Genomic DNA, 72,089 nt, shown 5'->3' on the forward strand with positions numbered 1-72,089 from the left:
AAAGTTTCACCCAGTTATGTGTCTGTGGCATGTATGTATCCGGTGGTAATACTGGAAGACAGAGTGGTTTGGGCCACAACCAAGACTCATAAAGTAGCTATGTTCAAGAATCATCATACTTAACTAGGAGAATCAATAACACTATCTGGATTCTGAGTTCCTAGAGAAGCCAATCATTCTGAATTTCAAAGGATAAAGTGAGATGCCAAAACTGTTCAGAGGCAAAAAGCTAAAAGTCCCGCTCATCTAATTAATACTGATCTTCATAGATATTTTTAGAATTCATTGCATATTCTCTTCTTTTTATCTTATTTGATCTTCAGTTGCTTGGGGACAAGCAAAAATTTAAGTTTGGTGTTGTGATGAGCGGATAATTTGTACGCTTTTTGGCATTATTTTTAGTATGTTTTTAGTATGTTTTAGTTAGTTTTTATTATATTTTTATTAGTTTTTAGTTAAAATTTACTTTTCTGGGCTTTACTATGAGTTTGTGTGTTTTTCTGTGATTTCAGGTATTTTCTGGCTGAAATTGAGGGACCTGAGCAAAAATCTGATTCAGAGGCTGAAAAGGACTGCAGATGCTATTGGATTCTGACCTCCCTGCACTCGAAGTGGATTTTCTGGAGCTACAAAAGCCTAATTGGCGAGCTCTCAACTTAGTTGGAAATTAGACATCCTGGGCTTTCAAGAAATGTATAATAGTCCATATTTTGCCCGAGATTTGATGGCCCAAACAGGCGTTCAAAGTCAGCTCAAGAATTCTGGCGTAAAACGCCGGAACTGGCACAAGAATGGGAGTTAAATGCCCAAACTGGCACAAAAGCTGGCGTTTAACTCCAAGAAGAGTCTCTACACGAAAATGCTTCAATGCTCAGCCCAAGCACACACTAAGTGGGCCCGAAAGTGGATTTTTATCTCATTTACTCATATTTGTAAATCCTAAGCTACTAGTTCTCTATAAGTAGGACCTTTTGCTATTGTATTTTCATCTTTTGATCACTTTAGATCCTTAGATCATCTTTGGACGTCTAGTTCTTAGATTATTGGTGGCTGGCCTCTCAGCCATGCCTAGACCTTGTTCTTATGTATTTTCAATGGTGGAGTTTCTACACACCATAGATTAAGGTGTGGAGCTCTGCTGTACCTCGAGTATTAATGCAATTACTATTGTTCTTCTATTCAATTCAGCTTATTCTGGTTCTAAGATATTCATTCGCACCCAAGAACATGATGAATGTGATGATTATGTGACGCTCATCATCATTCTCACTTATGAACGCCTGCCTGACAACTGATAAACCCCATTTGTAAGGTTTATCTTGTGCTTGATTTATGGGATTTTATAACCTTTTACCCACATTTATTCAATGAAATAGCATGGTTTTGTATATTCTCCTTTAATTGTGCTTAAGAGTGAAAACATGCTTTTTAGGACTCAAAATAGATAAATTTAATTCACCTTGATTCTATTAGATGCCTTGATATGTTTGTTAAGTGATTTCAGATTTAGGAGGAAAATATTGGATTAAGGGAATGAAGAAAAAGCATGTAAAGTTGGAGAACTCATGAAGAAATGATGGAACCAAAAAGTTGTCAAGCCTGACCTCTTCGCACTTAATTGACCATAACTTGAGCTATAAAGGTCCAAATGATGCGGTTCCAGTTGGATTGGAAAGCTAACATCCGGGGCTTCGAAACTATATAAGATTTGCTATAGTGGCATCACGCATAGGGGCGCGCATGCGCACAGTACGCGGACGCGCTGATGGTGGCACATGATCCACTTAATGCAACTCGTGGCCAGCGATTTTAGAAGCCTTGTGGGCCCAATCCAACTCATTTCTGATGCTATTTAAGCCAAGGATTGAAGGGGAATCAACATACTTTTAATCATTAGTCATAGTTTAGTTTTAGAAGTAGTTTCTAGAGAGAGAAGCTCTCACTTCTCTTTAGGATTAGGATTAGGATTAGGTTTAGTTCTTAGATCTAGATTTTAGTTCATCTTCTTCTACTTCTATCTTCTCAATTCCTTGTTGTTACATTCATTCTTCTTCCATTCTTTTATTGTAATTTCCTTTATGTTGTTCTTATACTTTGTTTTAGATCTACTATTGTTCCTTTCATTTTCTTTCAATTCAATAAGAGGTAATTCATAATAATTGTTCTTCTTTGCTTTTCTATTGTTGATCTCTTGCCTTTGTAGTTACATCTCTCTTTAATTCTTGCAATTTATGTTGTTTACTTTTATTGCCTTTTATGTGTTTGTTGAAATGCCTCTTCTAGATATAGTATAGATTTTGTTCCTCTTGGCCTAGGTAGAGTAATTAGTGACACTTGAGTTATCTAATTCCTTTGTTGATTGGTAATTGGAGAGATTGCTAATTGGTTTAGAGTGCACTAAAGCTAGTCTTTCCTTGGGAGTTGGCTAGGACTTGTAGCTCAAGTCAATTCATCCACTTGACTTTCCTTTATTTAGTAAGGGTTAACTAAGTGGTAGCAATGACCAATTCTCATCACAATTGAGAAAGATAACTAGGATAGGACTTCTAATTTTCATACCTTGCCAAGAACCTTTTATAGTTGTTAGTTTATTTTCATTGCCATTTACTTTTCATGCTTCTTATCCAAAACCCCAAAACACATTTCTAACCAATAACAAGGCACTTTATTGTAATTCCTAGGGAGAACGACCTGAGGTTTGAATACTTCGGTTTATAAAATTAGGGATTTGTTACTTGTGACAAACAATCTTTTGTATGAAAGGATTTTTGACTGGTTTGGAAACTATACTTGCAACGAGAATTCATTTGTGAAATTCTATACCGTCAAAAATCCAATCATCAAAATCGGTTGATAAACCCCAATTTGACGATTTATCTTGTATTGAATTTAGAGTATTTTGTAGACCTTTTCTCACATTTATCCAATGAATTAGCATGGTTTTATAACTTCTCCTTTAATTATGCTTAAGAGTGAAAACATGCTTTTTAGGACTTAAAATAGCTAAATCTAATTCTCCTTGATTCCATTAGATACCTTGATATGTTTGCTAAGTGATTTCAGATTTAGGGGGCAAGGATTGGACCAAGGGAATGAAGGAAAATCATGTAGAAATGGAGAACTCATGAAGAAATGAAGGAATCGCAAAAGCTGTCAAGCCAACCTCTTTGCACTTAATCGACGATAACTTGAGCTACAGAGGTCCAAATAATGCGGTTCTAGTTGGGTTGGAAAGCTAACATCCAGGGCTTCGAAACGATATAAGATTTGCCATATTTGCTACACGCATGGTGATGCGTACACGCACTGTACGCGCACGCGTTGTTGCTGCCATATGATCCACTTAAAGCAATACGTGGCCAACAAATTCTAGAGCCTTGTGGGCCCAATCCAACTCATTTCTGATGCTATTTAAGCCAAGGATTGAAGGGGGAATCAATATACTTCACAACATTTACATGTTAGTTACCATTAGTCATAGTTTAGTTTTAGAAGTAGTTTCTAGAGAGAGAAGCTCTCATTTCTCTCTAGGATTAGGATTAGGATTAGGTTTAGTTCTTAGATCTAGATTTTAATACATCTTTTTCTACTTCTATCTTGTCAATTCCTTGTTGTTACATTCATTCTCCTTCCATTCTTTTGTTGGAATTTCCTTTATGTTGTTCTTGTGTTTTGTTGTAAATCTACTTTTGTTTCTTCTACTCTCTTTCAATTCAATCAAGGTAATTCATAATAAATGTGTTTCTTTTGATTGTTGTTGTTAATTCATTTCAATAATTGTTGTTAGATTCTATTCTTGTTATCAATTTACTATGCTTTCCTTTTATGCCTTCCAAGTGTTTGATGAAATGCTTGGTTGGATTTTAGAGTAGAGTTTTATGTTCTTGGTTTGGAAAGGCAACTTAGGAACTCTTGAGTTACTAATGTCCAAGTAATTGATGATTGGGATCCATTGACTCTAGTTCTCACTAATTGAATTAGTGGAGAGTTAGGACTTATGGACTAGGATTGATATAGCTCATTTGACTTTCCTTTACTACTAGTTAGAGGATGATTTAATTAGATTAATCCTTGCCAATTCTCATATTGTGGTTAGTGATTAGGATAGAGATCCTTGACCACCAACCCTTGCCAAGACCTTTTTAGGCCTTAGTTTACTTTCTTGCCATTTATCTTTCATGTTTCTTATTCAAAACCCCAAAACACATTTCTAACCAATAACAAGACGCTTTATTGTAATTCCTAGGGAGAACGACCCGAGGTTTGAATACTTTGGTTTATAAATTTTACGGGTTTGTTTTAGTGACAAACAACTTTTTGTGTGAAAGGATTAGTGATTGGTTTAGAAACTATACTTGCAACTAGAATTCATTTGTGAAATTCTAAGCCGTCAAAAATCCAATCATCAAAATGGCGCCGTTACCGGGGAGTTGCAATGGTGTTATGTTATTGGTTATTGTACATATGTGAATATTGTGAATAGGTTTATCTTTTGTTTGTTTCTTAATTTTTGTTAGTTTTATTTTTTTCTCTCACTATGAATTCTCACTTTGGTTTTGAGTTTGGTTCTAATTATGTTGTAGGAAATGAGGGCTTCAATGAAAATGTGTATCAAGGATGGGACAATCAAAGGTGGGAGGAGCCATATGCATATGATCAATCCTCATGGCAACAACCCCCACCAAGGCACTATGAAGAAGAGCCATTCTATGATGCATATCAATCCAATGGCTATGGTGAATCTACTTGTGACTTTCAAGAACCACCACCATATGCCTATGAACCATATCCTCAACATAAACCTCAACCATACTCACAAGCCTCTCCACATCAAGCACCTTCCTATGACCCATATGCACCATATGACCAATCATCCATGCCATATTCTTATGACCATTATGAGCAAGAACCTTTAGAACCACCACAACCCTATCAAGATTACTCCCAAAAACCACCTCAATACACACCATCTCCACAATTTTATCAAGAGAAACCACCTTCTTACCATGAATCCTCTCTCCAAAATAATCAACCGTCCCAAGCCCCAATAGACGATTCTCTCACTCTGTTACTTCAGGAGCAAGAAGCCATGAAACGGGATACATTTGAGTTTGTGACCAATTTGACCAAGGTGGTGCATGCTCTAGCCCACCAATGTTTGATTACTCAAGTTTCCCCCGTAGCCACATGTGGAAAACCTAAAGAATAGCAAAGCATGAATTAGAGATTGGAAACTCCGGTGGGGGATGAGGGATGCCATTTTGTATTGGAGCAATTAGAGGAAGCCATGATTATTGAAGAAAAGGGAGAAGTGGTCGAAGATTTAGGAGATGTTGAAAGTCCAAGAGAATGTAACATCATGGAGCATTCTTCCAAGAAGCTTGATGTTGATGTTGAAGAGGGTGCGCAACCTCCAAGGCATGTCATAGTTGAAGACTTGGAAGAGGTTTATCAAGAGATGGATTCAATCATGGATGAATTTCTCTCTATAACGGAATCCTCTCCCATTGGACATGAAGTTGAAATTATAAAAGAATGTGCACAACCTCCCATACCCTTGGTGAGCAATGAGAAAGAGAGTAAATCGAAAGAGAGCTACCAAGAGGAAAAAGTTGGCATGGTGTATATCGAAATTGAAGATTATGAAGAGGTTGATCAAGAGATGGATTTGTCCATCAATGAATTCCTATCCAATTTTGAATCACCTCTCATCGGGCAAGAAACCGAATCTCTTGAAGACAACACCAAGCCAAGTGAAAAAGGGGAAAAGGTTGAAATTAAAGAAGCTTGCGAAGAGGTGGAAACAACCAAAGAAGAGCCTAAGAAGTAGACCTTGCATTGTCTAAGTGTGGGGAGGTCTCCCTCCCCAAGTCACCATCCAACACAACATCCAAGTGGGTAAAACTCTTATCCCTAAGCTTTACTTTCTCACTTGAATATGGTTTAATTGAAAATGATGGTCAACTTAGAGCTCTTTGTGGAGTTAAAAGTATAAGAGAGTTGTGTAGTGGTTGGAAACATCATTATAAGCTCATGACGGTTGTAAGCTCAAAATTCAAGAGCAATGGTTGGTGTAGAACCAAATTGCATGGGTCTAGGAAGTTGTTTGGAAGTTTCTTTGAGAATTCTAAGGTCATGCCACCCACATGGACTAATAATGATTAACTTAAAGATGGGTGTAGAAACAAGATATGGGATCCCGGTATACATGAGGATCAAGCCAAATGGAGAACCAAGCATTGGTGGGAGTTCAAAGATGAGTACAAGGACAAGCCACCTTGAGAGGAGCTCACCATAAGTCCAACTTAAGGACAATAAACAAAAGTGCTAGGTGGGAGACACCCCACCATGGTAACATCTTTTCATTTTCTTTCTTTGTAAATATTGGTAGAATTAGTTTAATTTCATGTTTTTATTGGTTTGTTAAGTTTAGTTAGAAGTATAATATGATAAATAAGGTTTTAGGGTGTTTTGGTAGCTGTTTGGAGGATTGAAAGGCTTGGATTGGTGCAAGAACTTAGAAAAAAAAATTTGAAAAACAGAACACCATCCACGCGCGCGCGCACATGACGCGTACGCGCACCTGAGCATTTTTCGACCATCCACGCAAACGCGCACTGTACGCGTACGCGTGGATGCAAAAATTCTACCTCAGCCAAAAACCCGAGAGTTAGGCCTGCATTGTGCGAACATTGGGCATAAGGCACAAATATATGCACGCGTGCGCGCACAAGATCTTAAGTTCGCAATGAACGCACACGCACACTGTGCGCGCACGCGTCGATTGCACAATCTGCACCCGCGGTACTTTTACCCGAGAGTTGTGCCACTTCTGGGCCAACATTATGCCTCTCGCCTAACTCGACGCACGCGTGCGCGCATCTGGTGCGTACGCGACCTTCAATCAATTTGCCCATTGACGCGTAAACGTGCATGACGCACACGCGTCGGTAAAAAAAAAAGAGTTTTTTTACTCCCCTTCCATTTTCTTTTGCTTATCACATTCGCATACTTCTACTCTTCCCATTTTCATTTAGTTTTTGTAGCATGTTTTCATTTTTTTAAGTCGTTTTAATAATGGTGTTGCATCTTCCTACTCAATTGTTGAGGATTCCTTGCATTACTTTGGTGCCTCTTGACTTGTTTCATATTGTTGGGTGATGTTTTTCTTCAAATCAATGCTCAATCTTTTATGCACTTGTGTTCTTTGTGCATTGATATGACCTTATATTGTCTTTCATGGCCCACTCTCTCTTGTTCGAACTTGATGCTCATCATGCTCTTCATGCTTTGACCTTACTCTTGCATCAAGTATCATTGATATGCTATTTTCTCTTATTGTTTCCTCCTCTACATGTTGTAGCTACCATGTAGTATAGAATCATACTCTTATTTGGCATTAGCCCCCGCCTATGTTCTAATTGCCTTGATATCTTTGTTATAGGCTTAATTTTCTTTCCTTTTCTTTCCTTTTAGGTTCGCCACCAGAGAGGGAAAAAGGAAAAGTTTCTAAATGGGGCAACAAACAAGTCATCCGCACAACCTTTTGAAGGAGCTCATCAATTATAGCAACCCATCCACCTTGCTCTTCTTTGCATGCATCGAGGACGGTGCGATCTTCAAGTGTGGGGAGGTTGTCTGACCGATCTCCGTGGGTAACAATTTCCTTGTCCAACACCAATTCTTAGTTTTCTTTGTTAGATTAGTTATTGCATTGCATGATAGGTTGCATGTTAGTTACAACTTGTACATATTTTTACCACTTCTTTTTTTTTTGTTAGGACTACTTGGTTAGGGTGATGATTTCTTTCCCAAGAAACCGTTTTAGGGCAACCTACCAATTTGAAAATTTTTTTGTTGAACTTGCTTGAAAGAATGTATTTTGGAACATGGTTTTTGAGCTAAGAACACAAGCTTGCGAGATTCGAGCCTAATGGTGTGGTTACATCTTATAACCACTTATTTTTCCTTCTTGTGTGCAATTATTCTCTTTCTATGATTGTAATCTTTGATTTGTTTGATTCTTTATGTCCATTATTTTATGTATTCATGCATTTATATGATTGAGGCCATCATTTCATTTAGCTTACTTACCCAAAAAGCCTTACCTTTTATCATCCATTGTTAGCCAATTTGAGCCTACACTTAACCCACTTTGTTCTTAATTTAGCACATTACAAGCCTTAAAGCGAAAAAACAATAAATGTCCTTAATTTGGATCTTTGATTGGCTTAGGCTAGTGTGTGTAAGTATCATTCAAGTGTGGGAACCTTGGGACATTGGGTGAATAAAAGGGTAGTTTTGTATTATTAGTGTAAATATTGGGAATTGGGTACATACTCATGTATTGATCAAATGTAAAACCTTATGCATTGATGCTCTTGTATATAAAAAAAACGAGAAAAAGAAAAGAAAAAGAAAAAAAAACAACATGGAAAAGAAAAAAATATAGAAAAAGAAAGAAAAAGAAGAAAAAGAAAGAAATAAAAAAAGGGGACAAAATGCCCCAAAGTAAAGCTCAAATAAAAGTCAATGCATATGTGTTGTGAAATGAAAAGAGAATGCATGAGTATGTGGAAAAGTGAAGAATGGATAGTTAGGTTAGAACTTAATTGTATAGGATGTCATAGGTTAGGTGGGAAGTCTAAGCCTATCAAGGATTCAAACTTCAAGCTCACTTGACCAAATATGCATCCTGCCTTAATCCTAGCCCCATTACAACCTAAAGAAAAGACCTCATGATAATTGTATGCGTGCATTGAATAATTGTTGATTGTTAGATGAAAAACAAATCTTGGAAAGAATGATTAGGGGAGAATTGAGTGAATCAACCCCAAACACCGAGCGACTAGAGTGCAAACACTTCTGGTGAGGGTTCGATGCTCAATTCCTTGATTTCCGGCTTTCACGAGCGTTCTTCTTGCAAGTCTATGTGAACTTCATGTTTATACTTCAATTGGTAGGACTCACGAATCGTTATATGATCTTGGCCCTACTTGTGCATGTATGACTTGGAGGAATGATTTATTTTTAACCAAGTAGGTAAAACCATTTTGCATTTAGTTGCATCCATTTAGATAATTGCATATAGTTTAGGTTGCATATAGTTTATTTACATTGAATAAATGTTGATACCCTTTGTTTCTCTCTTGGCTTAAGCATGGGGACATGCTTGGTTTAAGTGTGGGGAGGTTGATAAACCCCATTTGTAAGGTTTATCTTGTGCTTGATTTAGGGGATTTTATAACCTTTTACCCACATTTATTCAATGAATTAGCATGGTTTTATAACTTCTCCTTTAATTATGCTTAAGAGTGAAAACATGCTTTTTAGGACTTAAAATAGCTAAATCTAATTCTCCTTGATTCCATTAGATGCCTTGATATGTTTGCTAAGTGATTTTAGATTTAGGAGGAAAGGATTGGACCAAGGGAATGAAGGAAAAGCATGTAGAAATGGAGAACTCATGAAGAAATGAAGGAATCGCAAAAGCTATCAAGCCGACCTCTTCGCACTTAATCGACCATAACTTGAGCTACAAAGGTCCAAATGATGCGGTTCCAGTTGGGTTGGAAAGCTAACATCGGGGGCTTCAAAATGATATAAGATTTGACATATTTGCTACACGTATGGTGACGCGTACGAGCACTGTACGCGCACGCATTGTTGCTGCCATATGATCCACTTAAAGCAATACGTGGCCAGCAAATTCTAGAGCCTTGTGGGCCCAATCCAACTCATTTCTGATGCTATTTAAGACAAGGATTGAAGGGGGAATCAATATACTTCACAACATTTACATGTTAGTTACCATTAGTCATAGTTTAGTTTTAGAAGTAGTTTCTAGAGAGAGAAGCTCTCATTTCTCTCTAGGATTAGGATTAGGATTAGGTTTAGTTCTTAGATCTAGATTTTAATACATCTTTTTCTACTTCTATCTTCTCAATTCCTTGTTGTTACATTCATTCTCCTTCCATTCTTTTGTTGGAATTTCCTTTATGTTGTTCTTGTGTTTTGTTGTAAATCTACTTTTGTTTCTTCTACTCTCTTTCAATTCAATCAAGGTAATTCATAATAAATGTGTTTCTTTTGATTGTTGTTGTTAATTCATTTTAATAATTGGTGTTAGATTCTATTCTTGTTATCAATTTACTATGCTTTCCTTTTATGCCTTCCAAGTGTTTGATGAAATGCTTGGTTGGATTTTAGAGTAGAGTTTTATGTTCTTCGCTTGGAAAGGAAACTTAGGAACTCTTGAGTTACTAATGTCCAAGTAATAGATGATTGGGATCCATTGACTCTAGTTCTCACTAATTGAATTAGTAGAGAGTTAGGACTTATGGACTAGGATTGATATAGCTCATTTGATTTTCCTTTACTACTAGTTAGAGGATGATTTAATGAGATTAATCCTTGCCAATTCTCATATTGTGGTTAGTGATTAGGATAGAGATCCTTGACCACCAACCCTTGCCAAGACCTTTTTAGGCCTTAGTTTACTTTCTTGCCATTTATCTTTCATGTTTCTTATTCAAAACCCCAAAACACATTTCTAACCAATAACCGACCCGAGGTTTGAATACTTCAGTTTATAAATTTTAGGGGTTTGTTTTACTGACAAACAACTTTTTATATTAAAGGATTAGTGATTGGTTTAGAAACTATACTTGCAACGAGAATTTATTTGTGAAATTCTAAGCCGTCAAAAATCTAATCATCAACAACCACTCCCTTTCTACAAGCAAACAAGGCTTGAATGTTTATCTCTTAGATTCCTTAATCGGAATATTCGTGGTATAAGCTAGAATTGATGGCGGCATTCAAGAGAATCCGGAAGGTCTAAACCTTGTCTGTGGTATTCTGAGTAGGATTCAAGGATTGAATGACTGTGACGAGCTTCAAACTCGCGATTGTGGGGCGTTAGTGACAGACGTAAAAGAATCACTGGATTCTATTCCGTCATGATCGAGAACTGACAGCTGAATAGCCGTGATGTGACAGAGCGCATTGAACATTTTCACTGAGAGGATGGGAGGTAGCCACTGACAATGGTGAAACCCTACATACAGCTTGCCATGGAAAGGAGTAAGAAGGATTGGATGAAGACAATAGGAAAGCAAAGAGACGGAAGGGACAAAGCATCTCCATACGCTTATCTGAAATTCTCACCAATGAATTGCATAAGTATCTCTATCTTTATTTTATGCTTTATTCATAAATCATCTATAACCATTTGAATCTGCCTGACTGAGATTTACAAGATGACCATAGCTTACTTCATACCAACAATCTCCGTGGGATCGACCCTTACTCGCGTAAGGTTTATTACTTGGACGACCCAGTGCACTTCCTGGTTAGTTGTGCGAAGTTGTGATAAAGAGTTGAGATTACAATTGTGCGTACCATGTTAATGGCACCATTGATGATCACAATTTCGTGCACCAGCGTTCAACGCCAGATTTACAGCGTCCTGGGCATTCAGAAAAACGCCTAGTGACAAAGGAGTTCCTGGCATTCAACGCCAGAAAGAAGCAACAGCTGGGCATTGAACGCCCAGGAGAAGCTGCACATGGGCGTTAAACGCCCAAAACATGCAGCGTTTGGGCGTTTAACGCCAGGATAGTGGGGAGGAGGTAAATTTGTTTTTACTTCACAATTTTTTAAATTTTTTTACGTTTCAAATCATGATTTCTTGCATAAACATGTTACAAACTCTCATCCTTTAATTCCAAAAATTTTAATCCTAATTTCTAAAATCCCTTTTTCAAAAATATCAAATGTATCTTAATCCATAAACACAAATCTTTTTCCAATCCAATCCAACTCTTTTTCAAATCTTTTTCAACTCATCATATCTTTTGAATTTTGAAATTGCCTCTCCCTCTATTCCTCTCCTTTCCTTTCTTTTGCTTGAGGACAAGCATACCTCTAAGTTTGGTGTGATTTGCCATTATCACTGAGCTAAAACTCATCAAGATCATGGCACCTAAGGGAACAGGAAGAGCAAGGATGTGACTTGAAGGAACTGAAGCGTCAGAAACTATCTCTTGAAGGATCAAGCACCCCACAGACTAGAGGAACACCCACTTCCCAAAATAAAGGTTGTTGAGTCCTAATCTTTGCCTTAACTCTGTGATAACTATTCTTATTATGAATTTACCTTAGAAGCTACATATTAGTAGTAGTAATTAGTATCTCTATTTTGACTTTATTTCCAATTAAGTTATAATTTATTTTTCTCATCATCATCAAACATGAATAAAATAGTAGATTTTTAGAATAAAGAGGCAATTTAATTTTTTCGAGTTCTTAATAAGGAAAATTCTAATTATTTATATGTGGTGGCAATACTTTTTGTCTTTTGAATGAATTCTTGAACAGTGCATATTTTTTATATTGAATTTTATGAATGTTAAAATTGTTTGCTCCTGAAAGAATGATGAACAAGAGAAATGTTATTGATAATCTGAAAAATCATGAAACTGATTCTTGAAGCAAGAAAAAGCAGTGAAAAATAAGCTTGCGAAAAAAAAAAGAAAAGCAAAATAGGTCAAAAAATCCAATAGACCTTTAAACCAAAAGGCAAGGGTGAAAATGATCCAAGGCTTTGAGCATCAATGGATAGGAGGGCCCAAGGAAATAAATCCAAGCCTAAGCGGCTAAATCAAGCTGTCCCTAACCATGTGTTTGTGGCATGCAGGTCCAAGTGAAAGGCTTGAGAATAAATGGTTAAAGTCGTGATCCAAAGCAAAAGAGTGTGCTTAAGAACTCTGGACACCTCTAATTGGGGACTCTAGTAAAGCTAAGTCACAATCCGGTGGTAATACTGGAAAACAAAGTGCTTAGGGCCACGGCCAAGACTCATAAAGTAGCTGTGTTCAAGAATCAACATACTAAACTAGGAGAATCAATAATACTATCTGAATTCTGAGTTCCTATGGATGCCAATCATTCTGAATTTTAAAGGATAAAGTGAGCTGCCAAAACTGTTCAGAAGCAAAAAGCTACTAGCCCCACTCATCTAATTAGAATCTGAGCTTCACTTAAAAATCTGAGATATTATTGCTTCTTAATTTCTTTTTATCCTATTTTATTTATCTAGTTGCTTGGGGACAAGCAACAGTTTAAGTTTGCTGTTGTGATGAGCGGATATTTTATACGCTTTTTGGGGGTAATTTCCTGTAGATTTTAGTATGTTTTAGTTATTTTTAGTATAATTTTATTTATTTTTAGGCAAAATTCATATTTCTAGACTCTACTATGAGTTTGTGTGTTTTTCTGTAATTTTAGGTATTTTCTGGCTGAAATTGAGGGAGCTGAGCAAAAATCTGATTTAGGCTGACTGCTGATGTTGTTGGATTCTGACCTCCCTGCACTCGGAATGGATTTTGTGGAGCTACAGAAGTCCAATTGGTGCGATCACAATTGGTCTGGAAAGTAGACATCCAGGGCTTTCCAGCAATATATAATAGTCCATACTTTGCGCGAAGATAGATGATGTAAAATGGCGTTCAATGCCAGTTCCATGTTGCAGTCTGGCGTTCAGCGCCAGAAACAGGTTGCAAGTTGGAGTTCAATGCCAGAAACAGGTTACAACCTGACGTTCAACTCCAGAAACAGCCCACGCACGTGAGAAGCTTAAGTCTCAGCCCCAGCACGCACCAAGTGGGCCCCAAAAGTGGATTTCTGCACCAATTATCTTAGTTTACTCATTTTCTGTAAACCTAGGTTATTAGTTTAGTATTTAAACAACTTTTAGAGACTCATTTTTGGAACTGATGACATTTTTAGATCTGAATTTTATACTCTTTGATGGCATGAGTCTCTAAACTCCATTGTTGGGGGTGAGGAGCTCTGCAACGTCTCGATGAATTAATGAAATTATTTCTGCTTTCCATTCAAACATGCTTGTTCCTATCTAAGATGTTCATTCGCGCTTCACTATGAAGAAGGTGATGATCCGTGACACTCATCACCTTCCTCAATCCATGAACATGTGCCTGACAACCACCTCCATTCTACATTAGATTGAATGAGTATCTCTTAGATTCCTTAATCAGAATCTTCGTGGTATAAGCTAGAATTGATGGCGGCATTCATGAGGATCCGGAAAGTCTAAACCTTGTCTGTGGTATTCCGAGTAGGATTCAAGGATTGAATGGCTGTGACAAGCTTCAAACTTGCGATTGTTGGGCGTAGTGACAGACGCAAAAGGATCAATGGATCCTATTCTGACATGATCAAGAACCAACAGATGATTAGCCGTGCTGTGACAGAGCATTTGGACCATTTTCATTGAGAGGATGGGAAGTAACCATTGACAATGGTGACACCCTACATACAGCTTGCCATGGAAGGAGCCTTGCATTTATGAAAGTGAGGAAGCATTATGTTACAGAAATTCAGAAGACAAAGCATCTCCAAAACTCCAACATATTCTCCATTATTGAGTAACAATTACTTATTCCAAACACTTTCACTTTTTACAATTAAATTCAAATAACCTTATTGGCATCCTGACTAAGATTAATAAGATAACCATAGCTTGCTTCAAGACAACAATCTCCGTGGGATTCGACCCTTACTCACATAACGTATTACTTGGACGACCCAGTGCACTTGCTGGTTAGTTGTGCGGATTGCAAAAGTGTGATTGCAATTTCGTGCACCAGCTCCTCACCCCCAACCATGGGGTTTAGAGACTCATGCCGTAGAAGATACAAATTCAGATGTAAAATGTCATGAGGTACAAAATGAATCTCTAAAGGTAGTTTTTATACTAAAGTAGTAACCTAGGTTTACAGAAAATGCGTAAACTAAGATAGATAGTGCAGAAATCCACTTTCGGGGCCCACTTGGTGTGTGTTTGGACTGAGCATTGAAGCTTTCACGTGCATAGGTTATTCCTGGTGTTAAACGCCAGTTTTGGTGCCAGTTTGGGCATTTAACTCCAGCTTTTATGCTAGTTCTGGCATTTAACGCCAGAAAAGGGTAGAAAGTTGGCGTTAAAAACGCCAGTTTGCGCTATCAAATCTCGGGCAAAGTTTGGACTATTATACATTGCTGGAAATTCCAAGATGTCTACTTTACAACGCATTTGAGAGCGCGCCAATTAGGCTTCTGTAGCTCCAGAAATTCCATTTCGCGTGCAGGAGGGTCAGAATCCAACAGCATCTGCAGTCCTTTTTCAGCCTCTGAATCAGATTTTTGCTCAGTTCTCTCAATTTCAGCCAGAAAATACTTGAAATCATATAAAAACACACAAACTCATAGTAAATTCCAGAAATGTGATTTTTTCATAAAAACTAATAAAAATATACTAAAAAGTAACTAAAGCATACTAAAAACTACATGAAAATACCACAAAAAAGCGTATAAAATATCCGCTCATCACAACACCAAAATTAAACTGTTGCTTGTCCTCAAGCAACTAGATAAATAAATAGGATAAAAAGAAGATGAAGAGGTAATACATCTCAGAGTTTTAAGTGAAGCTCATATTCTAATTAGATGAGTGGGACTAGTAGCTTTTTGCTCCTGAATAGTTTTGGCATCTCAATTTATCCTTTGAAGCTCAGAATGATTGGCATCCATAGGAACTCAGAATTCAGATAGTGTTATTGATTCTCCTAGTTTAATATGTTGATTCTTGAACACAGCTACTTTATGAGTCTTGGCTGTGACTCCAAGCATCTTGTTTTCCAGTAATACTACAAGATACATAAATGCCACAGAAACATAACTGGGTGAACCTTTCAGATTGTGGCTCAGCTTTGCTAGAGTCCCCAGTTAAAGGTGCCTAGAATTCTTAGGCACACTTTTTTGCTTTGGATCATGACTTTAACCACTCAGTCTCAAGCATTTCACTTGGACCTTCATGACACAAGCACATGGTTAGGGATAGCTTGATTTAGCCGTTTAGGCCAGGATTTTATTCCTTTGGGCCATCCTATCCATTAATGCTCAAAGCCTTGGATCCTTTTTTTACCCATGCCTTTTGGTTTAATGGGCTATTGGCTTTTTCTGCTTGCTTTTTCTTTTTTTTTTCTTTTTGCAAGCTTTGTATTTTTCACTGCTTTTTCTTGCTTCAAGAATCAATTTTATGATTTTTTAGATTATCAATAACATTTATCTTTCTTTTCATCATTCTTTCAAGAGCCAACAATTTTAACACTCATAAACTTCACTATAAAAAATATGCATTATTCAAGCATTCATTCAGAAGACAAAAAGTGTTGCCACCACATAAAAATAATTAGAATTTTTCTTATTGAAAACTTGAAACAATTGCCTCCTTATTCTAAAAAAATCTACTATTTTATTCATGTTTAGTGATGATGAGAAGAATAAATTATAGCTTACTTGGAGATAATAAAAAATAAAAATAAAAGTAAAGACCCTAATTACTAATACTCATGTAATTCTTAAGATAGGTTTCTAATAATAGAAGTTACCACAGGTTTAAGATTAGGACTCAATAACCTTTATCTTGGGAGATGGATGCTCCTTCAATCTGTGGGATGTCGGGTCCCTCAAGGGAGAGCTTTTGGTGCTTTAGCTCCTGTAGCTCACGCCCTTGCTTTTCTTGTTCCTTAAGCAGTTTGCAGAGCATGCTATTTTGATTTTGCTGTTCTACTTTAAGTTGATTCATAGCTTTTCTCGGGAGAAGATTCTTTAAGTTCAAAGGATCTACCACCACTAGAATTTGATGCTTGCTCTTCATTGCCATGGGAACTCAATTCTTGTTCTATCCCATCCAAGTCTTTATATGGAATATGCCTTGGAGGTTGTGCACATCCCTCCTCAACATCAATTTCAATCTTCTTGGAGGGGTCTTCTTCAACTCTAGGTTCCTAAGGAGGTTCCACATCTCCTAAGTCTTCAACCATCTCTTCCTTTTCTTTGATAATCCTAGCTTCCTCCAATTGTTTCAATACAATGTAACTTCCCTCATTTCCCACCAATCGCTCCTTCATGTTATGCTCTTCATTTGATTCTCCACATGTAGCCATGGGGGTTCCTTGAGTGTTCAAGCATTGGGAGGCTAATTGATTTGTTACTGCATCCAAGGTGGCCATGAAATTTTACACATTCCTTTTCATCTCTTCTTGCCTTTAAACAAGAACAGTAAGGGTTTAATCCATTAGAGATTGGGGTGGGTGGAAGGGCTCATCAAATTGAGGGAAGGGTTCTTAGTAGGAAGGTGGCTCATCATAGTAATGATGTGGTGGTTCTATGTACTCCATTTGTTCCATTTGTTGCTCAACACACTCTAATCTATTGTTCTCAAGTTGAGATTCTACAATCCCCTTCATGCTTCCCTTTTCGGTTGCTCCTCCACAATCATCCTTGGACATATGGTATAAGTCCCATGCATCTAACTTTTCACGGACGGTTGCTTGAAGTTGATCCATTGCTTCCTTGAAAGATGGACATGGATATTCTTCCATGGAGGGTTGTGGTGTAAGGTAGAATTCATCTTGTGGTTGAAAGTTTTCACACATTGGAGGTGGCTCATCTTGGTCATAATATGGAGAAGGTGGCTCTTGGAAGGGTTGATATTGGAAGGGTGATGGTTCTATATGTGGTTCATATGGCTCAAAAGGTGGTTGGTATGGTGGATATGGATTAGAGTCATATGAAGGTGGTTGGTAAGAAGGGGCTTGTGAGTATGGTTGAGGGTTATGTTGAGGATATGGCTCATAGGCATATGGTGGTGGTTCTTGAAAGTCACAAGGAGATTCACCATAGCCATTAGATTGATATGCATCACAAAATGGCTCTTCTTCATAGTGCATTGGTAGAGGTTATTTCCATGAGGATTGATCATATGCATATGGCTCCTCCCACCTTTGGTTATCCCATCCTTGATACATATCCTCATTGAAGCTCTCATTTCCTACAACATAGTTAGAACCAAACTCATAGCCAAAGTGAGAATTCATAGTGAAAAGAGAAAATAAGAAATAAAAGCTAATAAGAAATAATGAAACAAAATCCTAAAGCTAGCAAAAACTAACAAACAATCCAAAAATCAAGCTATTCACAATATTCACATATATACAATAACCAATAACATAACACCATTGCGATTCCCCGGAAACGGCGCCATTTTGATGATTAGATTTTTGACGGTTTAGAATTTCACAAATAGATTCTCATTGTAAAGTATAGTCTCTAAACCAACAATAATCTTTTCATATAAAAATGTGTTTGTCACTAGTACAAACCCCTAAATTTATAAACCGAAGTATTGAACCTCAGGTCGTTCTCCCTGGGAATTACAATAAAGTGTCTTGTTATTGGTTATGAGGTATTTCGGGTTTTTAAGATTTTAGACAAGAAATATAAGTGGCAAAGAAAATAAACTAACAACTAACAAAGCTCTTGGCAAGATATGAGAATTAGAAGTCCTATCCTAGTTATCCTCCTCAATTGTGACAACAAATTGTCCATTGCTCCTACTTAATTAACCTCTAACCATGGAGGAAAGTCAAATGGATGAATCAATTTGATTCCTCAAGTCCTAATCAACTCCAAAAGGAAAGACTAGCTTTAGAGGCATTCAAATCAATTAGCAACTTCTAATTATCAATCAACAAAGAAATTAAATAACTCAAGAGTCACTAATTACTCTACCTAGGCCAAGAGGAACAAAACCTACACTAAAACCTAACCAAGCATTTCATCAAACACTTGGAAGGTACAAGAGAAAAGCAAAGCAAATTGACAACAAGAATAGAATCTAACAATAATTATTGAAAGGAATTAACAACAACAATCAAAAGAAACACAATTATTATGAATTACCTTGAATTGAATTGAAAGAAAATAGAAGGAACAATAGTAGATCTACAACAAAGCATAGAAACAACATAATGGAAATTACAACAAAAGAATAGAAGAAGAATGAATGTAACAACAAGGAATTGAGAATCAAAAGTAGAAGAAAGCATGAATCTAAATCTAGATCTAAGAACTAAACCGAATCCTAATCCTAATCATAGAGAGAAGCTCACTTCTCTCTTTAGAAACTAACTCTAAACTAATCCTAATCTGTAAAAAATGATCAAAAGTCCCTAAAAAGTCCCTTTGCTCTTCAATCCTTGGCTTTAAATAGCATCTTTGGCGCCAAAGTTGGTTGGGATTGGGCCCCACAACCCTTCTGAATTTGCTGGCCACGTTTTCATTAAAAAAATCATAAACCAACACCGACGCGTACGCGTGCTGTGATTCGCAAGGCGCGCGTAAACGCCTTGTGTGCACGCGCGTCCTTGGGCGAGTTCAACTCTTTGACTTTTCATTATTTCTCCACTTTGCATGCGTTCCTCTTCACTCCTTTGATCCATTCCTAGTCTTTTCAATCTGAAATCACTAACAAACACATCAAGGCATCTAGTGGAATCAAAGGGAGATTAAAATCATCAAGTTAAAGGCCTAAAAAGCATGTTTTCACATCTAAGCACAAATAAGGAGACAATCACAAAATCATGCTAATTCATTGAATAAATATGGGTAAAAGGTATTAAAATCTCCTAAAATCAATACAAGATAAACCCTACAAATGAGGTTTATCAAATAGCCATCCAAAAAGCAATAGTAATCATGACCAGCTAATCTCTCTAACATTTGGTCAATGAATGGTAAAAGAAAAATGATCCTTTCTAGTGGCTGTATTGAGCCTTCTGTAGTCAATACACATGCGCCACCCTGTAACTATTCTTGTAGGAAGCAGTTCATGCTTTTCATTATGCACCACTGTCATGCCTCCCTTCTTAGGGATAACTTGGACAGGGCTCACCCAGGGGCTATCAGAAATAGGATAAATGATCCCAGTCTCTAGTAATTTAGTGACCTCTTTTTGCATCACCTCCTTCATGGCTGGATTCAGCCGCCTCTGTGGTTGAACCACTGGCTTGGCATCATCCTCCAATAGGATATTATGTATGCATCTGGCTGGGCTAATGCCTTTAAGATCACTTATGGACCACCCAAGAGCTGTCTTGTGTGTCCTTGGCACCTGAATTAGTGCTTCCTCTTCTTGTGGATCTAAAGCAGAGCTTATGATCACTGGAAAAGTGTCATCTTCTCCCAGAAATGCATATTTCAGGGATGGTGGTAGTGGTTTGAGCTCAAGTTTAGGAGGCTTTTCCTCCTTATGAGGAGTTATCAGAGGTTCTTCTGTTTTCTCTTATTCTTCCAAGTCAGGCTGAACATCTTTAAAGATATTTTCTAGCTCTGATTCGAGACTCTCACTCATATTGATCTCCTCCACCAGGGAGTCAATAATATCAATGCTCATGCAATCTCTTGAAGTGTCTGGATGTTGCATAGCTTTGACAACATTCAACTTAAACTCATCCTCATTGACTCTCAGGGTCACTTCTCCTTTTTGGACGTCAATGAGAGTTCGTCCAATTGCTAAGAAAGGTCTTCTTAGAATGAGAGTTGCACTCTTGTGCTCCTCCATTTCCAACACTACAAAGTTAGTGGGAAAGGCGAATGGTCCAACCTTGACAATCATGTCCTCAATCACGCTTGATGGCATTTTAATAGAGTCATCAGCAAGTTGAAGACATATCCGGGGTGGTATGACTTCTTTAGTCAAACCAAGATTTCTAATAGTGGATGCAGGTATCAGGTTGATACTTGCCCCTAGATCACATAGAGTTATCTTGGTACAAGTACCCTCTAATGTGCATGGTATCATAAAGCTTATAGGGTCTTTAAGCTTCTTTCGTAAGCTTTTTAGAATGACTGCACTGCATTCTTGAGTGAGGAGAACATTTTCAATTTCTCTCCAATCATTCTTATGACTTAAGATCTCTTTCATGAACTTAGCATAAAAGGGTATTTTCTCAAGTGCTTCTGCAAACAGAATCTTTATTTCAAGAGTTCTGAGATAGTCTGCAAAGCAAGCAAATTGTTTATCCTGTTCCGCTTAGCGGAGTTTCTGAGGATAAGGCATATTGACTTTGTATTCTTCAACCTTAGTTGCTACAGGTTTATTTCCTACAGAGGTGGTTTGAGAAGCCTTCTTAGAGGGGTTACTATCAGCACTTGCAGGTGTCTGATCCCTCATTGGCGTTTGAACGCCATGATTGGGGGCTGGATGGGCGTTTAACGCCAGATTTTCCCCTTTTTCTGGCGTTTGAACGCCAAAACTGGACATGGACTGGGCATTTAACGCCAGTTTTTCCCCTTTTCTGGCGTTTGAATGCCAGAAGTGGGCATCCACTGGGCATTTAACGCCAATTCTTTGCCCTTTTCTGGCATTCAAATGCCGGAAGTATTCCTCTCTGGGCTCTTACTGTCCTCAAAAGGATTTTGGGCAGTGATTTGCTCATCCTCTGTTAATTGTTCCTTTCTTGACTTTTTGCTGCTTTGAGTTGAGGCATGTAATGTCTTCCTACTCCTTAAATGAACAGCTTGGCACTCTTCTATTATCTGTTTGGATAATTACTGTTTTGTATGATTCAATTATTTTTTCATATTCTGGTTGGCATTTTTGGTTTCTTGTAGCATTTCTTTGAATTCTGCTGGCTGTTTTATTAGAAAACACAATTGCTGATTGAGTTCAGCAACTTGTTCTGGAGGACTAAGTTTAGTGGATACTGCCTTAGCCTCTTCTTTCATGGAGGACTCACTACTTAAGTACAGATGCTGATTTCTAGCAACTGTATCTATGAGCTCTTGAGCTTCTTCAATTATTTTTCTCATGTTTATAGATCCACCAGCTGAGTGGTCTAGAGATATCTGGGCTTTTTCTGTAAGCCCGTAATAGAAGATGTCTAACTGTACCTACTCGGAAAATATTTCAGAGGGGCATTTCCTTAGCATCTCTATGTACCTCTCCCAAGCATCATAAAGAGATTCATGATGCTCTTGTTTAAAGCCTTGGATGTCCAGCCTTAGCTGTGTCATCCTTTTTGGAGGGAAATATTGATTTAGGAATTTGTCTGACAACTGTTTCCATGTTCTTATGCTGGCTTTGGATTGTGAAGAGAGGAACTTTTCTGTGGTCTAGAATTCAGAATAAATTCCCGTTGCAAGTATAGCTTCTAAACCAACTAAAGTCCCTTCGTACAAATGTTTTGGTTGTCACAAGTAACAAACCCCTTTAAAATTGATAATCGAGTATTTAAACCTCGGGTCGTCTTCTCAAGGAATTGCAGGGAGGTATGTTCTTATTATTGGTTATGCAAAGGTATATTTTGGGGTTTTCAAAAGGGTTGAACAAGTAATGTAAAATAACAAGTTGTCAAAATAATAACTGGTAAAGCTCTTGGCAAGGTATGAGAACTGGAAGTCCTATCCCAATTATCCTTATCAATCATGATGAGAATTGGATTTTTCTCCCACAAAGTCAACCTCTAACTATGAAGGTAAGTTAAGTGGATGAATTAATTTTAATTCCTCAAGTCCTAGTCTTTCCTTGGGAAAGGCTAGAGTTAGTAGAACTCGAATTAATTCTTGAAGAATTCAAATTTTCAGTCAACAATGAGTTTGATAACTCAAGAGACACCAATTAATCAACCAAAGCCAAAAGGTAGAAAAATCTAAATTATTTATATCATAAATAAAAGAAACAAATCATAGATCTGAAATACCTCGAATTATATTAAATAGAAAGTTAGATTGAACATAGAAATCCATAAGCCAAATTGGCAACATCAAGTAATCAACTAAAGTAATAAATAAAAGTAGAAAATAAATTAAAGGAAGATTGAACCTGTGATGAAGAAGTTGAAATCCTACTCCTAATCCTAATCCTAAATCCTAAGAGAGAGGAGAGAGCCTTCCTCTCTAAAAACTACATCTAAAATTATGAAAAGTGTGTTATGAGTGTATGATCTGATTCTGCTCCACTCCCAGCCTCTAATCTGTGTTTTTTGGGCCGAGAACTGGGTCAAAAACAGTCCAAAATTAACTTCCAGTGCTTTCTGGTCCGTACAGGTCGTGGCAAAGTGACGCGGAGGCATCGTCCACGCGTTTGCGTGGATTGAAGTTCGCAGATGCGATACGGACGCGTCATCCACGCGTTTGCGTCACTTAACTTTGGGGCAGCTATGGCAAATTATATATCGTTGTAAAGTCCTGAATGTTAGCTTTCTAACGCAACTAGAACTGCGTCATTTGGATCTCTGTAGCTCAAGTTATTACCATTTGAGTGCGAAGAGGTTAGGCTGGACAGCTTAGCAGTTTCTTCAACTTCTTGTATTCCTTCCACTTTTGCATGCTTCCTTTCCATCCTCTGAGCCATTCATGCCCTGTAATCCCTGAAATCACTTAACACACATATCAAGGCATCGAATGATAACAAGAGAGGATTTAAATAAAAGAAAATAAAAGTCAAAGAAGCATGTTTTCAATCATAGCACAAAATCAGGAAGGAGAATGTGAAACCATGCAAATCATATGAATAAGTGGGAAAAGGCTTGATAAAAACCACTCAATTGAGCACAAGATAAACCATAAAATAGTGGTTTATCAGGTTGGTTATTTAACCACCTCTTAGCTTGGTCTTTTACAGCAAATGAAAACAGCAATAATCTGTAGACATCCTGATCCACGTCCTTATCACGTACTGTGTTAGCAATTTGTAAGAACTGTGCCAAAAACTCAGTAGGGTCTTCCTGTGGAAGACCGAAATACTGCAATTTTGCTGCACCATGATATTGAGCTTAGGATTTAGCTCAAAAGTGATAGCTCTTATGGGGGGTATACAGATACTACTCCTATAAGAAGCAGTAGTGGGGTTAGCATATGACCCCAGAGTCCTTCTGGACTGTTCACTCCACTTAAGTCCATGAGGGCGAAAGGGAGATGATGTGGATTGGAGATAGAAATATTATATTTATTATTTAAATTTTTTTTTTGAAAACCGAAAATAAGAGAAAGTGGTTGGGAAGTTTTGAAAAAGATATGATTTTAAAAATTTTGACCAAGTCAACACAAGGGATTCGAAATTTTATGAGGACTTAAAGGAAAAGATATTTTTTTGATTTTTTGAATTTAATGTGGAGAGAGAAAAACAACAAACTGACACCAAACTTGAAATTTTTAGAGTAAAACAATAGAAACAAACAAGAAAATTTTGAATGTCAAGATGAACACCAAGAACACTTTTTGAAAAAAAATTTAAGAAAATAAGAACACAAAGGACATCAAACTTAAAAATTTTTATACTTGGAACACTAATAATTCAAAAATGTATAAGATAATAAGCAACAAAAGACACCAAACTTAGCATTTTTAGAAAACCAAACATAATTTTTTCGAAAATTAAAAGGAAAAACACAAAGAGGACACCAAACTTAAAACATGAAACTAAACTCAAACAAAAGACTCAAAATTAGTAACTCTAAACCAACAAAAATAAATTATTCCTAATCTAAGTAACAAGATGAACCGTCAGTTGTCCAAACTCGAACAATCCCCGGCAACGGCGCCAAAAACTTGGTGCACGGAATTGTGATTTACACGTTTCACAACTCCGGTGCCACTAACCAGCAAGTACACTGGGTCATCCAAGTAATACCTTACGTGAGTAAGGGTCGATCCCACGGAGATTGCCGGCTTGAAGCAAGCTATGGTTTTCTTGTAACTCTTAGTCAGGAGATTAAGGATAAAAATGATTTTTGTTTATGAAGAATGACTAGCATGAAATAAAAAGTACTTGTGATTCAGTAATGAGGAACATGTTGAGGTTTTGGAGATGCTCGGTCTTCTGAATCTCTGCTTTCCTGTTGTTGTCTTTTTCATGCACGCAAGGTTCCTTCCATGGCAAGCTGTATGTTGGTGAATCACTGTTGTCAATGGCTACCATACATCCTCTCAGTGAAAATGGTCCAACTACGGGTTACGTAGGGCTAATCATCTGTCGGTTCTCACTTGTTCTGGAATAGGATCCATTGATCATTTTGCACACTGTCACTGCACCCAACATTTGTGAGTTTGAAGCTCGTCACAGTCACCCCATCCCAGATCCTACTCGGAATACCACAGACAAGGTTTAGACTTTTCGGATCTCAAGAGTGCTGCCAATTGGTTCTATCTTATACCACGAAGACTCTGCTTTCACGGATTTGAACGCTCTATTGTCAGCAGAGGCAATCAAACTCGTGAACCAGGAACCCAAGAGATACACACTCAATCTAAGGTAGAACAGAAGTGGTTGTCAGGCATACGTTCATAAGTTGAGAATAGTGATGAGTGTCACGGATCATCACATTCATCATGTTGAAGTGCGAATGAATATCTTAGAATAGAAACAAGCGTGATTGAATAGAAAAGAGAAATAATTGCATTAATCCATCGAGACACAGCTGAGCTCCTCACCCCCAACCATGGGGTTTAGAGACTCATACCGTAGAAGATACAAATTCAGATGTAAAATGTCATGAGGTATAAAATAAATCTCTAAAAGTAGTTTTTATACTAAAGTAGTAACCTATGTTTACAAAAAATGGGTAAACTAAGATAGATAGTGCAGAAATCCACTTCCGGGACCCACTTGGTGTGTGTTTGGGCAGAGCATTGAAGCTTTCATGTGCATAGGCTATTCTTGGCATTAAACACCAGCTTTGGTGCTAGTTTGGGCGTTTAACTCCAGCTTTTATGCCAGTTCTGGCGTTTAACGCCAGAAAAGGGTAGAAAGTTGGCGTTAAAACGCCAGTTTGTGCTATCAAATCTCGAGAAAAGTATGGACTGTTATACATTGCTGGAAAGCCCAAGATGTCTACTTTCCAACGCAATTGAGAGCGCACCAATTGGGCTTCTATAGCTCCAGAAAATCTATTTTGCGTGCAGGAGGGTCAGAATCCAACATCATCTGCAGTCCTTTTTCAGCCTCTGAATCAGATTTTTGCTCAGTTCCCTCAATTTCAGCTAGAAAATACCTGAAATCACAGAAAAACACACAAACTCATAGTAAAGTCCAAAAATATGATTTTTGCATAAAAAGTAATAAAAATATACTAAAAAGTAACTAAAGCATACTAAAAACTACATGAAAATACCACCAAAAAGTGTATAAAATATCCGCTCATCACGTACGCGTCGCCTAACAACAAGGCAACTATAGCAAATTGCATATCATTTTGAAGCCCCGGATGTAAGCTTTCCAACGCAACTGGAACCGGCTCATTCGGACCTCTGTATCTCAAGTTATGATCGATTTAATACAAAGAGGTCAGGCTTTACAGGTTTGCAATTCCTTCAATTTCTTGTATTCCTTCCACTTTTGCATGCTTCCTTTCCATCCTATAAGCCATTTCTGCCCTATAAATCTTGAAAACACTCAGCAAACATATCACGGCATCGAATGGTAATGAGAGGATTAAAAATAGCAAATTTAAGGCCAAAGAAGCATGTTTTCAATCATAGCACAAAATTAGGAAGGAAAATGTAAAACATGCGATTTCTATGAATAAGTGTGAGAATAATGGGTAAAATCTACTGAATTAAGCACAAGATAAACTGTAAAATAGCGGTTTATCACAGATCATAAGGAGGAGGCTGGGCAGACAGAGACACCTCCAGAGATTCAAGCTTCTACATAGCCACAGCCACAGCCAGAGCGCCAGCCAGATGCAGGTGTCAATCCTTCCACCTAGTCCCACTTGTAGCATTGGGGACGATGCTTCATTCTATGTGTGGGGAGGTCGACGTCGTCGGCAAAGATGTTATTTTAGTTGACGATTTTAGACTTCAGTCTTAGTTGTTTTATTTTATCTTATTTTAGTACTTGCACTATCGTTTACTGCACTTTGTATTATTGTACATATTGGTATTTTTGCATACTTTTAGTTTATTGCACTTAGCATATTTGGTTGTGTGTGTTTTGATACTTTTAGTTGGATTCCCATTTATAATTGATAGTATATATATATATATATATATGCAGTTATTTTAGTTTAGTGGTTGTGATTCGAAAAACAATATTAGATTATTGAAGCTTAGTTAACCCTTTTCACATAAGAGAATTTGGGTTGATTGAAAAAAAAAGGGATAAACTAAGATAATTTTAAAAATTTTCTCAATCACAACATTGCATTTAGGAAATAAACTTTGTCAAAATATTGTGATTTTCCAAGAAATTTACTTATAGGGCCTGATTGATTTGAGTGAAAAAATTTTCCTCATTGAACTCGCTTGAATTATATTTTGTGGATCATGTTTTGAGCTAAGAACACAAGCTTGTGAGTTTTGAGCCTAATAGTGTGGTTACATCTTATAACCACTTTATTTCCTTCTTGTGTGCATTGTTCTCTTTCTATGATTGTGATCCTTGATTTGTTTGATTCTTTATGTCCATTATTCCTTGTATACATGCATATATATGATTGAGGCTATTGTTTTATGTGGCTCACTTACCCAAATAGCCTACCTCCCATCAACCTTTGTTAGCCAATTTTGAGCTTATTTTAAATCCACTTTGTTCTTAATTTAGCACATTACAAGCCTTAAAGCGAAAAACAATAAATGTCCTTTATTTGGATCTTTGATTAGCTTAGGCTAGTCAATGTGTATAATTCAAGTGTGGAGAAATTTGGGACATTGGTTGGAAAAAGGCGTGAGTTGTAATTTTGTTGAAAAAATTGGAAATTGAGTACATACTCATGTGTTAATCAAATGTTTAAACCATATGCATTGCTATTTATATATTATTACATCAAAAAGAAAAAAAGAGAAAAACAAAAGGAAAATAATATATATATATATATATATATATATATATATATATATATATATATATATATATATATATATATAAGCCAAGTCTCTGGTGGCTATGTCTATGGTAACTAGTGGTGGCTAAAGCTACACTTTTAGCTTAAAAAGTGTAACTCTTCACAAAGAAAAGCGTCATCTAATGGAAAAAAGTAAATTAGAAGATTTAAGAGAAGAAATAATTAAGTTATCAAAATTAATAGATCAAAAATTAATGATTTTAACTAATGTTAACTGTAATGACACCGAATTCTTAAAATCAATACAAAATGATTTTTCTCAAAATCTTTATTTTACTATAAGTTTTATTGAAGGACTTCAAAAACCTGAAAAAACTTATCTTTCACACGGAATTTCTAAAAAATGTTACCATGGAAATGATTCCCCACATCTATATCATACTTTTAACCCACAATTAAATTCTATAGTAGATATGCTTGAAGAAATATTAACATCCATAAAATTTCAAAGAAATAAGGAAAAAGAGAATCCCAAGGAAAAAAAATTTCAAAACATAATTAACATAACAGATTTAAAAGTAAAACCACCACTAAAATTATGAATATTGAAGAAAAATTAGAAGAAGTTACAATGCTTTTTAAACAATTAAAAATGGCTCAAGAAAATAATATTATGGAACATGGTTTTCAGATAGAGGAAGAATTAGTAAATTCTGAAAATATAGAAAATGAAGAACACATTCTAGATTATTCAAGTGACGAAGAACCAGCTATTCCAATACAAGTAAAAAATGAAGCTGGAACATCTAAGGATAATCAATCTCAATTTAAATGGGAAACAGGTTTTGATAATTATGCTTTTAAAAAAGGGTTTATAAATAAAGATTAAAAATATACAAAAATACCATCAAAATATATTCCTAAAATCCAGGAAATGGAAGGAGAAAGAATGCTCAATTTAGACTGCAAAAAGAACGAAAAAGAAATTTTCGAAAATTGGTTGAATTCCTTCTTATTAGAAGCCTTTACTAATCCAAAACTTGGTGAATTATCTGGAAGGGACATTTGGAATTACATAGGAGAAAAAGGAACTATAAGAGATTATATGACATCAATAGAAAACCAAATAATAGAAGAATTAGAAACAAAAACAACAGCTTATGATAAGATATTATATATAATGATGATTTTATATAAAGAATTTTTTGGAAAAAAATATTATAGATCATAGGCAAGAAGTCTATAATAAAGAATATCAAGAAGCAAAAAACCATTTAGCTAATATTCAGATATATGATTTATGTAATGTGGAGTCTTATATATGTGAATATAGAATACATTATTACAAATTAAAAGAAGAAGATAAAAATCATTATCTTAGTATGTACATAACAAAACTTCCATATCCTGCTAATGAATTTATAATGGGAAGATTTATAAGAGAAATAAATAGAGGAACAATTGAAAATAATTTTGGTGGAGCAACCTCTGCTATAAGAGAGGAAATAAAAGAACGTTGTATGCAAGAAGCAACTCAAAAAAGATTTGCAAATATAATAAGAATTTGCTGTCAGGATAATGAGGAGATACCTCAAAAATATGGTCTTAATAAAAATCTTCAAAGAAAAAGAAAATATCAATTTAGAAAAAGAAAATACTATCCAAACTGGAGAAAAAAGAGATATTTTAGAAAAGAAAATAACAATAAAAACAAAAGACAAAGAAATAACTATTGCCCGAATAAAAAAGAAAATTGTAAATGTTGGTATTGCCAAGAAGAAGGACACTACGCAAATGAATGCCCGAAAAAGAAGGATAAAAAGGATCTTACTAAACAAATAGAAATCGCTAAGTCTTGTTTCATGGAACCATTAGAAGAATCTGATGATAACTTAGACTATATTTTTTAATATGTCTCAGAAACAGACTCAGAGACTGAGCAATAATGCTACATTTATTACTATAAAAATAACAGAAAAGTTTATAAATGCTTTCATAGATTCTGGGGCAACACAATGCTTTGCTAGTTCAAGTATAAAACTTGATTGGAAAAAATTAAAGAAACCATTAAGAGTCAGAATAGCTGACAAATCAATACATAAAATTAACCAAAAAGCAGAGATGGTTGAAATTTTTATTCAAAATTATAGGTTCATTGTTCCATCTATATATATGTTAGATTCTGGAATGGATTTTATCATAGGAAATAACTTTTTAAAGCTATATCATCCATTCATTCAAGAATTAACATATATAGTTTTAAAAGCTCCACACGATTCTTCAATAAATCAAAAATCAAAACGTATAAGAATACCAACTACTACTATAGATAAAATCTTAAAATTTAAAATATTTTCTATATTAGAAACATGTTATTTAAATCTATACTTTCAGATAAATATTCCAAAAAATAATTTTGAAACAAAAATAGAAGAACTCTTGGATGAAATTTGTGCTGAAAATCCATTAGATATTAAAAATACAAATAACGAATTAGTAAGCATTAAATTAAAAGATCCCACAAAAGAGATAAATGTTCCAAATAAAATTCCTTATTCCGCGAGAGATAGAGAAGAGTTCTCATTAGAGTGTAAAGATCTTTTGGAAAAAGGAATTATAAGATCAAGTAAAAGTCCTCATGCGGCTCCAGCTTTTTACGTTGAAAACAACAATGAAATTAAAAGGGGAAAACGAAGAATGGTAATAAACTATAAGAAAATGAATGAAGCAACTATTGGTGATGCTCATAAACTTCCAAGAAAAGATTCTATTTTAGAAAAAAATCAAAGGAGCAACTTGGTTTTCATCTCTTGATGCAAAATCAGGATATTGGCAACTTCGTTTAGACGAAGAAACAAAGAAATTAACTGCTTTTACTTGCCCAACAAAAGAATCAACAAGCGTGTTGCTTTATGAATGGAATGTATTACCATTCGGATTAAAGCAAGCCCCAGGTATTTATCAAAGATTTATGGAAGAAAATCTAAAAGAGTTAAATGAATTTGTTTTAGTATACATTGATGATATACTAATTTTTACAAAACAGGATAAAGAAGATCATCTTCAAAAATTATTAATAGTTTTAGAAAGATGCAAGGAAAAAGGATTAGTTCTTAGTAAAAAGAAAGCAAAAATAGCAAAACAAGAAATAGAGTTCCTTGGATTAATTTTATCCACTCAAGGAAAGCTAAAACTTCAACCAAATGTTCTAGAAAAGGTAAATTTATTTCCTAATAAAATAGAAGATAGAAAACAATTACAAAGATTTTTAGGGTGTATTTCTGATCAGGGATTTTTAAAGAATATAACAGAATACACTAAAAGTTTATTTCCAAAAATAAGTACTAAAAAAGTATGGAAATGGGATGAAAAAGATAGTATACAAATTCAAAGAATTAAAGAATTATGTGAAAAACTTCCAGAACTTTATATTCCAGAAGAAAATGACTACTTAATAGTAGAAACAGATGCTTCAGACATAACCTGGTCAGGATGTCTAAAAGCTAAGAAAGCTATAAAAAGTTTGGAACAAGAAAAAGAATCACTAGATTCTAAATATCCCCCAAAGGAACTACTCTGCAGGTATATTTCAGGGACTTTTACTCCAACAGAACAGAGATATATTACTCATGAAAGGGAAACTCTAGCAGCAATTAAATCTCTTAAGAAATGGAAAATTGATTTACTACCCAAAGAATTTACATTAAGGACAGATTCAAGTTATTTAACAGGTTTCATACGATATAATTTGAAAGTTGATTATAATCATGGACAATTGGTAAGATGGCAATTATTTTTGTTACAATATCCAATAAAAATTGAATATATTAAGGGTGACAAAAATGTTATTGCAGATACATTAACAAGAGAATGGAGTTCGTCTACAACGCATTAAATCAAGAAATTCAAAAATACGAACAAGAACTCGAAAAATGCAAGCATTGTCAGCAAATAAGGACACAGATCCAATCACTCACGAAGGCCATCAAAGCAATGAAATCAACACAACAACCAAAACCATCAGAGTTCAGCCAACTAAGCGTGGTGGACAAATCAGGTGAGGAAAAAATTCCAAAAAATAAAACAATTGCTGAAATTATCAAAAAATCCACCCAAGATAAAAAATATTATGTAATTTATAATGGCCCCATGAAAGGAGTATATGATGCCTGGGAAAAAGCAGCACCATTTACACAGCAATCAAGGATAATTCATAAAGGAGGATTTTTAACACTGGAAGAGGCAAAGGAATCTTTTAGAGAATATGAAGCTCTTCATCCAGAGCAAACCCTAAAAAGAGCAGATAAAGCTCCAATTCAAACCCAGAGAACAGGGATAATAAGAAACATTCCTACAAGGGCTGAAATCAAGGAAAAGAAAAGGGTTTGTAGATCAAATCTCAGAGAAACCCTTAACATAGTCTTGAATTGGACTGCAGAAAAGAGGGCAATCTTGGGATATTATCCTATTGCCAAAGAACAGCTAACAAAGCTGGTTATATTTCCAGAGGCTTCCCCATCTGACACCTATCAGTTTTTCCAGTATGGATTAATTGATACAATTTTAATTTTTAATGATTTGAAAATTATTAGTGAGTTTCCTGCAGGATTTATTGATGCAGTAAAAAGATTTAAAAATATGATTGACAATGTAAATCCAAGGGATATATCCCTAAAATTTACGAATAGTCAACCTATTTTTAATGAAGAAGAAGAATGCTTGGTTCCAGCACATCAAGTGATCTTCATGTCCGTCTTCCCAGGAAATTTTCAACCAATTGATCAAGTTCAAGATTTAACAATCTACAGTCATGAAGGAAGACTAGCCAGCACACTAGCAAGGGTCTTTGAAAGAACTCAAAAGATAACAAGGGAATCTCACACAAGAATCAATTATAAAAGCAGAAATACTTTGCTTGTGTCCAGTAAAAGGAATGAAATTGAAGAAAGAGAGATGAGACTCTTAGTGGAATTTGAATCAGCATTCTACAACTTATCTGGACTCTTAGAAAAGCTCCCCGAAGGGATAAAGATGAATCTCTGCTATTTGATAAAAGACAGAGAAGACCACAAGTGCCAGCTATGTGTCTCAGAGTTATCTGAAGAAAGCAATAATAAAACGGAATCAACCCACATGATAAAGGAAGAAGACAACGCATCTGAAGGTCACATGATGAAAGAGGAGGACAGCACATCTGAAGCATCTCTCAACATTATTGCATAGTGACGTAAGCGCTTAGGTCATAGAGCACCAACAATGTAGCTGGTGCAAGATAATAAACAATGACGTAAGCAATGACGTCATAAGAAGGGTAAGGATGGGAATTGTCCATCAGACCCAACCATTATAAATAGGTTGCTTAGGCAATTGTAGAGGTATCAAACAATAGAAAGCAGGAGGCTAAGAGTACTCATATGCTAGGAGAGCAAGGAGGAAGCGGCTGAGGCGATTCTATAGTTTGAAGAAGAATTCCCTTAGGAAAAACCAATTCTAAACTCCCCTCTGGAGTTAGTATCTACAATCTCCCCTCTGGAGATAAAAACATCTTATGTAAAATATTCTAAATAAAGGAATTTTTTCTCCAGAAAGGTACGCCTTTATCTTAATCTCATAGTTATTAATTATTTAGAAAGTTTAGAATTAACGGAAGAATCTGATTATTATAGATTATCTGCCTTATTAGATAATGAAAAACAGGCTGTTCTAAAAACAGAATTAAATCTCAAATCAAATGAAAATTTTAATAAACAAAATCTTTTAAAAGAAGTTTTTAATAGAAAAAATATAATATACTATGGAAAAATTCAACTTGAAGCCCCAATAAAGATAAAATCTGCTAATGGAGAACTTGAAATAGCTCTGATAAATGATGAAGAATTGAGTAAACAGATTGAGAAAATTAAGGATCAACAAAAAAGATCTAAAATTGGATGGATTCATATTAGTACTATACAAGTCTTAATCAAATCTACATATATGAAAGGAATTAATTCACCAATAAGCTTAGCAATCTGTGACAAAAGAATTACTGATGACCCAATAGATCAAATAATTGGAATTGTTCATGGAAACTTGGCAAACGTAAATGTTAAATTCAATGCCCATCTTGGATATGCCATACCTTTATCAACTGAAAATCTTGGAAGATCTATAAGTTTGGCTTATAAATTTCACAGAAAGAATCTAATGGAACAAGACGATGAACCATTTTCAATTACATATGCAATAAATTATGCTTTAACAAATAGCCATCATAGTATAATATTTAAAAACAGAGAAAGAATTTATGTCGATGAATTATTTCAAAAAATTGTAAAAACAGAAATACCAAAATATAAAGCTATTGAAAACCCAGTTCTTTTACTAAAAGAACCATTAGGAAAATTAGTTTCATCGAATTTTCAAATAAGAGAATCCAAAATTAATAGCCCTTTAAGTTTATCTAAGTTAAAGATTAAAGAAGAAAATTCTGAAATAAAAGAATTAACAAAAAAGGTCGAAAAATTAAATGAAACCCTAAACACTAAGTTATGACAATAAATAAAGAGAAAATATATGTAACCTATCAAGACAAGAAACAAGAGCTCTTTGAAAGAGAGAATAGGTTGAATTATTTACAGTTTTCTAAAATAAATCAAAGAGCATTTGAAGCTCTAAAAATAATCTATGACAAATTGAAAGGAGAAGTTGAAGAGTTAGAAAAATTAATAGAATCTCTAGAAAATAGTGATGAATCGATGATAGAATTTGCAGAAATTATAAGATAACTAATGAAGTATACAAAGATTGAAAGACCAGAAAATAAAATAAAAAGAAAAAGGGCGAAAAAATTAAAAAGTAAAATAAAGGAGTATAAAAGAGAATTAAATAATCTTCAGTTCGAAATTAATGACCTTATAATAAAAAGGATAGAAATAAGAACAAATATAAACAAGTTGGAGCTAAACTTAAAAAATTTATAAATGCCTGGAACACCATATTATGACCTAAAAGAATTAAAGCTGTTAAAAGAAAAAATGGAGAATGAAATTGAAAAATTAAACAGACATTTAGAAACAGGAGAAAGTGTAGAAATAAAAGAAGTTATTGAGGATTTGAGAAGTTATATTAAAGAAAAAGACAAACAGATAAAAGATTTTATATACAATAATCCATGCAAAAAGGAATATTATAAACTAAAACAAGATTGAAAAGTTATAAACTGGTAGAAATGGTCAATACTTTCAAAGAAAAATTTGAAGAGCTAATAGAAATTTCGAAAAAGAAATTAAAAGAAAAAATCGAAATTAAAAAATTTGGTATTAGAGCCAAGTTAACGATTAAGGGTAACACTTTTTCTTTAAGCAACACTTTTAGTCACACGCTTTCAGTTACCAAATGTCCACAATTAATTGGTAACCTTCTTTGTAGTCACCATAGGTACAATAAGATAATAGGTACCATAGAAGGCACCATATATATATATATATATATATATATATATATATATATGTACACAAAAGAGAAAATAATAGAAAGAAAAGAAAATAAAAAGAAAAAGAAAAGCAATAAAAAAAGGGACAAAATGCCCCAAAGTGAAGCTCAATAATAATCAATGCATATGTGTGGTAGTGAAGTGAAATGAAAATGCATGAGTATGTGAAAAAGTGAAGAATGGGTAGTTAGGTTAGCTTTGAAATTGTATAGGTTGTCATGGGTTAGGTGGGAAGTTTAAGTTGGTCAAAGATTCAAATTTCAAGCTCACTTGACCATATGTATCCTTACCTTGATCCTAACCCCATTACAATCCAAAAAAGACCTCATGATATTTGTATGGATGCATTGAATAATTGTTGATTGTTAAATGAAAAACAAATCTTGGAAAGCATGATTAAGGGGAATTGAGTGATTAACCCTATATACTTGAGCGACTAGAACGGATACACATCCGGTGAGGGTTTGATGCTCAATTACATGTTTTCACCTAGAATCATTTCCTCTCTTGCAAGTTTGTATAATCTTTAATAACTCAATTCAATTGTGGTTTGACTTGGTTGTTAATACCCTTAGCGCTTATGCTTATATTGGTTTTCTTGGGAATTGATTTATTTTGACTAAGTACTTGCATCCATTTAGGCACTTGCATTTAGATAGGTGCATTTAGGTAGGTTACATATAGTTTATCTGCATTGAATAAATGATAATACCCTTTCTTCCCTTCTTGGTTAAGCATGAGGACATGCGCCACTATTTTGTGGTACATTTTGTGTTTAATTTAGGTGGATTTTATCCACTTTTCCTACATTTATTCAATGAAATAGCATGGTTTCATAATTTTCTCCTAAATTGTGCTTAAGTATAAAAACATGCTTTTTAGGCCCTTTATTTGTTAATTTTGATTGACCTTAGATTCTACTAGATGTCTTGATGTGTTTGTTAGTGAATTTAGGTTGAAAAGGCTAGGAATGGATCAAGGGAATGAAGAGAAAAGCATGCAAAGAGGAGAAATCATGAAAAATCAAGGATTTGGGATGCTGAGATCGACGCGCACGCACAGCAGACGCGCACGCGTGGATGGGAGGTCGCATGGCGACGCGTACGCGTGGATAGCAAATTTTCAAGCGACACGTACGCATGACCCACGCGTACACGTCGGTGCTCGCACATGACCCACTTAAAGTGAATCCGCTGGGGGCGATTTCTGGGCTTCCCAGGCCCAAATCAAACTCACTTCTGATGCTATTAAACCCAAGGATTGAAGGAGGATTAGAAGTGACTAGGAAGTTAGTTACCAATTAGTTTATATTTTAGTTTTAGCTGTAGTTAGAGGTAGTTTCTAGAGAGAGAAGCTCTCTCTTCTCTCTAGAATTAGGATTAGGATTAGGTTAATCTCTTCTCTAGATTTAGGCTTTAATTCTTCTTCTTATTTACTTATTCTTCTCAATTTTTTGTTGCTACATCATGTTCTTTTATTCTTTTGTTGTAATTTCCCTTATTTTGTGTACTTTGTTGTTGATACACACATGTTCCTTTTATTTCCTTTTAATGCAATTTGAGGTAATTCATGTTAATTGTGCCTTGTTTGATTGTTGTTGTTAATTTCCTTGCAATTAGTAGTTGTAGATCTTCTTTTCTTGCAATTTGATTTTACTTTCCTTTTCTGCCTTCCAAGTGTTTGATAAAATGCTTGGAAGGATGCTAGAGTAGATTTTTCTCCTCTTGGCCTTGGTGACTCTTGAATTGTCAAAGTCCTCGTTGATTGATAATTAGAAGTTGCTAATTGATTTGAATTCCACTAAAGCTAGTGTTTCCTTTGGAGTTCACTAGGACTTGAGGAATCAAATTGATTACTTTCACTTGACTTTCCTTCATGGTTGGAGGTTAATTAAGTGAAGCAATGAACAATTGTCATCACAATTGATGAAGATAATGAGGATAGGACTTCTAGTTCTCATACCTTGCCAAGACCTTTTCTAGTTATTAGTTTTATTCTTGCAATTTACATTTCTTGTTTCTTATTCAAAACCCCAAAATATACATGTCCAAAACCGATTACAAGAACACTACCCTGCAATTCCTTTGAGAGATGACTCGAGATTTGAATACTTCAGTTTATTTTTATAGGGGTTTGTTACTTGTGACAACCAAATTTTTATATGAGAGGATTCTTTGTTGGTTTAGAAACTATACTTGCAACAAAAATTTATTTGTGAATTCTATACCACACAAAAATCCGATCATCAAGGGCACCGTCACACATATAAATAGGGAGGGGGAGGGATTTTCGAAAATAATCATGAATAAAAGATAAATATTTTTGAAAAAAGATAAAAAAGATAAGTTGTTAAATTTAAAAGATAGGAAAAGATTTTAAGAGGGTAGAAAAGGCATTAAAGACAAGATAAGAAGTATGAAAAGGATTTGAAAGTTTAATAAAAGATATGAACAAGATAAGAAAATATTTTGAAAGATTTTGAAAACAATTTGTAAAAGATATGAAATTTTGAAAAAGGATTTGAAAAATTTTGAAAAAAAATGTTTTAATTTTGAAATTAAATTGAAATTGAGGTATTTGAACAAGATTTGATTTAAAAATCAAAGAAATTTTGAAATTGGATTGAAAGAAGATGAGTTGAATTAAGAGAAGATTGAATATAGAACCGGAACCCACCCGCGAACCCGATCATATATTAATTAAATAAAAAAATTTAAAATATATATGGCTTTTCTATTAGACAATGATTATTCAATATTAATATGTTTGGATTTTAATGAGTTTAGTTTTTAATGTATTTGGTATTTAACGTGTTTGGATTATTTCTATTGATGTTACATATTTATTATACTTATTGAATTTTTAAGATAAAAATTTGATTTTTTTTTATGAATATCAAATTCATCGGGTACCCAATTACCCGAACTGAACCAATCCATTCTTAATCGGTTTGGTTTGGTTCGGATACATATACAAAAAATCGCAAATCCAAACCAAACCGAACCAATTACATTTTGATCGGTTCGGTTCTAATTTTACCATAAACCCGAACCAAATCGGCCCGTGCTCACCCCTACCTTCAGGGCGTTAAATGTACAGCCAGGGCTCCTTGGCTGTTGTTTAACGACAGGATTGCTGCCTACATGGGTGTTTTGAACGCCCAATTGTCACCCTATTCTGTTTGCTATTCTACATCATTCTGTCTCTTTTTAAGCACTATTCATGATCACTATTATTAAAATTAACTTAAAATACAATGAAAAACTAATTAAAAATCATTGCAAGGTTACTTTGAGAAGAAAGAGTTTATTTAAGTTCTGACTTTGTGTATGCTGAGGACGGGAATATGGAATTCAAGTTAGATGCTTTCTCACCAGAAATTCTAAATAGAATTAATTGTTCAGGCACCACAAATCAATTCTAAAGGAAGGTGCTCCTGTTGTGTTGCTACGGAATATAGACCAGAAAACTAATTAAAATGGAAACAACTAGAAAATTAATAAAGTATGAGTGATTATTGGGTTACCTCCCAACAAGCGCTTCTTTAATGTCATAAGCTTGACTTTACTGTGCTTAACTTAGTCGCAGTGTTGAGCCTTCTGGCCCTATATCTCCTTCAAGGTAATGCTTAACCTTCTGTCCATTGACAGTGAACCTGTTTTCAGGATCTTTTCCTTGAAGTTATATGTGTCCATAAGGTGATTGACGTTAGGATTTTCGCTAGTAAAGAATTTTATAAAATCGCATTGTAAGTATAGATTCTAGACCAACAGAAATCCCTTCATACAAACGATTTGGTTGTCACAAGTAACAAACCCCTTAAAATTGTTAACCGAAGTATTTAAACCTCGGGTCGTCTTCTCGAGGAATTGCAGGGAGGTATGTTCTTATTATTGGTTATGGGTTTTGTAAATTGGGGTTTTGAGAATGAGGAATAAATATGGAAAATAATTTAAATGACAATTAAAATAAATAAATACTGTAAAGCAAATCCTTTGGCAAGGTATGAGAAATTGGAAGTCTAGACTTAGTTATTCTTGTCAATAATAATGAAAGTTGAATCTTAATTCCACTTAGTTGACCTTTGCTTTCAAGGGACTAATTAATTTGACCTTCGAATCCTATTTATTTCCTAAAAAATGGTTGGGATTATTGAAGTTCAGTTCAATTAGCAAAGATAACAGTTATCAATTTTGTTGAGCTAAGATAACTCCTGAGTTACTGATTTCTTAACCAAGACCAAAAAGGGAAAAGTAAATTAATTCTACTGGAATGAAATTGTCTTCAGATTGGGAATAATCAATGGCATAAGTAAAAGAAGGCAATATTAAATTGAAATACCTCAAATAACATTAAATAAGAAAATCATCATGAATGTGGCATAAGCCAAATAGGCAACATAACTAATATAAGCATTAAAGTATCTGAGAATAAGAGATAAATATAAAGTAAAAGAACATTGAACCTGGGATCGAGAGTCACTCCTAAAACTAAGAGAAGTCCTAAATCCTAATCCTAAAGAGAGAGGAGAGAGCCTCTCTCCAACTAAACCTAAATCATGAAAAGTAAAAAATATGCCAAGACTCTTTGAATGAACGCATTCCCACACTTCATAACCTCTGGTCTATGCCTTCTGAACTTGGATTTGGGCCAAAAAGGGCTTCAGAATATGCTATGAGCGTTTTCTGCAATTTCTGGTGCGTGGCCTCTGTCACGCGTCCGCGTGGGTCACGCGGTCGCATCAATTGGAGTTTTTTCCTTGTCACGCGGTTTCGTCAGTCATGCGGCCGCGTCATAGGTGTCCTTCTTTAGGTGCGCGGTCGCGTCAGTCATGCGGCCGCGTCGCTGCTTCTTCGCTCTTGGCATGCGGTCACGTTGTCCATGCGATCGCGTGGATGCCAGTTTCTCCAAAACTCCGTTTTTAAGCTTTCATTCCATTTTTATATGTTTTCTTTTCCATCCTTTAAGTCATTCCTGCCTTAGAAGATCTGAAACTACTCAACACACTAATCATGGCATCGAATGGAAATAAAGGTAATTAAAATAATTAATTTTAAAGCATAGGAAACATGTTTTTCACATACATCACATAATAAGGAAGGGAAAGTAAAACCATGCAGTTAATATGAATAAGTGGGTGAAGGATTGAACAAACCACTCAAACTAAGCACAAAATATATCACAAAATATGGGTTTATCAACCTCCCCACACTTAAACAATAGCATGTCCTCATGCTATATCCAAGGTAAAAAGTGAGGTTGAAGTGGTGGAATGCCATGCAATGTAATTCTAACCTAAATGCAACTAACTAAATGCATGATGCAATTCTAATTTTATTCACTCATATATAAAGCTTACATGTAGTTAAATCAATTTACATTCTTAAGGACTCATATATACATAGCCAACCTTAGATAATGTTAAAGCACTTTACACTTGAGATGGGAAGAAAAATATTTTATAAACTTGCAAGACAAATAACAAATTAAGCATAGATATATGTTGATGAGTTATTGAACCCTCACCGAATTTTGTGTTTACTCTCTAATCACTCAGGGTTTATTAGGTTAATCACTCTATTCTTCTTTTTATCCTTACTTTCTATAACTTTGTTCTTCATCTAACCAATCAACAATTATAAAATATAGACATACCAAAAATCATGAGGTCTTTAAGTAAGGTAGTAATGGGGCCAAGGTAAAGGTAAAGGTAAGGGTATATGTATAAAGCTAAGTGAGCTAATAAGTGAATCCTTAATTAGTCTAAGATCTCACCTAACATACATAATTTCTAAAGTAAAGCTTCTTTACCTGTTTTCCCATATTTTTCCCACTTTTGATATTACATGCTCATATTTTATTTTTATTCTATGTGCATTGCTTTTTTTTTTTATGCACATGGTAATTTAATTAATTTAATTTCACATGAGCATGTTTCCCAAAAATTCTTAATTTGGAACATCTTTATTCTTTTCAACTTTCTACCCTGTTTTTCATTATCCATGTTCCCAATAGGTTTCCCGACACTTTAACAATACACAATTTCTATCTTAAGCTAACCAAGGATTCAACTTGGGATTTTTATTTTGTTTTTTTGCTTAAAGCTAGTAATGTGGTTATAAAATAGAAGGGGATTAAAGCTCAAGGGGGCTAACAAGGATGACATAAAAGGCAGGCTTTATTTGGGATAAGTGAGTTAATAATCAAACATGGCCTCAATCACTCTCTTGGTATGTATCTATATTCCATAATCGGACATATAGATTAAAACAAAGCAAAGAACACCAGAATAAAAAAGAAGGATGGAACACACAGGAATAAAATATTATGGTTTAAATGTAACCATACAATTAAGCTCAAAACTCACAGGCTGTATATTCTCAAACTCATAAATCATATATCATTCATATATGTCATGCAGGTTTAGTTAAAATTTCCCATTATTCTCATAAAAAAAAATTGTTTTGGGTGGCCTTTAAGGTTTTAGTGTTTCTCCTTGATGAAATGTTGTTAACTAACTAACATGTAATGCTATATATACAAGGTGTGGATTGTTTCTATTATGTTAAAGTATCTAGCTTACTTCCTATTTATTTTTCAATCAAGTCAACTATCATATACTAAAAAGGGTAAACTATACTAATTAATCCACTTAAAATAAAACTAGTAAAACTAATGTGCAAATCAAGCTAAAATATCCAAAGTAGTATACATATAGCTCAAAGTGCAAAATGCAAAAGGTACAATAAAAAGCAAAAAGAGAAAAATATGCAAAAATACAGAAAATGAACAAAATAAGAGAGAGTTTGTAGTGGTTCACCAAAATAAAGATACGCCAGAGATGGCAACCTCCCCACACTTAAATAATAGCATCGTCCTCGATGCTCACTCAAGCTGGGTGTGAAGGAGTGTCATCTCCAGAAGGATGGGTAGCTGGAGTCTCTGTGGTGGTGGTCTAAGGATATAGCTGCTGCAGAGGGGGTGCTGACTATATAGGGATCTCGGGATCTACAACCTGGATCTGATGTGGGACCTCCTGCTGTGGTGCAGCCTGCTCTGTGCCTGCCTGCTCTGTCTCTCTCTGTGGATGGGTCTCCTCCTCATGCTCATCCGCCTCCTCCTCAGATGGCTCCGATGGTGTGTTAGGCTCAGAGGGGATGTCACTGCCAGATCGTATCAACAGCTTCAGGTGCTCATAACGGCGCCGGCGGCGACGCTCAGATCTCTCATACCGGCGCCGGTTGCGGCGCTCCATCCTGTCTAGCTGCTGAAACAAGCAGTGCACTAGGTGATAAATTGGTTCTGAGGTAGGTGGAGGTGCAGTAATGGCAGCAGGGGTAGCTGTGGAGGAAGAAGGACCAGCGGAACGTGTTGCTGTCTCATCAGTAGCAGTGAAGGGTGGGGGTCTGTAGCCCAAAGCTAGAAAGTTCCTACTGTGAGAAATAATCTTCCTGCAGTCTGCAGCCGGTGGCTTCTCATCGGCATCCTCCCAAGGCACGTCAGCTCGACGGCCCAGCTCTGTAACCAAATAGGGAAAGGGAAGAGTGCCTCGGACGTGGACCCTGGCCATGTAGGACCGGATAAAGCGTGGCAAGTATAGGTCCTTACCCTCCATCACACACCAAAGGAGGGTGATCATAGCGGCTGGTATCACGGTCTCATGGGTACTCGGCATAACATAGTTGCTCAAGATCTGGTGCCATAGCCGAGCCTCATCATTTAAGTAAATCTGCTTGATTCCCTTAGGCATGGTGGTGTCCTGACCCAATTCCCATGGAACAGTCGGGTCAAGGGTAATTCTCGCCTTGACTGCATCCCAATCAAATCGCATAAAGCGCATGTCCTCCTCAGCCCTTTTGTAACCATCAGCTGATCAGACTTAGGTGGGAGCTGCAGAATGGCCTCAATGGCCTCTTTAGTGACCAGTATCTGCTTGCCACTTAGGTTCACTGCATCCAGGGAAGTGATGAAGTAATTGCAGTAAAATTCCTTTACCCAAGATGCATTGACTTCTGTAAGGTTTCTCTCCAGGAAGAACCAGCCTCTTTCTTTAATCTGATAAGAGGTGTATTGCTGGAGTTCATTTGGAATTTTCAGAGTCCGCTCTAAGTACAGGTTCCTAGAGGTTGCAAATGCCGGATATTTCAACTCGCAGTATCGATTTGCAAACCTTATGGGATCAGTAGCAGGGAGTAGCTGGTCAGCCTTCTCCTGCGTGGTAAAGTGTTTCTCCCGCCAGGAGGCATCATGCATAAGATCTATGATAGACATAGATGAGTCTCCTCTTTTACGTTTGCCAGTGGTAGCCTTTCCTTTTCCCTTTCTCTGGGAATCTGACATCCTGAAAAATAGAAAACCAAGATATAATAAAAATAGGAAAACAAATAGGCAAATAGGTTGATGATGATTCAGATAGAGATAGAAATAGCAAAAATTGGAATCAAACATCAAGAATGCAATTTATGAACCAGGAGATCAAAGAGAATAAGAATGCGTGCCCTGGCATTCATGAATTGGTTTGGTGAAATCTAAGGAAAGCACAGTTGAAAATGCCAAAACCAAGACATGAATGGAAATAATTTACAGAAAATTGGGCAGCATTTCGGCTAAAATTGAACTGTTCCGGAAAATAAAAAGCAACAAAACAGTTCATATGAAAAATAAAACATAGCTGCAATCACATATAAGGGGTATGAACATGAAAAAGGCGATGTAAAAAGCAGCATGAAACAAGAAAGTATAGCATATGAACAATAGCAACATCACAGAAACATCAGAATTGCGAAAATCAAAAAGCAAGAAACATGAACAGCGCAATTATCAGGCCTAAATCCACTAACCACATCCTAGGCTACCTAACAACCTAGAATCCACTACAACATGCATATCTAACTGGCCTAATGATAAATGGAAATAGAAAAAAATATGGGATGAAATAAGAATGATAGAAGGGGGCGTTCTGCGGAACCTGGTAGGCGAATGAAGGAGAGTGGGGCAGAAAAGTGACTGAGGGATAGTGGCGATGGCGTCCGGTGCGGCGGAGGAGGGTGGCGCGACTGTTGTGGTTGCTGTTCGGGGCAGGGGGTTCGGTAAGGTAATGTGGGATGGGGGGAAGGGTATGGACGGGGGGTGAGGGTGGTGGTGGTTGGAGGTGGCGCGGCTGTTGGCGACGCGGTGGGCAGCGATCGCGGAGGGGGCAGCTCTGGTGGAGGGAGAAGAGGAGAGGAAGAAGAAGAGATAGGGGGAAAGGGGGTGGCATGGCGGTGAGTTCTGGGCGGTCGGCGGTGGTGACGGTGGTCGGTGGTGGGTGCTGGGTGGTGGTTGGGTGGCTGTTAGGTGGTTGGGGAGAAGAGAGGAAGGGGGTTTTTGGGGGGGGTGACGGATAGGGTTCGCGTGACTTGGGGGTTATAAATTTGAATCCACACAATCGCGTGGAGCACGCGGTCGCGTGGCTGGGGTGGAATGGGGATGACACGATCGCTAGGCTGACGCGATCGCATGGGATTGGTAAATAATGAATGGCGCGATCGCGTAAGCGACGCGATCGCATCGCTGGTAATCGTGCGAAACGCACAATTCCAGCGTCGCTTCAGCACAACTCTCGGTCTCCTTTGAGGTGGTGTGCAATCCATGCAACGCGATCGCGTCGCTCATGCTATCGCGTGGGATTGGTTGTTGGTGCATGTGACGCGATCGCGTCAGGGACGCGACCGCGTGGTTCATTTTGTGCGAAACGCACAATGGCCACACGATTCCTGCTCAACTTTCTAGGCGTTGGATTTTTACGCCGATTTCCAGGTCACGCGGCTGCGTGGGTGACGCGGTTGCGTGGGTAGTATTTTGTCGCAACTGACGAGATCACATGATCTATGCGGTCGCGTCGCACGCCCTTTTTTTTGTCGGTATGTATGTATGCAGTATGCAGTGCTAAATGAAAATGTTATGAATAGTATCCAGGTTCAACAGAAATAAACAATATAAAATAAACAAAAACGAAATAAAATGGAAACAGGAACGATCATACCATGGTGGGTTGTCTCCCACCCAACACTTTTAGTTAAAGTCCTTAAGTTGGACCTTTGGTGAGCTCCCTGTTTTGGTGGTTTATGCTTGTACTTATCCAGGAATCTCCACCAATGTTTGCAAATCTAATATCCTCCGGGATCCCAAATCTTGTTTCTGCACCCGTCTTCAAGTTGATTATCATGATTCCATCCGGGTGGTTCAACTTTAGAATTCTCACTGAAGTGTCCAAACAACCTCTTAGCCCCATTCAATTGAGCTTTATACCAACCATTGCAGTTAAACTTTGGGAACATAACCATGTTGAACCTTGTAGGACAATACTTATCACTGACCATCTTCTTCTTACTCTTAATGCCGCAGAGAGCTCTAAGTTGACCATCCGTCTCCAGTAGCCCATATTCAAGTGGAATTAGGAAGCTAAGGGATACGAATTTTACCCACTTGAATGTTGTGAAGGATGGTGGCAACTTAGGGGGAAGTGTTTCTAATGAACGTACAGGCTCCACTTCCTTCTGCTCTTCTTCGACATCTTCCAACTCTTTGTAATCTTCAATATTAACCTCTTCCTTTTGGTGAATTTCTTCCAATTTAATCTTTTCTTCATTGTTCACCAAGGGCATGGGATGTTGTGTTTCATCTTCTTTAAACTCCATATCAAGTCCAATGGAAGAGGATTCAAATGTAGATAAGAATTCATCAATGATTGAATCCATCTCTTGATCGTCTCCTTCAAAGTCTTCAACTATGATATGCTTTGGAGGTTGTACACCCTCCTCAACATCAGCTTCAAACGTCTTTGAAGGGTGCTCTATAACTTGACTTTCCCATGGAGGTTCAGCATCTCCTAAGTCTTCAACCACTGCCTCCTCTTCTTCTTCAATAACTCCGGCTTCCTCCACTTGTTCCAATATCAAATCTTGCTGCTCACTATCCATCGGAGTGCCCAACTTTTCCTTCCTGCTACATTCTTCAGTAGATTTCCCATATGAAACCATGGGGGTTCTTTGAATGTCCGAACGTCGGAAAGGTAACTGATTTCTATCTTGATCCAGGTATTTAAGTATGCAATCGTATTCGTCCTCGATGATTTTCTTTTCAACTATTTCTTCACCTTCAAGCACAAAATCCTCCTTGTTGTCTTCTTTCACTAGTTCTTCAACCGCGCTGTCAACTTCAAGGGTCTCTACTACCTTCACCTTTAGTGCCTCGTCGAGCTCCTTATGAAGTATGGATTCGCGAAGATGATCCTTTCTCTTTTGTTCTATGTCAATAGTATCAGTGGGATCATGTTGCTCTTAGATTGATGGATGTTGGTGCTCTTCCACGGATGGTGGTGATGGGATGGGTGGATCATTATGTGGTTGAGATGGAAGTGCATTGGAGCTTGAGGGTTGTATATTGAAGGTATTTGGTAGTCCGATTTGGGCGGCGAGAGCTTGTATAGTAAAGTTCAGATTGGCAAATGCTTTCTTCGTGGAGGTTTGGGGTGGATAGGAGGGTTCATTTGTTGGGTGAAAGGGTTCATAGTAGGAAGGTGGTTCGTCTTGATAAGGATATGGAGATGGTGAATATTGAGGTGGTGGTTCTAAGTATGGCTCGTAGGGTTGTTGGTGTGGTGGATAAGGATTAGGGTCATATGGAGGTGTTTGGTGGAAAGAGGCTTGTGAGTATGATGGTCCAAATTCATGTTAAGGATATCTATCATTTTGGTATGCATTGCAGAATGGTCTTCATCCATGATATCTTGGAAGGTGTTGTTGCCTAAAGGGTTGATCAGATCCTCTTGGCTCCGTCCATCTTTGATTGCTTTGACCTTGATGCATATTCCTGTTCTCATTATAGTGTCCATTCCTAACAATAACATTGGAATCAAACTTGAAGCCAGAGGGGTGAGAATTCATAGTAGTGAGAGATAATAAAAACAAAAACTAACAAAAAAGGAAAAAAAATTTCTTTTTGAAAAATATTTACAATAACCAATAATAAGGCACACGTTTGCAATTCCCCGGCAACGGCGCCATTTTGACGTTAGGATTTTTGCTAGTAAAGAATTTTATAAAATTGCGTTGTAAGTATAGATTCTAGACCAACAGAAATCCCTTCGTACAAACGATTTGGTTGTCACAAGTAACAAACCCCTTAAAATTGTTAACCGAAGTATTTAAACCTCGGGTCGTCTTCTCAAAGAATTGCAGGGAGGTATGTTCTTATTATTGGTTATGGGTTTTGTAAATTGGGGTTTTGAGAATGAGGAAAAATATGGCAACTAATTTAAATGACAATTAAAATAAATAAATACTGTAAAGCAAATCCTTTGGCAAGGTATGAGAAATTGGAAGTCCAGACTTAGTTATTCTTGTCAATAATAATGAAAGTTGAATCTTAATTCCAGTTAGTTGACCTTTGCTAAAGCAAAGGAAAGTCAAGGGACTAATTAATTTGACGTTCGAATCCTATTTATTTCCTAAGAAAAGGTTGGGATTATTGAAGTTCAGTTCAATTAGCAAAGATAACAGTTATCAATTATGTTGAGCTAAGATAACTCCTGAGTTACTGATTTCTTAACCAAGACCAAAAAGGGAAAAGTAAATTAATTCTACTGGAATGAAATTGTCTTCAAATTGGGAATAATCAATGGCACAAATAAAAGAAGGCAATATTAAATTGAAATACCTCAAATAACATTAAATAAGGAAATCATCACGAATGTGGCATAAGCCAAATAGGCAACATAACTAATATAAGCATTAAAGTATCTGAGAATAAGAGATAAATATAAAGTAAAAGAACATTGAACCTGGGATCGAAAGTCACTCCTAAAACTAAGAGAAGTCCTAAATCCTAATCCTAAAGAGAGAGGAGAGAACCTCTCTCCAACTAAACCTAAATCATGAAAAGTAAAAAATATGCCAAGACTTTCTGAATGAACGCATTCCCACACTTCATAACCTCTGGTCTATGCCTTCTGGACTTGGATTTAGGCCAAAAAGGGCTTCAGAATTCGCTATGAGCGTTTTCTGCAATTTTTGGTGCGTGGCCTCTGTCACGCGTTCGCGTGGATCACGCGGTCGCGTCAATTGGAGTTTTTTCCTTGTCGCGCGGTCGCGTCAGTCATGCGGCCGCGTCATAGGTGTCCTTCTTTAGGTGCGCAGTTGCGTCAGTCATGCGGCCGCGTCGCTGCTTATTTGCTCTTGGCACGCGGTCGCGTCGTCCATGCAATCGCGTGGATGCCAGTTTCTCCAAAACTCCATTTTTACGCTTTTCTTCCATTTTTGTATGTTTCCTTTTCCGTCCTTTAAGTCATTCCTGCCTTAGAAGATCTGAAACTACTCAACACACTAATCATGGCATCGAATGGAAATAAAGGTAATTAAAATAATTAATTTTAAAGCATAGGAAACATGTTTTTCACATACATCACATAATAAGGAAGGGAAAGTAAAACCATGCAGTCAATATGAATAAGTGGGTGAAGGATTGAATAAACCACTCAAACTAAGCACAAAATATATCACAAAATATGGGTTTATCAGTGATAATCTTATAATCACATACGGTCCCTTCCAACGGAATTTGAGTTTTCCAGGGAATAATCTGAGCCTTGAGTTGAAGAGCAGGACTTTCTGTCTTGGTTCAAAGACTCTGGAAGATAACTTCCTGTCATGCCACCTTTTTGCATTTTCCTTATCGATTTTTGCATTTTCAAATGCATTTAAGCGGAATTCATCCAACTCATTTAGTTGGAGAAGTCATTTCTCTCCTGCTGCCTTAGCATCAAGGTTGAGGAATCTAGTAGCCCAATAGGCTTTGTATTCTAGTTCCACTGGTAAATGGTAGGACTTTCCATATACTAACTGATATGGTGAAGTTTCAATGGGGGTTTTAAAAGCTGTTCTGTATGCCCACAGAGCATCATCAAGCTTTCTAGCCCAATCCTTTCTAGAGGCACTTACTGTCCTCTCTAGGATTCGCTTTAGTTCTCTATTTGAGACTTCAGCTTGCCCATTCATTTGGGGATGATACGGTGTTGCTACTTTATGGTGAACTCCGTATCGGCTTAAGACAGAATCCAGCTATCTGTTACAGAAATGAGTTCCTCCATCACTAATTAGTGTCCTAGAGACATCAAATTTGTTGAAGATATTCTTTTGGAGGAACTTTATTCCTACTCGAGTGTCATTAGTGGGTGTTTCTATTGCTTTAACCCATTTAGACACATAATCTACTACCACAAGGATATAGATGTTTGAGTATGAAGGCGAGAATGGTCCCGTGAAATCTATGCCCCATATGTCAAACAACTCGATCTCTAGAATTCCTTATTGAGGCATACTGTGACCATGAGGAAGGTTGCCAACCCTTTGGCAATTATCCCAGTTATGGGCAAACTCTCTAGAATCCTTAAAAAGTGTAGGCCAGTAAAAGCCACTTTGGATACCTTAGTGGCTATTCGCTCACCTCCAAAGTGTCCTCCATAGTCAAAGCTTTGGCAATGCCATAAAATTCTCTGTGCCTCTTCTTCAGATACACAGCTTTGGATTATTCCATCCGAGCACCTCTTAAATAGATATGGCACATCCCATAGGTAATATTTTGAATCATGCATGAGTTTCCAAGCTAGCTGCCAGGTAAACTCTTTGGAAATGAACCTTATAGCCTTGTAATTTGCAATGTCTGCAAACCAAGGTATCGTTTGGATAGCAAAGAGTTTCTCATCTGGAACGGATTCAGATATGTCAGTAGAGGGAGAAGAAGTCCCTGCTATTGGCTCAATCAAGGACAAGTGATCAGCCATCTGATTTTCTGTCCCTTTTCTATCTCTAATTTCTATATCAAACTCTTACAGGAGTAACACCCATCTTATAAGTCTGGGTTTAGAATCCTGCTTAGTGAGTAGATACTTTAGAGCAGCATGGTCAGTATAAATAATGACCTTAGATCCTACTAGGTAGGATCTGAACTTGTCAATGGCATAAACCACTGCAAGTAGCTCCTTTTCTGTAGTAGTGTAGTTTTTCTGCGCATTATTTAATACGCAACTAGCATAATAAATAACATGTAGAAGCTTGTCATGTCTCTGACCTAGGACTGCGCCAATTGCATGATTACTTGCATCATACATTAGCTCAAATGGCAAGTCCCAGTTGGGTGCAGAGATGATAGGAGCAGTGACAAGCTTAGCTTTCAGGGTTTCAAAGGCATGCAAGAATTCTTGGTCAAAGATGAATGGGACATCAGTGGCCAAGAGATTACACAGGGTTTGGCGATTTTTGAAAAATCTTTTATGAACCGCCTGTAAAATCCTGCATGTCGTAGGAAGCTTCTGATTGCCTTAGCACTAGTAGGTGGAGGCAAGCATTCTATCAATTCAACCTTAGCTTGATCCACCTCTATCCTCTTATTTGAAATCTAATGCCCAAGAACAATGCCTTTAGTTACTATGAAGTGGCATTTCTCTCAGTTTAGAACTAGGTTTGTTTCTTGGCATCTTTTCAGGACTAGGGTCAGATGATCAAGACAGGAGTCAAATGAGTCTCAATAAACAGAGAAGTCATCCATGAATACTTCAAGGAACTTCTCTACCATATCAGAGAAGATGGATAGTATGCATCTCTGAAAGGTGGCAGGTGCATTGCACAGGCCAAATGGCATTCGTCTATAGGTGAATACGCCAGATGGACATGTTAATGCTGTCTTCTCTTGCTCCTATGGATCTACTGCTATTTGATTGTACCCAGAATATCCATCTAGGAAACAATAAAAAGCATGACCTACTAGTCTTTCTAGAATTTGGTCAATGAAGGGTAAAGGAAAGTGATCTTTCTTGGTGGCGTCATTGAGTCTTCTGTAGTCAATGCACATACGCCACCCTGTAACTGTCCTTTTAGGGATCAGTTCATTCTTTTCATTGTGAACCACTATCATTCTTCCCTTCTTAGGAACAACCTGTACAGGGCTCACCCAGGGGCTGTCAGAAATGGGATAAATAATCCCAACCTCATTAAGCTTAGTGACTTCCTTCTGCACTACATCTTTCATAGCTAGATTCAATCGCCTCTGCGCTTACACCACTGGTTTGGCATTATCCTCCAGCAGGATTTTATGCATGCATCAGGCTGGCCTAATACCCATAAGGTCACTTATAGTCCACCTAAGGGTGGTCATATGTGTTTTAAGCACTTGAATTAGTGCTTCTTCTTCCTGTGGCTCTAATACAGAGCTTATGATCATAGGATAGGTATCTCCATCTCTTAGAAATGCATATTTCATGGAGGATGGTAATGGCTTAAGCTCAAGCTTTGGAGGCTTCTCCGTTTCCTCAGAGGTTTCCAGAGGTTCCTCTGAATCAGGCTGAGTATCATCAAAGATATCATCAAGCCTGTCCTTGAACATTTCAGCCATGTTCACCTCTTCCACCAGGGAATCAATGAGGTCAATGCTCATATATTCCTCAAGAATGTATGGATGTTGTATAGCTTTGACAGCATTTAGGATGAACTTTTCCTTGTTGACTCTTAGGGTTACTTCCCATTTTTCAACATCAATGAGGGTCCATCTTGTAACTATGAAAGGTCTTCCTAGGAAAAGGGATGCACTCTTGTGCCCCTCCGTGTCCAATACCACAAAGTCAGTGGGAAAGGCAAAGGGTTCAACCCTGACAATCATGTCCTCTATTACTCCTGATGGTATCTTAATAGAACCATCAGCAAGTTGAAGGCACATGCGGGTTGGTTTGGCTTCATCAGTCAAATAGAGTTTCTTTATTAAAGAAGCAGGTATTAGGTTGATGCTTGTCCTAAGGTCACATAAAGTTGTCCTTGTACAAGCATCACCTAGAGTGCATGGTATCATAAAGCTTCTAGGATCTTTAAGCTGCTCTGGTAAGCTGTTTTGAATGATTGCACTGCACTCCTCAGTGAGGAGGACTATTTGCACTGCACTCCTTAGAATGTCCTTCATGAACTTTGCATAAGAAGGTATCTGTTCAAGAGCTTCTGTAAAAGGGATCTTTATCTCTAATGTTCTGAGATACTCCACAAAACGAGCAAACTGTTTATCCTTTTCCTCTTGACAGAGTTTATGAGGAAATGGTATCTTAGCCTTATAATTATCACCCTTGGTTGATGGAGGCCGAATGCCATGTATGTTGGAATGGGGATTACTAGCTTGCTTAGGAGGGTTGTTATCCGTGAGTGGCTGACCTCCCTTGTTTGGGTGTTCAACGCCCATGCTACTGCCCCCTTGGGCGTTTGAACGCCCAATCTCTGCCCTTTCCTAGCATTCAACGCCAAGAGGGATACCTCTCTGGGCGTTTGAACACCTAGTCTCTGCCCTTTCCTGGCGTTCAACACCAAGAGGGATACCTCTATGGGCGTTCAAACGCCCAGAGTTATCTTGTGCAAAGACCTGGTTATCTTCTATGGGCTTTTCGTTCTTTTGTACTAAGGTTGGGTGCTTAAGGTTTTTCCACTCTTCAGTTGAATAGCCTAGCATTCATCTATTATCTACTTAGATAACTGCTGCCTTGTTTGACTCAACTGGGCTTCTATATTCCTGTTAGAAGCCTGAGTTTCTCGTATAGCCTCTTGCAGTTCCAGCATGTAGTTGCTGAGTTAATGGGCCATCCTGCTCTGGAGGATTAGGTTCAGCAACTACTGCCTTAACCTCTCCTTTTATAGAGGCCTCGGGAGATGAGTATAGATGCTGATTAGTGGCAACTGTCTCAATAAGCTCTTGAGCCTCTCGAATGGTCTTTTTGATGTGTATGGAACCACCAGCAGAGTGGTCCAAAGACATTCTAGCCATATCTGAAAGCCCATAGTAGAAGATGTCTAACTGTACCCATTCTAAAAACATTTCAGTGGGACATTTTCTTAGCATCCTCCTATACATCTCCCAGGCATCATAAAGAGATTCACTATCTCCTTGGTTGAAGTCTTGGATGTCCAGCCTCAGCTAGGTCATCTCTCTTCGGAAAACTATTGATTTAAAAACTTGTCCACTAACTGTTTCCAAGTTTTTAAACTAGCTTTTGGCTGGTTATCCAACCACCTTTTTGCTTGGTCCTTTACAGCAAAAGGAAAAAGTAATAATCTGTAGACATCTTGGTCTACTCTCTCATTGTGTACTGTGTCAGCAATCTTTAAGAAATCTGCCAGGAATTCTGTAGGTTCTTCTTGAGAAAGCTCAGAATACTGACAATTTTGCTATACCAAAGTAATAAGTTGATGGTTTAATTCAAATCTACTAGCTCTGATTTGAGGTATGGTAATACTTCTTCCATAGAAGTCAGCAGTGAGATTTGTATAGGATCCCAGAGTTCTTCTGAACTCTTCATTCCCACTTGGGTTCATGATTAAGAAAGGTAGAAGATGAAGAACGAAGAAGATAGTAGAAGAAGAGATAGAAGTAGAGAAGATAAATAGTAATTAAAATATTTTTATTTTTATTTTATTTATTGATTTTATTCGAAATTAAAATTAATTAATTAAAAACAATTTAAAATTTTAATTACTAAATTTCGAAAATAGAGAAGAGAGAAAAGGAAGAGAATTTTTGAAAATTAGAAGAGAGAAGAAGTTAGTTAGGAAGTTTTGAAAGAGGAGAGAGAGATTTGAATTTAAGATTTGAAATTTGAAATTGAAAATTCGGATTTTGAAATTTGAAATTTGAATTTTTAAATTTTGAGAAAGATTTATATTTTGAAAATATTTAATTTTGAAAATTGAAATTTGAAAATTTAAAATTTGAATTTTGAATGTGAAATTTGAAATTTAAAATTTGAATTTTGAAATTTTGAAAGTTGAAATTTGAATTTTGAAATGAGATAAGATTTTTAAATTTTGAAAAAAATTTGATTTTTAAAAATTGGAAACTAAGATAAGATAAGATAAAAATTTTGAAATTAAAATCTAATTTTTTTAAATTTTCAAAAATTAATAACAAAGATAAGAAAAGATATTTTTTATTTTTGAATTTAATGATGAAAGAGAAAAATAAGTAAAAGACACAAGACTTAAAATTTTCAGATCTAGCACCCCTTATTTTTGAAAATTTTTGGAGGTAAATTCTAAAGGACACGAAACTTAAAAATTTTAAGATCAAACACAAGGAAGCCTCAAAAACACTTTTAATACCAACAAGAATACGAAGAACAAGACTCAAACAAATTTAAAGAACACCAAACTTAAAATTTTTAGAAAACTAAAAATAAATTTTTGAAAATTAAAGAAATACAACAAGAAAACACCAAACTTAAAAATTAAAACACGATTTGACCAAAGAAAAATTATTTTTAAAATATTTTTAAAAGGAAGATACCAAAAGATAAAAAATTGCTGTAATTAATAAATACAAAGACGCAAAGGACACGAAAAATTACCAAGAACATAAACAGAAGAATCAAACTAAGAATAAAGATAAAGCAAAGAAAATAAAAATTTTTGAAAAAGGTTTTAATTTTTTTTTAAATTTTGAAGAAGAAAATAAAAATAAAAGACTCAACCGGAACACAGATTAAACAAAGAAATGACAAATATTTCTTGTAAAAGGTTTAAAAAGTTTTGGGATTTGAAAAATAGGAACATGTAAGACTCAAACCAAGAACAAAAATTGAACAAAGACAATAAAAATATTTTTGAAAAAATTTTTAAATTTTTCGAAAATTAGAGAAGAAGAAAATAAAAGCAAAAGACTCAAATAAAATAAAATAAATTACCTGATCTAGGGAGTAAGACAATCCGTTAGTTTGTCCAAACTCAACAATCCCCGGCAACGGTGCCAAAAACTTGGTGCACGAATACCCACACTTTGTACAGCTATACCAGCAAGTGCACTCGGTCGTCCAAGTAATACCTGAGCGACTCAGGGTCGATCCCACGAGGATTGTGGTTTGAAGCAAGCTATGGTTATCTTGCAGGTCTTAGTCAGGTGGAATCAAAAGGTTGTTTGAAGAGTCGTCAAATTTGCATTAAAAGGAATAAATAGAAAGGGTAATTATAACTCAGAAGTTGTGAAATCTATGAAAAGGAATAGAGTTGAGGATTGTAGTTGCTTTGTCTTTCTGAATTAAATCTGGTAGTACTGTTTCCTCTACTTGTGAGTGATTTCTTCAATGACAGGCTGTATGTGATTGACACTGGTTTGAGCAGCTGCCAATACTCCTCCAGATATGAACCCCAGCTTTAGTGTGGATCCATTCTGATTAAGGGTGAAGCTCGGACAGTCCATTCTCTTTAGTGATCCTACTCAAAATGCCACTGACAAGGTCGGATCTTCCGTATTAGAGAACGCTGCACCTTGGGTTCTAGCCTCTACCACAGAGACCTTAATCTCCCTAGAAATCGGTTGAACTGATGTCTCGAGAAGTCTCCAACGAAGTCGTGGATTAGCCATCTGAGAGACATATATTCAAGTTGTTGGTTCATCATTGTCCGATAAAAGACGCACTCTGAACCCATGTAGATGCGGGTGTTTGTCAGGCACGTTCATCTTAATGTGATAAACAGAGCTGATTGTCACTGATCATCCTACTCCCCACGTTGAAGTACGAATATACATCTTAGAATTAATCAAACACGGATCGAAGAGAAACAATAGTACTTTTATTAATTCATAGGACTCAACAGGGCTCTTCCTCTCAACCTAGGAGGTTTAGAAACTCATATTGATGTGAAATACAATGGTAAAACGTGTATGACGGTAAAAGTTATGTAAAAGTTTTGAATAACATAAATAAAATCCCTTAAATAAAAAACTAATGACTAGTAAGGGTAAAACAGCCTTTCTAGTGCTAAAATTCACTTCTGGGGCTCACTTGGTGAGTGTTTGGGATGAGCTTTGATGAGATCCACGTGCTATGAGGTCTCTTGGAGTTTGGACACTAGGCTCTGCTCCTTGGACGCTGGATGCCAGAAAGGGGGTAGGAAGCTGGCGTTGGACGCCAGTTTTAGGCCTTCTAATTCGAAACAACGTATGGACTATTAAACATTGCTGGAAAGCTCTAGAAGTCAGCCTTCTATATCCATTGAGAACACTCCATTTGGACTTCTGTACCTCCATAAATTAAGGAAGTCAGATCTGGACAGCATCTGTAGTGCTTTTTCTGTCTCTGAATCAGACTTTTGCTCCAGCTCTTCAATTTCAGCTAAAAAATACCTGGAATGGTACAAAAATACATAAACTCAAAGTAGAATAAAAAAATGTGATTTTAACACTGAAACTTGTAAAATATTAATAAAAACTAGTTAAAACCTATTAAAAACTACATGAAAACTATGCCAAAAAGCGTATAAAATATCCACTCATCAGTGCCATTACAAGAGGAGCCAGAGCCACCTTTTTCACCCCCAATGGGCGTTCAACGCCCATGGAGGAACACCTGCTGGCGTTGAACGCCAGACTAGAGAGGAGCTGGGCGATTAACGCCCATGAAAGAGTACTTCCTGGCGTTGAACGCCAGAATAGGAGAAGAAGATGGGCGTTCAACGCCCAGGCAGGGGCATGAGACCTCAAATTTTGAAGTCACAAGCCAATGGATCCCACCCAACTCTCACCTACCCCACCTATCCTACTTACCCTTCTGCCTCTAGCTATTCTCCCTCATTCTACTATTTTTCTCTTCTTTTGATATTCTTTGCTTGAGGATGAGCAAAGTTCTTAATTTTGGTGTTGCAGAGCAAGCTCTGGGTTTATGTTATCATCAATAGCACCAAAGGATGGAGAATCATCTTCTTGGAAGATAAACAACCACCATAACTGAGGTGGTTAAGTTTCATTATCCCTTCCTTTATCTTATTTCCTGTTTTCTATTCTAATTTTTGCATGATCACTTTTAGAATTTCCTTGCTTTAGTAGTTCATTTCATTTATTTTGTTTTGGTTATAAGATATCCTATATATCCCCCACCATGCTTAAAAGAAAATTTTTGAAAAAGAAGTAGTAAAATACCTGAGATCTTGAGTTACATCATAAGTTATTCCAATTATTTAGATGTGATGGCCTTGCCTTTACTTTCTGAATGTATGAATTAACTATGCATAATTTATATTGAAGTTGAGTATATTGGCTCTTGAAGAACAGTGAATTTAGAGAAGTATTATTGATTCTCCAAAAAATAAAAAATATTGATTCTTGAAGCAAGAAAAAGCACCAAAAGAAACATATATATATATATATATATATATATATATATATATATATATATATATATAAGAAAAGGAAAAGAAAGATCAAAAGAAAAAGAAAAGAGCAAGAATCCAAGCCTTTAAGCATCAATGGTTAAGAGGGTAAAAAATTGGCCTAGAAAGCTCAATTGAGTTGCTATCCCTAACTAAATGCTTGTGGTGTGAAGGTGTCAAGTAAAACGCTTGAGACTGAGTAGTTAAAGTCACGATCCAAGGATAAAGAGTACGCTTCAGAACTCTAGGCACCACTGTTTGAGAATTTAAGAAAAGCTAAATTCGAATCCAAAGGGTTCCCCCAATTAAGTGCCTATGGCATTTATGTATCCGGTGGTAATACTTGAAAACAAAACGCTTAGAGTCACGACTAGGCTCAAAAGTTGCAAAGCACCAAAAGAAAAGGATGTGTTCAAGAATCAAGAAGAGCTAAAAGAAGAGAATCAATAATATCATCCAGATTCTGGTTCCAAGGGATACCAATACATCTGAGCTTCAAAGAAAAGTGAGATGCCAAAACTGTTCAGAAGTAAAGAGAATCAATAAGTTTTAGTAGGTTTTAGTGCAAAAATCACTTTTTGGATGCTACTTTGAGTTTTTGTGGTTTTTCTATGATTTTAGGTGATTTTTAGGTGAATTTGGCAAGTTTCGGTAAAGTCTGATTTAGAGGCACAGAAAGGATAGCAGATGTTGTCAAATCCTGACCTCCATGCATTCCAACGAGCATTTCTTGAGCTAAAAAGGCTCAATTGAACCTCTCTTAATGGCATTCGAAAGCTAATGTCTAGAGCTTTCCAGAAATATATAATAGTTTATATTTTTCTTTGGAAAGGACTACCCAAAACGGGCGTTGAATGGCCAACTTACCCCCTTTCTGGTGTTCAACCCCCAAACAGGACCAACCTCCCAAGTTGAACGTCCAAACTGGTGTTCAACACCAGCCAGAGAGCAGGAAACACCCAAAACTTGATTTGAACGCTAGGCATCAGCCCAAACACTCACTAAGTGGGCCCCAAAGTGGATTTTAGCACTTGTTAGCTTATTTTATTTTCCTTTTGTAATTTTTAATTAAAAACAATATCTTTCAGGTTTAGTCTTAGAGTTATAATTAAAAATAAAGGACTTCCTTCCTTCTGAGGACTATGCCTCCTAGGAGGGGAGAAGCGTGTAAGACCCGGTTAATTAACGGCTAATTAACCCATAAATGAGAATTTATTCTAGAAAGCCCAAAATGTGATTTTTATGGCTAAATATGATAGAGGAGATTGAGACGAGAATTTTGGTACCAATTTTATAGAATTCGGACCAAGATTGGACTGAACGGGCCAAACCGGGCCAACCGGACCCAAAGTGGGCCCTTGGCCCAACTAAACTAAACCAAAACCCTAGTTTTCAGCACTCTCTCTCCTCATTTGAGACACTAAACACGATGAAATGGAGGCCATGGAGGGAAGAACACTATCTCAAGTTCTATCTCTCCCTTGATCTTCAAACCACCATAACTTTTGATCTAGAGCTCCGATTGCCGCACTATTTGTGGCCACGCGTTCACCGCGGAGAGCTCTAAAAAACCCATACAATCAATCTTGAGGTAAGCTACGTTTTTCTCTTCAAAGTTTCAGCCTTGTTTTGGAGTTTCATGAGCAAAAATGTTGACATTTTGGACTCTTTGATGTTATAGGACCCAACTCTCTTGAAGGAGAAGGTTAATCTTGTCACCTTGGACCTTGAGTGTGGTAAGATTCTCAACCCTAGTATAATTTGTTGTTCTATGATGTTTGAGTATTGAGATGTTGTGTATGGGTATGATGGTTGTGGCTTAGGTTGTGTATATGTGAATATTGAAGCTTGATTGGTGATATTGAAAAGCTTGAAAAGGGATTTGGTGGTGAAGAATTTGTTCTTGAGTTTACCATGGTGGGGTGTCTCCCACCTAGCACTTTTAGTTTAAGTCCTTAAGTTGAACATTTTGAGGAGCTCATTGTCATGGTGGCTTATGTTTGTACTCATCCTTGAATCTCCAAGGATCTTTGCTTCTTGAATGGTTGACAGAAATTGCAACCATCTTCACCAATCTAGGGTAGAGTTCTACCCAAGATATGAGTACCCATAGTTGGTCTTCACATAGCAAACCAGGATCCCATATCTTATCTTCACACCCATCCGTGAGTTGGGTTTCATGATTTCTCTGTACGGGTGGTTGGCATAAGTGTGGTTGACACGAAGAATTCTCTTTAGTCCACCAATGTTTCCTTCTAGACCTATACAAAGTGAATCTTGTCCCATCATAATCCCTACAACTTAAAGCTTTGACCTTGGTGAGCATTACACCGAATTTCCAACCATTACACAACTCGTTCTTACTTTTAATTTCACAAAGAGCTCTAAGTTGTCCATTTGTTTCAATCAAACCATATTCAAGTGAGAAAATAAAGCTTAGAGATAAGGATTTTACCCACTCAAATATTGTGTTGGATGGTGACTTGGGAAGGGAGACTTCCCCACACTTAGACAATGCAAGGTCTACATCCTTGTGCTCTTCTTTGTGTAATTCCACCTCTTGACAAATTTTTTCAATTTCAACCTTTCCCTTTTTATCACTTGGCTTGGTGTTGACTTCAAGGACCTCGATTTCTCGCCCAATGGGAGGTGATTCAATTTTGGATAGGAATTCATTGATGAGTAAACCCATCTCTTGATCAACCCCTTCATATTCTTCAATTTCAATATACACTGTGCCAACGTTCTCTCCTTGGTGGATCTCCTTCGGTTTATTCTCTTCTTCATTGTTTACCAAGGTTATGAGTGGTTATGCACACTCTTCTAGTATTCCAATTTCATGCCCAATGGAGGGGTATTGAATTGTAGCTAGAAATTCCTCCATGATTGAATCTATCTCATGAGTAGCCTCCTCAAATTCTTCAATTTTGAGATGCTCTGAAGGTTGTTGGAATTCACATGACGGTTCCACATCTCTTAGATCTTGAACCATTTCATTCTTTGTTTCAATAACCGTGGGTTTCTCCAATTGTTCTATTACTACTACCGATTCCTTTTTCATCGTATTCTCTGATATCTTCTCCACACTTTGCTCTTCCTTAGGCTTTTCACATGTGGCTACGAGGGGAACTTGAGTACTCAAACATTGGTGGGCTAAAGTGTGCACCACCTTGGTCAAATTGATCACAAACTCGAATGTGTCCCGCTTCATGGCTTCTTGTCCTTGAAGTAACAAAGTGAGAGGATCGTCTATTGGGGCTTGGGGTGAATAGGAAGGTTCATTATTTTGGAGAAAGGGTTCATGGTAGAAAGGTGGTTCTTCTTGGTAAAATTGTGGAGAAAATGTGTATTGAGGTGGTTCTTGGTAGTAATCTTGATAGGGTTGTGGTGGTTCTAAAGGTTCTTGCTCATGATGGTCACGAGGGTATGGTATGGGTGATTGGTGATATGGTGGATATGGATCATAGGAAGGTGCTTGGTGTGGAAGGGCTTGCGAGTATGGTTGAGGTTCATGTTGAGGATAGGAGTCATAGGCATATGGTGGTGGTAATTGATTGTCATGAAAAGATTCACCATAACCATTGAATTAACATGTATTAGGGTGGGAATTATACCTATAAGTATCCGGAGGTTGTTGCCAGTAGGAGTGATCAATTCCTTGAGGCTCCTCCCATCTTGGAGTGTTCCATCCTTGGTACATGTTACCATTAAAGTCCACATTTCCTATAACACAATTAGAACCAAACTCATAGCCAAAGTGAGAATTCATTATGGAAAAAAAATAAAAATAGAACTAACTAAAACTAGAAAACAAGCAAAATACAAGCCTATTCACACTATTCACGTATATACAATAACCAATAACATAACACCATTGCAGGTCCCCGGCAACGGCGCCATTTTGATGAGTTGATTTTTGACGGTTTAGAATTTCACAAATGAAATCTCGTTATAAAGTATAGCCTCTAAACCAACAATAATCCCTTCATACAAAAATTTTGTTTGTCACAAGTACAAACCCCTAAAATCTATAAATCAAGGTATTTAAACCTCGGGTCGTCTCTCAAGGGACTTGTAGGGTAGTGTTCTTGTTATTGGTCATGAACTTGTTTATTTTGGAGTTTTAGATGAGAAACATGAATAGTAAAGGGTAATGAAATTTTATTAACAAAATGGTCTTGGCAAGGTTTGGTTGTCAAGGGTCTTCATCATTGTCACTAGCCACAAGTATGATAGTTGCAAGGATTAATCCCACTTAGTCATCCTTAAGTCAATTAACAAAGGAAAGTCAAGTGAGTTATAGAGCTCCAATCGCCACACCGTTTGTGGCTACGAGTTCCTTGTGAAGAGCTCTAGAAGACCCATATAAGAAACTGGTAAGGAAAGATCGAATTCCTCTTAGTTATTCTCTTCAAAATTTTGAGTTTTAGGGTTTTGGTTAAGTAAGATTTTGTGATTTTTGGGTGTTTAGGTTCACTCTATTCCTTGCTTAGCATTGGGTTTTGGCTTCCAAACCTATTGGGAAAGGTAAGAGCTCTTGAACCTTTGTGAGATTATATTTATATTGAACGCTAGGTTGATTTGTGATGGTTTATGCATATATAGTTTAATTATTGTGAATTTGAGAGCTATTGGAACTTGTTGGTGCTTGTTGAAGTGGAATTGAAAGCTTGGAGTGTGGTTAAAAGCTTGCTTGTGCTCACTTTTGAGTTCTGAAATTTTGGGAATCGGCCAAGGTATGGTTTCAATTTCTTCTATGTAGTATATAATATTCATGGACACTTAGGCTAGTGACCATAGGATAGGTTTGGATTTAAATGGTTGTTGAGTTATTGAATGATGGTATGTGATGATTTATGATGAATTGATGATTGTTGAGTTTTATTACGTAATGATTGATAAGGATATGTTGAGGATGAATGATTTGTGAAATTGAGAAGTGAAATTGTATTGATATATGTGATATTGATGTTGATAATTTGGCAATGTGGTTGGGAAATGCGAATAAAGATTATTATAATGTGATATAATTGATGTTTGATGGTTGAGAATGGCGAATTGTGACCCAGGAGGGTAGGTTGTATAGTAAATGGGAGTTTGGTATTGATCTAGTTGGATACGGCTTGAGAATTTGGTAAATTTTAGTACATGTGAATTTTGGGTAAAAAAAGGAATTTTGGTGAACTTTTTCTGATCATAACTTTTTCCTTAATTTTCCAAATTCATTGAAACTTGTTTAGAATTAAATTTTATTGAAAACCCTTCAAATTGATATAAAGTTTGTAAGATTTGGGTTTTTGTAGCGGAAGTTATGATCATTCAAAGATTGGTGTAAAAATCTGAAATTCTGCAAAGTTGCAGAATTTTATTATTTCTAGTATGTGCGCACGCACAATCTTACGAAAATTTTAACCTGTGCACATGCACAGACCTGTGTGTACGCACACGCAGGGGAAGGCTCCTTGTTTGCAGCACTAGCATAGCTTGTGCGCGCACATACCAATGAGGAATTGCAACCTGTGCGCACACACACGTTGGGAAGGCCAGTCTGTTGAGGGCGCTAGCACAGGTTGTGCAAGCGAACAAAAATTGTAAATTTTGGCACCTGTGCGTACGCATACCTCTATGCGTATGCACATGTTTTGAAACTTCCCCTGGACGTGCGCGCGCACACCTTTGTGCGTATGCACACGCCCTGTTTCTCAAATTTTAACTTTGTTTTCAACTATTTCACCTTCTTAACAAGATTGTAACCTTTTATGACACCATTTTAAGACTCTTGGGCGTAGTTTTGGTCATTTAAAACATGGGAAAGAACTTAAGGGTTTTAGTTAATGATTATTATCGAATATTAGAAAATGAAGGATTAGGTTTCGGGTGTACTGAGGATGTGTTTGATGGTATGTGAAGAATGATTGATATATGAGATGAGAACTAATGAACTGTTGAGTACGGAATGGAAATGTTGATTTGACAGTGTTGAGATGAGTTGAGGACTTGAATTTGCAATGATGATTCAGTGATATGTTGAAAATGTTTTCTTAAAAACCAATGAACGACTATTTTCTATTGAGATTATGAGACGCTATACGCCCGGCAGGGACGTCGGTTGGATCTTGCCTGTCGAGGTAGCGGCGGCAGCGTAAGGGTGGTGGTTCGTCCCGCTTGCGTTGAGATGTGAGGTCCGTGGCAAGAGTATCCTGCTTGCATCCCTTCGGATCAATAAAGCGTGCAGGCGCAAAACCTTGGACAGTTATTTGAGCATTGTATCTCGGGGGTTCCTAATGATGATTTCGAAGGGCGACATCTCCATGGAGATGTGTCAGGTTGGCAGTTGAACCGATAATGTGATATGACAGCAAGTAGGGCAGGCATTCACCATATGCATTTTCTATCTGATTGTTTGCTTTGCCGACTTGTAATTGTTTGCCTACTTGTATAACATGTCTAATTGCTACTTGAGTTATTTGCCTTATATGCTTCTACTTGTGATTTACTTGCATTGCTATTAATTGTGATTTCTACTAGGATTGAGGAGGTTCAGAAGGCAGTGTCGATGGGATTGCATGAAGGATAGGTTGGTGAAGGCTGTGGGACAGCAGTGTTTGGTTAGACTAGAAATCCCCTAAGATAGGGTACCATGTTTATGTATGTTAAGGTTTATATACATATATATATATATATATATGCTTTATTGTTTCAGTATGCCTTAAGATAAAATCTTGTGATGGATATGAAGTCAAGGATTGCCTTTGGCATCCCGGGGGTCTTATATCCTACATCACTGGGCACTATTACCATACTGAGAACCTCCAATTCTCATACCATATTTCTGTTGTATTTTTCAGATGCAAGTCGCAACCCACCTCGGTAAGTTGCTTGGATGGTGATAGAAGCGGAGGATCTGGATACCTTTTGAAGTCTTTTGGTTTACTTTTGTATATGTCTCTCACTTTTGTATTTTGTTTTTCCTAGAGGCTCGTATTTGAGAGAGAAAAACTTGTATAAGCTGTTTTTACTGTCAGGTTTCTGTTGATCTGTATATATGACTAGCCAGCTTAAACTCCGCGAGCCCTGGCTAGATTATTATGATATTATACTCCTTATCTTTTGTTATATCATCTCTGTTTCTTGTGTTTTAAGTTAGAAGCTTTGTTAGTACGTTTGCACTTTGTAAATCCTATTTTGAGCTATATTATTCACCGGGATTCTAGTTTATACTATTCCTTCTATATATAATACATGTATGAGCTTAGAACTGTCATAGTCTCTTATTAACATTTTCTTAACGATGCGAGGTAAAGCTTAGGCTAATTAGGGTGTTACACGCTTGATGCGCGAAATCTATATCGCTACAAATTTTCTTCGGCAAGTATACTGAATTGTCGTCAAGTAAAATCTCACAGTAGAGTGAGGTCGAATCCCACAGGTATTGATTGGTTGAGCAATTTTAATTAGAGGAGTCTTCTAGTTTAACTAAGCAGATTTGAGTTGAGATTTGCAGAAATTTAAATGGTGGGAAACTTATAAACCCCAATTTTGTGATTTATCTTGTGCTTAATTTAGGGGATTTTAGCACTTTTTTCCACATTTATTCAATGAAATAGCATGGTTTTGTAATTCTCACTTGATTTGTGCTTAAGTATAAAAACATGCTTTTTAGGCCCTTAAATTGGTAATTTTAATTAACCTTTGATTCCACTAGATGCCTTGATGTGTTTCTTAGTGAATTCAGGTTGAAAAGGCTAGGAATATAATGGATCAAAGGAGTAAAGAGAAAAGTATGCAAAGTGGAGAACTCATGGAAAATAAAGGATTTGGAGTGCACCCATCGACGCGCATGTGCAACAGACGCGCACGCGTGGATGGTAAAATGTCAAGCGACGTGTACTAATGAGCGGATAATCTATACACTTTTTGGCATTGTTTTTAGATAGTTTTTAGTAGGATCTAGCTACTTTTTAGTATATTTTTATTAGTTCTTAAGCAAATTCACATTTTTGGACTTTACTATGAGTTTTTGTATTTTTCTGTGATTTCAGGTATTTTTTGACTGAAATTGAGGGACCTGAGCAAAAATATGATTCAGAGGCTGAAAAAGGGCTGCTGATGCTGTTGGATTCTGACCTTCCTACACTCAAAATGGATTTTCTAGAGCTACAAAAGCCCAATTGGCGCGCTCTCAATTGCGTTAGAAAGTAGATATCCAGGGCTTTCCAGAAATATAGAATAGTCCATACTTTGCTCGAGTTTTGATGATGCAAACTGGCGTTTAAACGCCAACTTCCTGCCCTATTCTGTCGTTAAACACCAGAAACAGGTTACAAGCTAGAGTTAAACCTCAAAAACAGGCTGCAAACTGGCGTTTAACTCCAAGAAAAGTCTCTACACATGAAAGCTTCAATGCTCAGCCCATGCACACACCAAGTGGGTCCGGAAGTGGATTTCTGCATCATTTACTAATTTTGTAAACCCTAGTAACTAGTCTAGTATAAATAGGACTTTTTACTATTGTATTCATATCTTTGGATGATCTTTGGGGAACATCTTTGGAACGTTTTTCCTTAGACTTGGAGGCTGGCCATTCGGCCATGCCTGGACCATTATCACTTATGTATTATCAACGGTGGAGTTTCTACACACCATAGATTAAGGTGTGGAGCTCTATTGTTCCTTGAGTATTAATGTAATTACTATTGTTTTCTATTCAATTCATGCTTATTCTTGTTCTAAGATATCTATTCGCACACAAGAACATGATGAATGTGATGATTATGTGACGCTCATCACCATTCTCAACTTATGAATGCGTGCCTGACAAACACTTTCGTTCTACATGAAAACAAGCTTGAATGCATATCTCTTGGATTCCTGGACCATGCATTTGATTGCCTCTCCAAACAACAGAGCCTTCAATTCCTTGAGATCAAAGTCTTTGTGGTATAAACTAGAATCAATTGGTAGCATTCTTGAGATCTGAAAAGTCTAAACCTTGTTTGTGGTATTCCGAGTAGGATCTGGGATGGGATGACTGTGACGAGCTTCAAATTCATGACTGTTGGGCGTAGTGACAGACGTAAAAGGATCACTGGATCCTATTCTAACGCAAGTGAGAACTAACAGATGATTAACCCTATGTAACCCGTAGCTGGACCATTTTCACTGAGAGGACGAGAGGTAGCCATTGACAACGGTGATACCCGAACATACAGCTTGCCATGAAAAGAAGTATGAAGGATTGGATGAAGGCAATAGGAAAGCAGAGATTCAAAAGGAATAACGCATCTCGATACACTTATCTAAAAGTCCCACCAATGAATTATATAAGTATCTCTATCTTTATTTTATGTTTATTTATATTTTAATTATCAAAACTCCATAACCATTGAATCTGCCTGACTGAGATTTACAAGATGACCATAGCTTGCTTCAAGCTGACAATCTCCGTGGGATCGACCTTTACTCACATAAAGTTTATTACTTGGACGACCCAGTGCACTTGCTGGTTAGTTGTGTGAAGTTGTGAAAAAGAGTTAAGATTACAATTGTGCGTAGCAAGTTGTTGGCGCCATTGAGATCACAATTTCGTGCACCAAGTTTTTGGCACCGTTGCCGAGGATTGTTCCAGTTTGGTCAACTGATGGTTCATCTTGTTGCTCAGATTAGGTAATTTTATTTTATTTTTAAGCTTTTTATTTCTTATTTTTGAAAAATACAAATTTTTTTTCATTTTTCCAAAATAATTTTTGAAAAATACAAAAAAAAATTTGTTTCTTGTTTGAGTTAGTGTCAATTGCATTTTTTATATAATTTTCTAAAAATTTTAGAAAATTCAAGCATTGCATTCTTCATGATCTTCAAGTTGTCGTTAATGAGTCTCCTTGTTTGATCTTCATATTTTCTTGTTTTGTGTCTTTTGTTGTTTTTCATATGCATTTTTAAATTCATAGTGTCCAAACATGAAAAATCTCTAAGTTTGGTGTCTTGCATGTTTTTCCTTTCTTGAAATTTTTTCAAAAATAAGTTCTTGATGTTCATCATGATCTTCAAAGTGTTCTTAGTGTTCATCTTGACATTTATAGTGTTCTTGCATGCATCATTTGTTTTAATCCAAAATTTTTATGTGTTGAGTCATTTTGTGGTTTTTCTCTTTCTTCATTAAATTCAAAAAAATCAAAAAAATATATTTCCCTTATTTCTCTCATAAATTTCGAAATTTTTGGGTTGTCTTAGTCAAATTTTTTTTTAAAATAAGTTGTTTCTTGTTTTTCAAAAATCCTATCTTTTTAAAACTTTTTCAAAAATCAAACCTTTTTCATCTTTTCTTTCATGTTTTTCAAAAATTTTAAAAATTATTTTTCAAAATCTTTTTCTTAATTTCATTTCAAATTTTCAAAAAATTTACTAATAATTAATGTGATTGATTCAAAAATTTCAAGTTTGTTACTTTCTTGTTAAGAAAGGTTCAACTTTTAAATTCTAAAATCATATCTTTTAGTTTCTTGTTAGTCAAGTCATTAACTTTAATTTTCAAAATCAAATCTTTCTAAATTTCTTTTTCAAATCTTATTCAAAATAAATTTCAATCATAACTTTTTAACCATATCTTTTTCAATCATATCTCTTTTTATAATTTTGAATTCAAAAATCTTTTCTAACTTCTTATCTTTTCAGAATTGATTTTGAAATCTTTTTTCAATTAACTAATTGACTTTTTGTTTGTTTTACTATTTCTTATCATTTTCAAAACCACCTAACTATTTTTCTCTCTCTAATTTTCGAAAATCACCTTCCTCTTTTTCAAAAATCTTTTTATTTAACTAATTGTTTTAATTTTTAATTTTATTCCTTTTCTTAATTTTCGAACTCTAACAAAAATTTTAAAATAAAAACAAAAATATTTTCCTTTTCTTTTTAATTATTTTCGAAAACTCTCTCTCTCATCTTCTTCTATTTATTTATTTAATCACTAACACTATTCTCTTCTTCATATGATTCGAACCCTCTCTCCCTCTCTGTGTTCGAATTCTTCATCTCTTCTCTCTACATCATTCTTCTATTCTTTTCTTCTTCTACTCACATAAAGGAATCTCTATGCTATGACATAGAGGATTCCTCTTCTTTTCTGTTCTCTTCTTTTTCATGAGAGCAGGAGCAAGGACAAGAACATTCTTGTTTAAGCAGATCCTGAACCTGAAAGGACTCTGAAGAAGAAGATAAGAGAAGCTAAAGCACAACAATCCAGAAAAAAACCTTACAGAGAATCTCGAAAAAGAAGTAATGGCCGAACCCAACAACAATGCAAGGAAGAAGCTTGGTGACTTCACTGCCCCAAATTCCAACTTCCATGGAAGAAGCATCTCAATCCCTGCCATTGGAGCAAACAATTTTGAGCTAAAGCCTCAATTAGTTTCTCTGATGCAACAGAATTGCAAGTTTTATGGACTTCCATCAGAAGATCCTTTTCAGTTCTTAACTGAATTCTTGCAGATCTGTGATATTGTTAAGACCAATGGAGTTGATCCCAAGGTCTATAAGCTTATGCTTTTCCTTTTTTCTGTAAGAGATAGAGCTAGAATATGGTTGGACTCTCAACCTAGAGATAGCCTGAACTCTTGGGATAAGCTGGTCACGGCTTCCTTAGCCAAATTCTTTCCTCCTCAAAAGCTGAGCAATCTTAGAGTGGATGTTTAAACCTTTAGGCAGAAAGAAGGTGAATCCCTCTATGAAGCTTGGGAAAGATACAAGCAACTGACCAAAAAGTGTCCTTCTGACATGCTCTCAGAATGGACCATCCTGGATATATTCTATGATGGTCTGTCTGAATTGTCTAAGATGTTATTGGTCCATTCTGCAGGTGGATCTATTCACCTGAAGAAAACACCTGCAGAAGCTCAGGAACTTATTGAAATGGTTACAAATAACCAGTTCATGTACACATCTGAAAGGAATCCTGTGAGTAATGAGACGCCTCAGAGGAAGGGAGTTCTTGAAATTGATGCTCTTAGTGCTATATTGGCTCAGAACAAAATGTTGACTTAGCAAGTCAATATGATTTCTCAGAGTCTGAATGGTTTGCAAAATGCAACCAACTGTACTAAAGAAGCATCTTCTGAAGAAGAAGCTTATGATCTTGAGAACCCTGCAATGGCAGAGGTGAATTACATCGGTGAAGCCTATGGAAATACCTATAATCCATCATGGAGAAATCATCCAAATTTCTCATGGAAGGATCAACAAAAGCCTCAACAAGGCTTTAATAATGGTGGAAGAAACAGGTTTAGCAATAGCAAGCATTTTCCATCATCCTCTCAGCAACAGACAGAGAATTCTGAGCAAAGCCCCTCTAGCTTAGCAAACATAGTCTCTGATCTATCTAAGGCCATTCTAAGTTTCATGAATGAAACAAGGTCCTCCATTAGAAATTTGGAGGCACAAGTAGGCCAGCTGAGTAAAAGAGTCACTGAAACTCCTCCTAGTAGTCTCCCAAGAAATACAAAAGAGAATCCAAAAAGATAGTGCAAGGCTGTAACCTTACTTGGCATGGCTGAACCTAGAGAGGAAGAGGAAGACGTGTATCCCAGTGAGGAAGACCTCATGGGACGTCCTCTGGATAAAAAGGAGTTCCCATTTAAGGAACGTAAGAAATCTGAGGCTCATCTAGAGACCATAGAGATTCCATTGAACATACTTCTGCCATTCATGAGCTCTGATGAGTATTCCTCCTCTGAAGAGGATGAAGATATTACTGAAGAGCAAGTTGCTAAGTACCTTGGAGCAATCATGAAGCTGAATGCCAAGTTATTTGGTAATGAGACTTGGGAGGATGAACCCCTCTTGCTCACCAATGAGCTGAATAACTTGATTAGGCAGACATTACCTCAAAAGAAAGAGGATCCCGGAAGGTTCTTAATACCTTGTACCATAGGCACCATGACCTTTGAGAAGGCTCTGTGTGACCTGGGGTCTGACATAAACCTCGTGCCACTATCTGTAATGGAGAAACTAAGAATCTTTGAGGTACAAGCTGCAAGAATCTCACTAGAGATGGCAAACAAATCAATGAAACAGTCTAATGGACTAGTAGAGGACGTCTTAGTGAAGGTTGAAGGCCTTTACATCCCTGCTGATTTCATAATCCTAGACATTAGGAAGGATGAGGATGAATCCATCATCCTTGGCAGACCTTTCCTAGCCACAGCAAAAGTTGTGATTGGTGTTGACAGAGGAGAGTTGGTCCTTTAATTGAATGAGGGCTACCTTGTATTCAAGACTCAAGGTTCTCCTTCTGTACACATAGAGAAGAAGCATGAAAAAATTCTCTCAATACAGAGTCAAACAAAGCCCACACATTCAAACTCTAAGTTTGGTGTTGGGAGGCTGTTCCGAGGGTTACCTGAAATTGTACGTCGATCTCAGATGAGATCTTCTGTATTGATCAGAGGTGACGGGTCTGGCTTGTGCATGGCAGTCGGAGCTGTCAGGTCTGATTTGTTAGATTGGCAATGCTGCTAATCCTTTGTCACCGTAGGGTGGTGGTACCTGCAAGGGGACTCTGATGTTTAAGTTAGCAAGGGTATGAAGCAGTTTTAATGTAAAATCAGAGTATGAGTTATACTTGGGTGCTCTAGTGTATTTATAATGGTGTAGAGTGACCTTCTTAGATAAGATAAGTTAGTTATCTTATCTTATCTTTATCTTATCTTTGAGTGAGGTCGTCTTATCTTCAAGGGAATCGCACTTATCTCTATAGGCTTTGGGCTACCCTTGGATTTGGGTCGTGTTCCTCTGTTTGGACCCTTTATTGGGCTTTCCTGGTAGCTTGGCCGAGCTCTTTCAGAAAAGGTCGGGTAGTTTGGTCTAAAGAGGTCGGTCGCCTCGTTGCTAATCATCCCGGGTCGGACAACTCGATCCAGGGTATGAACAGTGCCCCTGCTCGAGCTCGGTCTTTTTTGAGGTCGAGTCTTAGCTTTAGGACTTCGATCCTTCTCTGGTGAAGTCGAACTCGAGCATTTTGTCGACTTCTTCTATGTAGAGTTCTCCTTTTAATGCGGAACATTTCCGTTTGAATTTTATTCTTTTGAAAATGCGCGTCCCCTTGCTTTGGGAATGTGCGAAGTTTTAATAACCTAATTAATTCTTTTTAATGCTCCATTTCTTTGTTCTTTTTTAAAATTTTCACAAAACGGTTTCCTTCTCTGTTTTGTAACTTCCCTTTTTCTTTCTCACTTTCTGTTTTCGCCTGAATATTTGTATTTTCACGATTCTCCCTGTGACGTTTATTTGGTGATCGTTGGTGCTTTTGTTCTGAAAGGTGATTCTGGTTTCTATTTTCCCATCCTCAGTTTCCTTCGATGCTTCCTTTTTCCAGGTTGGTTCTTCTTTCAGCTTCTTTACTTCTTCTGCTTAGCCTTTGGTTCTTTGGTTTTAGTCTTGCTTAAATGCATGTTGGGAAGCTTGAACCTTTTTACATCGTTGTGCTTACTTGTTGCTGTGCTGCGAGTTTTTCTGATTTTTGTGAACCTGTTTTCTTTACCTAAAAAGTTGTTCCTTTTGATGACTTTTGCTATGTTTGATGATTTTACTGATGAACCTTTGTAGAAAGTAACGATTTTCTCTGGTGGCTCGTTTTGATTTTCTTCTTGATACTTTCATTGTTTGGTAGTTCCGTTTGTTGACCAAGCCTGGGACTACCAAAAAGAAAGCTTCTTGGAT

Source organism: Arachis hypogaea, chromosome 9, assembly GCF_003086295.3.
Source record: "Arachis hypogaea cultivar Tifrunner chromosome 9, arahy.Tifrunner.gnm2.J5K5, whole genome shotgun sequence".
Taxonomy (NCBI): domain Eukaryota; kingdom Viridiplantae; phylum Streptophyta; class Magnoliopsida; order Fabales; family Fabaceae; genus Arachis; species Arachis hypogaea.